The sequence below is a fragment of the Saccostrea echinata genome, unplaced genomic scaffold, assembly GCF_033153115.1.
Source record: "Saccostrea echinata isolate AGI-Se365-2 ecotype Australia unplaced genomic scaffold, CSIRO_AGI_Sech_v1 ptg000057l, whole genome shotgun sequence".
NCBI classification, from domain to species: Eukaryota; Metazoa; Mollusca; class Bivalvia; order Ostreida; family Ostreidae; genus Saccostrea; species Saccostrea echinata.
Genome location: NW_026889806.1, coordinates 7,305,501 through 7,377,589, shown reverse-complemented (window position 1 = coordinate 7,377,589; position 72,089 = coordinate 7,305,501). Strand labels below are relative to the sequence as shown.

The window sequence follows — 72,089 nt, the reverse complement described above, 5'->3', positions numbered from 1 at the left end:
TAAAAAAAAAAACAGGATTGACCTTTGAACTTTAGCTTTGACCTATACTTTTCATGATAAACCATATTAGTGCCGATGTACATATGTTCTTTGACCTTTGAGAGCTAAGTCTGCTATTTCAGTGTATTTGGCATGTTCACTGCTTACCGTAAGACATGTTGAAATATATCAGATTTACGTGACCTTTAACCTAGATTTTTTTTAAGAACACTCCGAACCGTTTAGTTAACTTATGTCTTATGAATTTTTAGAAGTTGTACTTTGGTAACTAGCATTTATAAACTTGTTTATAACCTCGAAGTATTAATTTACATTAACCGCACAAACTGAAATTTAAATGTATTCTGTTAGCAATCGGAACTTGGTCAACTGAGATAAAACCTCGGTTTTTCTCGACTTGAAGAAAAAGGCTACATGATGTTCCGATTGTTCCATTAGTTAAAATGAAACGGGATCGGTATACAGACTATCGATTGTGAATCTTAGTGATTGTTGAATTAATCTCATGGATAATAATTTTTATGCCAACTTAAGCGAGGATTCCAGGGCATATATTTTTTGCCCTGTCCGTCCGTCTGTCTGTCTGTCTAGCTGTCTGTCTGTCTGTTTGTCTACAAAAACTTTAGCCTTGACCATAACTTTTAATTGGATGGAGCTATAGCTTTCATATTTCACATGTTTATTCCTTGTGACAAGACCTTTCTTTTGGTACCATCATATTTGACTTTTTGGGTTAGGGTTAGAAATCCTTAAACTAACCCAGTTTTACAAAATTTTACCCAACTTTAACTTTGGCCGTAACTTTAGAACAGTTAGTGCTAGGGCTTTCATGCTTCACATGTGTAATCCTTGTGACAAGACCTTTTCTCTGGATTCAATTAACTTTGACCCTTTGACCTTGACCATTGAGTTTCACCTTCTTTTGGAAAACTTTAACCTTAGCCACAGCTTTTGAACAGTTGGTGCTAGGGCTTTTTACGTCATATGTGTATTTCTTGTTTAAGACCTTTCTTTGTATACCAAGAATTACAGCCCATTGACCTTGACCATGGAGTTTGACCTACTTTTGGAAAACTTTAACCTTGGCCATTAGTTTTGGACAGTTGGTATTAGGGCTTCACATATGTAATCCTTGTGACATGACCTTACTACTTTGACCCTTAGTCCTTGGAGTTCGACCTACTTTTGAAAAACTTTAACCTTGTCCATAACTTTTGAACAGTTGATGCCAGGGCTTTCATATTTCACATGTGTATTTCTTGTGAGAAGTCCTTTCCTTGGGCACCATTAATTTTGACCATTTGACCTCGATGTTTGACTTACTTTTGAAAAACTTTAACATTTTCCATATCTATTCAATGGTTGCTGCTTGGGCTTTCATATTTCACAGGTATATACCTCGAGACAAGACCTTACTTTGAGTACCAACATATTTGATTTGCACATGAGAAAGTTTAACCTTTACTATAAGTTGCCATACAGGGGCATCAGTTTTCACAAACACATTTTGTTTCCAATAAAATTTTCTCAGAAAAGGCCGATGTTGTTCTTGACTTGACGGGAAAGCCCGTGTGATGTTCGATTGTTCCGTTAATTCGGCATCGGTATACCGACTTAGGCTCGTGAATAAATAAACTCTTATGAATGGTTGATTATTTTTGATAAATTCAAATTAATTGTCCATTTGATTATGATTAATTATCACGGTCTTATAATCCATGGATTTTTCTTTCTTTGCAAGAACTTTAATGCTTGTATGAAATTTATTTTTTTTTAAAAAAGATCAGCCTTTGGTTTTATTAATGTATTTTAATGATGCTATATAGCAGGCGACACATGTCTTCCTTGGAACACTCTAGTTATATTAGATTCTACATGATAAAACAATGGAGGTGATACATAATGTAGTGAGACTTTTATGTGGAGGAAGAAGTTCTCTGTTAATTGATAGTAAGCATAAAGTTTTGATTAAGGTTCTATTGGATTTCATACTTACAGTCAATAGTATATTGAGAGACGGGAGTTATGGTAGATAACATTTACAGATAAGTAGAGAGATGGGTGCAATTGTAGATAACATTTAGAGTTAAGTGGAGAGAGAGAGAGGGTGTTATGATAGATTATACTTACAGTGAAGTGGAGAGAGAGAGAGAGAGTTATGGTAGATCATTGTTACAGTTAAGTGGAGAGGGAGGTGCTATGCTAGATCATTGCTAGGTTGAGAGATGTTCTCTGGTAAATTATACTTACAGGTAGGTGGGGGGAGTGGTGCTACGGTAGACCGACGTTTTTTGGGGTTGTTATCTGCTGTAGCTTGCCTGTTTATACCAACTGGAGCTAAAAAAGAAAAAATAAAAAATACAAACAAGTATAGACAATGTACTCTTTAGATAATTTTGCTATAAATGAAATTTTTACTTGTATACTGCAAGGAAATTTGTTAACTTTTCAATTACTCTATCAATGTAAATATGCCAGTATAATGTTGATTTTTTAGAAAATAATGATCAAAAATGATATATCATAAATATTTTAATTGATGTCATTGTTCTTCTCATTCCGAAGCTTTGGGTATGTAGGTTTACCTTTTTCCCACTGCGTCTGTGCGTCCTTGGTAAACTTGACAGCCTCCTTGGGGTTGTACCTTCTCTGTATACAGCAAATAAACACTCCTCCAGCGATTATCAACAAAACAATCCCCCCAAAAGTCGTCCCCACACCAATAGCTACCCTGGGGGAAGTTAATAGATTAAATCAAAATTCATCATTACCAAAGATTAAAAAATACACATAAAATACAAATCAAAACACTTTAAACATCAGTGAAATATAGGATATGCAATAAAATAATGCTAATTAGTTTCAAGATAGTGGAGCGCCTCTCTGTACAAGGTGCTTTGACTATGTGTTCTTATACGGTTTGACAGTATTACCTGCCCTGAAATGAACTGACTATGTTACCTCTTTCTTGAGGTCGCTTTACTAGTCTACTCCATCTTTGTTCTTATGTGGTTTGTCTACTTAATCTGTGTCATTAGGTACTTTGACTATTATGTTGTTATGTGGTTTGAGTTCTAAATGTTTGTCCTACTATGTTTGTCTCTGCACAAAGGTGCTTTGACAACTAATCTCTGAATACTTGTTCCTTATGTAGGGTTTTCCATCTTACTATCTGCTACTCTCTGGTTAAATTACATTACGTTTTCAGTCGCTTGGCTTTCTTTATGTTTTATGTGTAATTGTCCACAAGGTGAGTTATCCGGCACTTACTCATTTGGGCAGCAGGAGTTCCCACAGCAGCCATACTCACAGTAAAATAGGTTAGAACTGGCGGTACAATATTCGGCAACTGGAAATGAAAGGGGGGAGACATCAAAACAATGCAAAATAACTGAGTATTTTTAAAGATACCCCTATATCAATTATTGACTTTTACATTTCTCTGTTTTTAAAACATTTCAAACAATCTTAATTTTTTCTAAATTTAAAACAAAACAAACTTTTCTATTCCTTGTTTTATCTTGTACATGTATATACATGTTGAGATAGGCAAGAAATGTCCTCTTAATAAAACTCCTGTAGGGTGTTGTATCAGAAGTTACCTGCAGATGTAAACATTAACTTACCTGTAGCTGTAATTACTGAGAGGAAATAAACTGAGAAGAGAAACAGATACATTTTCCTTTAGTTGCCATGAACGCTATCGAACAAATTAACTTCCTGTTTTTAAATTCGGAATATATCGCGCTCGGCTGTACATATTGATTTTTAACTCATTTAAATAACATTGAAAAACTTATCCACTATAGCATGTACAATGTTTGTAAACATAGAATTGGGATTTAAAGGGAAAAAACCTCATATTGACTTTAAGGACCATACACTTGTACAAAAATAAATAAATAAATAAATAAATAAATAAATAAATAAATAAATAAATAAATAAATAAATAAATAAATAAATAAATAAACAATAAAGACTAATTTTGGCCCCTGACAGTAGATATATAAAAATTTACCGAGTTTTCTCTATTTCATCACAGGCATGTAAACAAGAAATGTGATAAATTGAAATGATTGCAATTGGGACACGTTTTTGTGAAGATAAAAAAAATTCGAGGTGCAAAATTTTTTTAAAAGTACTTCAAATTATATTTTTTTGCACAGAATCATAAATAAAATATAGTTCTATAAAGTTTGAACATCACTTTAGGGACCAAGAGCTGACTTTATTCTCATTTTAATCCCTCTCTCCGTTTACTTGTATTAACTTTAGTACGCCACATAATTTTTATTCTAGGTCTAGCTGTGCCATTTGTATGAATTTAGAGGAATTGTGTCTTGTAAGAAAAACATCTTCCTCGATAATTTCTCAATAATAAGGTTTAATTAAAATTTTGATAACTTCTCTTCAAAACATTAATCTACATATGTACAAGTTTATACAAAACTAAAATGTTATAAGAAACACGTGCGCTATTTTGAAATCCTTCCTAGACAGATGGAAAGGTCCTTAAATGTCGATTGTCTTTGGTCAACACTAATAAAAACATACAAAAGGTTCTCCACCTAACGCATATTATCAGTCCAAGTATAAAAGACTGTTCTAGCTTATAGCATGTTAATCAGTCCAAGTATGAAAGATAGTTTTGGCCTATAGCATACATGTACATGTACTAGAATCCAAGTATGAAAGACAGTTTTGGCCTATAGTATACATGCACTAGAATCCAAGTATACATGTATGAAAGTCATTCATTGTAACATTTTCCTTATTTTTTTTTAAATGATCTGATAAAGTGTGTCCGTTCTTCGTTCTTTATTCCAAGCGTGGTGTTATAGAATGTCGCTACAGCTTTGTTCGTTCATGTACATGTATGCGTCTAATCTCCAAGGCTTATATATATGTGTCCCAAAGACATTCATGGCTTAAAATCAGACCAAGTCTTCAAGTCTGACCATTTGATTCTTAAGGTGGGATTTTTTTTCGAGTCATATTATTTATTTTCATGCCAGTGAAAGACAGATATTTTTTTTCCAGATTATCAAGGACAGAATTTTTTTTTACTTCACTAGAAAATTTGACAAGTAAATAAAAAAAAGAAACAAAAACCAACCAAAATAGAAAAACAAATGCAAAACTCAAGAATTCTATCTTGTGGTAAGAGAGGGAGAGTGGGTGGGGGTGTAGTAGCAACAGATTAGGACAGCTTATTTTCTTGAAAGTTGAGGACAGATTATTCATTTTCAATATTTTCGAGGGCAGATTAATTATTTCCAAAATCTGCCTTCCCCTCCCCGTTAGAATCAAACAATCGCCCTCTTATTTAACTATAAATAAAGAAATGTTTAAATGTGGTTCACATTGTGTTCCGTTCCTATTTTTAACCCACGGGAAGAAGTAAACATACATACACCAGTCCTACATACTGTAACACTTCCAATTCTGCCATGACCAATATTAAAGATAACCCCTGGTGCAATGTTACTCTTGGTTCCGGTATTCTTCCAGTACAAAGGTCACTCTGTCTGATAAGACTTTACTGCGACACAAAAATTACGGGGGCCACGCTTGACGGAATGAAAGTTCCACTCACGACGACTCTGTGCCTCCTCCCGGTGGTGCTATCAGGTGGGAGTTAGTTGTGTTTGTTGACGTCAATTTCCCTTCACCAAAGTCCCACTTTCTTTTACTCATTTATATAAAATGTCCAACGTTATGATATAAAAGCACTTACATCACAGAGAAAACAGTAGGGAGGACATTTTAATTACGAAACGAGTTTTGACCGTATCTTGCTTTCTACCCTCTATTGACAGTGGTTCTGGGGGAGTATACGGACCCTCATTGTCAGGGTAAACAGGTGATCGTCCATCTGTTTGAGTGGAAGTGGTCAGACATCGCTAACGAGTGTGAGAGATTCCTAGGAAAGAAAGGATTCTGTGGTGTTCAGGTAAGAGAGGGTAAAAAGGTCAGACATTGCTAACTAATGTGAGAGATTCTAAGGAAAGAAAGGATTCTGTGGCGTTCAGGTATAGAGAGTGTAATGTGGTGGCAATAAGGGAATCTGTGGAGTCCATATAACAGTGGATTCTTTGGCCTCTTTGTAATGTGGTAGCCAGGTAAGAGTGGATTCCGTGGCCTCCATGAGAGAGTTTGTACCGTGGAGTGTAATGTGGTGGCCAGCTAAAAAGGGAATCTGTGGAGTCAATGAAAGAGTGGATTATGTGGCGTCCAGGTAAAGAGTGCAATGTGGAGTCCAAGTAAGAATGTGTTCTGTTGAGTCCATATAAGATTGGCATCTGTGCTAACTATAGGTACATGTAAGAATGGAATCTATGGAACCTAGGTATTGACTTACGGAAGGTCAATCCTAAAACAAACTCAAAGTAAATAATTAAAAGTTTCTATGAAGGGTATAGTGTCGAATAATTGTGCAAGTTTTCTACATATTTTTTTTAAAATTTTAGCCAAAAATCTAGATTGTATGCACATGTTTATAAAGTGAACATTAATATAATGCAAAATCCCGATGGGAAGGAGTGCTTTCTTTTGAAGGTCTTTGGTATAATCTTAGAGATTAAACTTAGAAGATACTTATCTCTCTTTTAAGTATAAAGGTATAATATTTCTGATTATAGGTTTCACCTCCAAATGAACACGTTGTGGTCACACACCCCATGCGACCTTGGTGGGAGAGATATCAACCGGTCAGTTATAAACTTCACAGCCGGGGAGGGACAGAAGCCGAATTCAAAGACATGGTCACGAGGTGTAAAAATGTCGGAGTCAGGTTAGAAAACCTAGAATTAGATAACATGTACATGCATCATTTTCAAACTGGTTTGAAGTGAATGGAAAGAGAATTTACTTTCAAGAGAAAATATTCATTCTTCTCAATTGGCAAAGATAGATCGACTAATTTAGTAAAGAACTATCTTTTCAGGGTGTATGTGGATTCTGTGATAAATCATATGGCGGGTCTGGGGAGGACGGGAACTGGATCAGGAGGCACCTCTTTCAACTCTGACAATTACGATTTCCCGGGGGTACCGTTCAGAAGGGAACATTTCAATTCCAGGGACAAGTGTCCCTCACACGACGGTAATGTTAACAATTACGGGGACCCTAACAACGTCAGGAACTGCTTCCTTGTGGGACTCACGGACTTGGATCAAAGTCAAGAATATGTAAGGAACAAAATAGCGGAGTTTTACAACCACTGTATCGACCTAGGGGTGGCTGGATTTAGGATAGATGCTGCAAAGCACATGTGGCCTGGGGATATCAAAGCCATTCAAGACAGAACTAAGGACCTTCCAGAGGGAGGCAGACCGTTTTTCTATCACGAAGTCATTGATCAAAATGATGGAGCAATAAAAGTCGGAGAATACACAGCACTGGGATACGTAACGGAATTCAGATATTGTCAGAAGATCGCAGAGGGGATACGTAATTTCGGAATGCTTCACGGAGTCTATGATCCCGGATGGGGAATGACTGACAGTGCTCACGCCTTTGTGTTTGTCGATAACCATGACAACCAAAGAGGACACGGAGGGGGCGGGAATCTCATTACTCATAAATCACCACGTGACTATAAAATGGCGGTTGCTTTCACCCTAGCATACAACTATGGATTTACCCGCGTCATGAGCAGTTATTATTTCCATGGCTCGGACGAGGGTCCTCCCCATAATGCTGACTACTCAGCAAAAGACGTTACCATTAATGCTGATGGTTCCTGTGGAAATGGATGGGTATGTGAACACAGGTGGAATCCAATAGCCAACATGGCGGCCTTCAGAAACGCCGTGGCAGGAACCGGTGTCAGTCACTGGAGGAATCAAAATGAGGAAGTGTCGTTTGCTCGTGGACAGAAAGGTTTCTTTGCCATGGCTAAAAGTGGACACATGGACAGAACTTTACAGACGGGACTACCAGCCGGAGAATATTGTGAACTTGTTTCAGACTGCCAGAAGAAGATCACAGTAGATGGTAGTGGTAACGCCCACATCGTGATTGACAACAGTGCAGAACCAATCATAGCCTTCATTGTTGGTGAGTTATTTTTATTTAATAATTTTTTATGATCTCAATTTTACACGAATCATGTAATACTCAAAAGGTCCCAAAATCCCCAAAGGAATCAAAATGAACATGCTATAACATAATGAAAATAAATAATTGTGAAATAACTAATAAATTTATAAAAAAAAAAATTAGTTAATGTTGTTCTGAAATAGGTGGTCCGAGTGGTCCAACAGGTACATTAGGAGGCGGATCTAGCGGAACAGGCGGTCACCATGTGTCATCAGCACCCGCTACATCAGCGCCATCTGTTGGTCCCGCCCCACAAGGATGGGCGCGTACTGTTATCATGATTGAGAAAGAGACGAATCCGGGACAGGATCTGTTTATTCGAGGAGGGATCGATCATAGTCATAGACAAGGTATAAAACCTTACTAGAGCCACATTCAGCTTACAATAAAGAAGTTGCTTATCACAGATATTTCTGATCTATACTTCTTTTATTCATATCACGGAAAGCATGGTTATGTCATAACATAAAGAAAATGTATATGAAATTTTAAAAGCTTTTTATAAATTAGTGATTTTGTTTCAAAAGGATGCACGAATGATGCTGCGACCAGCGCGTGCGCAATAGCGATAAGGACTAACAATTTGGGAAGCTCTGCACACTATGCCCCCTACAACACGTGGAGCACTGGTGATCGTCATCTTGACTGGTATGGAATGGAGGCTGGTCAACATAGTTACCATGGCAAATCTCCTTCCGGAACCCCAGCTTCCTGGACAACTAACGTGAAAGGGCAGTCGGGGTATAGTCCACTCAATACGTAAGTTCTGTTTTTAACTGTACGGGGCATATCAGACAAGCAAGTCTGATTGAGGGATTTCATTTATAAGTCGAAGAAGAAAACTGGAAGAACTGCTATATACAACATTTCTAGAATTAGCTGTGCCGTGTTTAAGAACTTTAAAATATTGTCAGATCAATTTTAATTTCACGATTTCAAAACAGTTAGAGTAGCAAAAGAGGTGCATTAGAACACTTAACTTTCATATCAGCAAAGATGAGGGTTCTTAGTTCACATGAACCAGAGGCTCGAGTGAGTTTTTGTTTTGTTTTGTTTTTTTATCAAAATGAGTCTTAAGTATCAATCTGTGAAGTATCCCGTGTTTTCTATCAACTTTTCTTTTTTTTTTTTAATTTTCTACAGTACCGCAGGCTTATTTTACTTAGAGTACCCTTTAATATGTAAAGGGGTTTTATAGTGAGTCAATCGAAAAAGAAGAAACCGTTCAAAAATCTGTAATTGAAAATCTACAAGGCCCAAACTCTGTCAGTTACTCGAACCAAGAACAATTGCTAAACAGTGAACAAAGGCAAATTGTATCAGCCTCAATGCATGACTTTGAGAGATTTCAAGAAAGTATGGTCCTGGCTTTAGAGGAATTAAGCAAATCACACTCTGGACTTGTGAAAACGTTAGAAACAAGACTCTTAAAAGACCTGGAATCGCTTCAAACTACAGTTAGTACTCTTACTTCAGCCGTTGAAAACTTGAACAGCCAGAACAGTAAAATGTCAACAACACCGAGTAAATCGAAAAACCCTGAAAATGAAATAAACTCAATAAAAAATAAGCTTAAGAAGTCAGATGAAATCAGGAATGACCTTCAAATAAAAGTTGCAAATCAACAACTTGAATTAGAAAACAAGGAGCCACAACTTAAAAATGAAAAAATCATGCATAATACATGCAAACACCAACTCCTTGACATGCTAGAAGCAAACAAGTCAGAAAGCTCTACATTAGTGGAAAAACTGAAAAGCAAAAATGAGGAGTTACTTAACATGGAAAATGAAAACACACATCTCAAAGAAAAAAATGAGGCACTTTTTAAGGAGATTCTAGGTTTGAAGATGCATATTTCCAGTATGGAATCCAACAATGAGAAGTTTACACAGGTAGGAGATAGGAAAATTGAAGAAAATCACTCTTCCCATATGAGCTTCATAAGGGAAATCAAACTTCTCCTAAGGCAAAACCCCCTAAACCCAAAGTCCTGTTGGTGGGGACTTCTAACACGAAGAAGATTAATCCAGACATTCTTAGTTCATCATTTAAAACGACAAAAAAACTTGCTTATACAACTGAAGAAACTAGGGATACCATATTAAGATATGAGGAAGCAGTACCAGATGTTGTCGTTCTTCATCACCTCACTAATGATGTAAAGACAAAAAGTCCTGAGATTTGTGTTAACGAGACAGAAGAAATTGTCAGCACCATCACTCAAAAATGGTCAGCCAAAGTGGTTCTGTCGCTATGTACTCCTCGTAAAGATGACGAATTACACAGTGCAAATAGTGCTCTGATCAATGCCCTTCTAAAGAAAAAATACAAAGATGAATCATTTGTGTATATTAGTGATAACAAACATGTCTACTAGGCATGCCAAAGTCCTAGAAAGAGACAATGTCTATCTTACACAAGATAGTGTTGCCATGTTAGCCTCCAACATAAGAAGATCAACCCTTCCAGCATTAGGAATTGAGCAGTCTCCAATTCAGATGGAAAAAGACCAAGGCTCTCGCTGTGCTTCACCAAAGAAGATGTACACGTACCATCGGAGATCGCGAAACTACCAGTACGCACCATCTGGACCATGGGAAAGGAGATCTTACCAACCTGCCAGCTATGGCTTTAACTATAATTACTAACTTTTTTCTATCATCTTTTTAGGTTTTACCTATCAGTTACACAGATGATATATATAAACAATGCTATGTGTTCTACTCCAGTATATGAATTAAAGTAATACACTTGGTGCACCTGTACTCATGACCATCATGTTTATTTTCAACTCCCTTTTTTTTTCTCACATAATGTTGCTAGAATATATAATGTTTTATATGTATTGAAGGATGTTGTACCTTTTCTCTTGATTTGGGTTTGGAAATTTGGTAGTTTTTATTTAGAATGTATCAGATGTACAGCAAGACAAATGTTAAATGTGCTTTTTGGAATATTGGAGGATTGATATCAAAAGGTATGAACAAAATGGATGATGAGCTTTTTCTATCAAGAATTATGGATAAAGATTTAGTATTTCTTGTGGAAACACACATTGGACCTGATACAATTGTTATACATGATGATTTTTACTGCCATACAATATGTAGAAGTAGATCTAATAATGGCAGATACTATGGAGGAATATCAATATTAATTAAGCATGAGATTAAAGATCATGTCTCTATAGTAAAAAATACATGTAGTGAATACCAGTGGATCAAATTAGAGAAAACTTTTTTTCAATTTTGATAGAGATTTGTATATATGTACTGTATACAATCCCCCTGAAGGATCACCTGCAATTACAAAAAATAATATTAATATTTTGGAGCTTGTACAGAAAGATATTTTTCATTTTAAAGATTTAGGAAATATAATGCTTTGTGGAGATTTTAATGCTAGAACAGGAAGCGCAGTTGACTATATATTTGATGATAACATTCAATATTTACCTTTATTTGAAACATATAAAATTGATAATGATATTTCCAACAGAGTTAATAGGGAGACTTGCATGGATAAAAGAGGAAAAGAACTAGTAGATTTTTGTATTGCAAACCAACTCCGTATTATGAATGGAAGATGTTTTGGTGACATCTTTGGAAATTTCACTTGCCATAATTATCATGGTAGTAGTGTTGTTGATTATCTTTTAACTGATGAAGAAACTGTACAACATATTTTGTTTTTTGAAGTATCAGATTTTATTTCCACATTATCTGACTGCCACTGTATGTTGTCATGGAATATTTTTTCTCAATATGGTTCTACTAATAGAGAAAATAGTATAGATAATAATCAATGCAAGACCCATTCATCCTTTAAATGGGGAGAAGACTCTGCTATGAAATTTATAGAAGCATTACAGTCCCAAAAAATAAAAGACAATTTTGATAACTCCATGAGCATCAATGACATAGAGTCTATAGAATCAAGTGTAAAAAGTTTAAAAGATTCCCTGGAAGCTGCAGCCATTATGTCATTAAAACCAAATTTACCTAAAAATAAAACATGTAAAAGTAATAAAAGCCCTGCTAAACATAAAAATAAATGGTTTGATAATGAGTTGATACATATGCGTTCAAAACTAGTAAGGAAGTGAACTCTATATGGCCACAATCCTAGAAATATTTATGTTAAGAATCAATATTATAGAGCGTATAGAATTTATAACAAACTACGAAAACAAAAATTTAGAACATACCATTGTAATATTATTAACAAGCTAAATACATGTGTACTTTAGGTTCAACTGATCCAAAAAAATATTGGAAACTTATAGGGGAATTAAGAAATGGAAACAAAGGCACAATTGATACATCAATCTCTAATAATGATTGGATAAACCACTTCAAAAAATTGAATAAAACTCATGAGGATTTTTATGATCAAGATCAGTTTCTCAAAGACCAACTAAAACAAACTGAGGAAACATCAACACCCATTTTTAATGAACTTGACTACAAAATATCTTGGAATGAAATAAATAAAGCAATCAGCAAACTAAAAAATGGTAAGGCAGCTGGGCCTGACAGAATTTGTAATGAAATGTTGAAACATGGTCAAATGTTTCTTATACCAGTCTTACTGAAAATCTTTAATGCTTGCTTATCTCTTGGCTATTATCCTTCTTCATGGTGTGAAGGATACATCACTCCAGTATACAAATCTAACAACACTAATGATCCCAACAATTATAGAGGAATCACAATTACCAGCACAATTGGCAAGCTTTTTAATTATATTCTTAACTCAAGACTAGATAAAATTTTTACAATGTAATAAAAAAATCAATCCATGTCAGATAGGATTTACAAAACAAGCTAGAACTTCAGATCATGTTTTTGTTTTGAAAACACTTATTGAAAAATATTGCAAATCAAAACAAGGGAAACTATATGCTTGCTTTGTTGACTTTCATAAGGCCTTTGATAGTATAAACCATGCTGGTTTGAAACTTAAACTATTAAAAGCAGGTATCAGCACAAAATTTTACTCAGTTGTTAAGGAAATGTATTCTAAAAGCTATTCGTCTATTAAACTGGGTAACAAATTAATTGGTCACTTTCACACATACAATGGGGTTAGACAAGGCGATAACTTGAGTCCAAACTTATTCAAGATTTACCTTAATGATCTACCTAATTATCTATCAAATTCTGAAAGTTTTGTAAAATTAAACAATGATTCATCTACATCTATTCATTGTCTCATGTATGCTGATGACATGGTGCTTCTCTCCCCCACCGCTGAAGGTCTACAAGAAAAACTCAATATACTAAATACATACTGCAAGGACTGGTGTCTCAAAGTTAATACACAGAAAACAAAAATTATAGTCTTCAATTCATCTGGCAAGCACATCAAAATCCCCTTCCATCTGAATAACAACAATATCGAATGTGTTAAACAGTACAAGTATTTGGGTCTGACAGTTAATGCATCTGGAACACTAACTAGCGCTAAAAATGATTGTTGTAATAAAGCAAAAAAAGCCTATTTCAAACTTCAAAAAGACTTTCTCTCATTTAATCCTTCAGTTAAAACTGCTTTAAATGTGTTTGACCACACTATTAAACCCATTACTCTGTACGGTTCAGAGTTATGGGTTTTTTTTTACCCATCAACTTCCAAATTTAAGAGAAATCCAAATATAACATTAGATAAAATATACCAAAGTTTAGAAGGCGAAAGTTTGCATCTTAAATTTTACAAACATTTATTAGTGGTTCATAGTAAAAGCAGCAACTTTGCTGTAAGATCTGAGGTAGGACGATTGAATGTACACTTTGATGTCATTAAAAATATGTTGTTATATTGGCATAGATTAGAGAATCTAGATGGGGAATTTCCCTTACTTAGTGAGGCTTATAAATGTTCCAAAACACTACACCAAAATGGAGTTACTTCATGGTATTCTTGCATTAACTTCTTACTTAACCATATTGATATTAAACTTAGTGATGTTTTAGGTATGTCACTCCCACGGTTTAAAATAAACTTGAAAAGAATATTACTTAACTTCTATAAAATTACATGGGAAAAAGACAGGAATTTGCATAAAGATGGTAAATTATCTACCTTCACATGCCTAAAGATTAAATTTTGTTTTGAACCCTATCTAGATATTTTAACAAACAAACAACATAGATCAGTCATAACAAAGTTACGAATATCAGCTCACAGGCTTAAAATTGAAATTGGCCGATATCAAAAAATACCTAAAGATGAACGATTTTGTTCCCTTTGTGATCACAAGGAGATTCAGGATGAAATTCATTTTCTCCTTGTATGTCCTCATTTTAGTGTACAAAGACTTGAACTCATAAATATTTGTAATAATAAATGTAAAAATTTTCAGTCCCTATCATATGATAATCAATTTCTTTGGCTCATGACTAATGAAGACCCTGAGATCCTAAGATCTCTTGCTAGATTCCTTGATAATCTACCTTAACTGAAAAATTTAAATATATTTGGGGATGTATATACATGTAGGAATGGCAATATATCATCTCTTCTGTTCTTTGATATGAATATACAGCCTGTATGTATCTTTCCAGTTACTTGACTATATATTATTATTATATTACAATATGTATCTCTTGTAGATGCATTTATCAATGATTATACAATCAAGCACTGCTCATTATATTTAAAATCATGTTTATTCTATCATTTGGATCTTCCTCCTTAATTCTTTGTTTCATGTTTGTAAATCTTTTTTGCTCCTCCGGGGGCCCAAATTGGACTAATAAATCTTGTATCTTGTATAGCTTTTAACTTAAGGACCACATTCTTTATCATGGATAAATAATTCAGCAATACAATGTCATGTAAAAATTCGGTGGTGCGTCATTTGAAAATGCACTGGGCCATAAAGGAAAAAAACAGGAAAAACTTCAGTCTTTAGCATTAGTTTGCAAGCATCCTTTTGTACCTTCAAGTTGTACAAATCTTATTCCTTCTTTGTGGGTGGGGCCTCAGTAAGGGTTAACATTTTGAAAGAAATAGATTCCCGCAGGAACAACAAGGCGTTACTTTGTATAAGATATAAAGACTTAGTCAATATGCTATAAAACCACGGGTTTTATGGCCGCAATGAGGGTGTCATATATCTAATATACATTTATTTGTAAGGAAGATAAGTATGACTCTGATTATTATTATACCACTTGGGCGTTTTGTTTGTTATGATCGGCTTTAGACGATCACCGTGGATTCCACGTGACATCCGGCAAATGTATCCATTCGCACACACATGACGTGACGGACTTCTTAACTTTACGCTAACAGTTCTAAGGAACCTTTTTCATGCATTTTCTTTGAGATGCAAACCTTTATAGTTATACACTTACATGATGAATAAACTCACGTACGTATTGACCAGCTACGACAAGCACTATTGGTTATATTTTTTCTTGCAATGATTAGGTACGGCATGCACTATTGGTTAATTTTTTCCTTACATTGCTTAGGTACGGCATGCATTATTGGTTAATTGACGTACAGATGGACTGCTCTCAGACAGAAAATGGTTGGTTTGAATTCAAAGCCGTAGTCAACGGCCAGTGGGAGGGGAACATACATGGACAGAATTGTGGGAGCCCCCCTTATCCCTCCCAGAACCACTGGGCCAAGTGTGGGTATAAGAACGTCTATCATTTCAACAGTGGACGGTGTGAAATCACTGACCTCAGCTGAGAAAATGACGGAGGATATTATATGTTGGTTATATATTTTGAGATTAAAAATTTTTACCCACCAAAGTCACCCTTTGGTCATTTATATTTTGCATTTTTAAGCAATATATGTCTTATAAATGTTTTATAAATAGGCTACTACAAGCACAAATAGAGCTTGAAACTAAAAAGCGATAAATTGATCATTTTCTATAATTATAGAACCTGGACAAAGTTCTACACAAGTATTGGTTTTCCAAAAAAAAAAAAAGTCTGACTGAGTCAAATGAATTATTGCGCTTAAAATCAAGAAAGCTTAAATTCAGAGTAATGAACATTAATCAGGGTCCAGAAATATTGGTCCTTTTGTAAATAAATCCATGAAGTATCATCAACAGAAAATGGGACACGGACTTGAATTTATTCTATACATGACTTCTTTTTTAAGCAAGGATTTAAAAATGTTATGACAAATTAATATCTACACATAAATGTGTAAAACGTTTGGATAATTATCAAATATTGAAAAAGTTAATTTCTTCCATTTGAGCTAACATCTTTGCACTTTAACAAAAGAATGTTCAGCAACGTTTCACGTCTATATTTTCTTGAATTAAAAATGTCCGCAATTAATTAATATATGTAGACTGAAATTCTGAAGTCAGAAAGGCTCAGTATGTATTGAAAATAAATAAAAATCCAGAGTTAATATGATAAGGATATTTGATACATGTTGACCTGACCATCTCTATTCTTTTGAGAGTGGCTAAATGTGTAACCTGTTATGCAAATCGGATTTTTCACAATAATGATATCAGTTAAAATCTAATGCTCTGCTCTTGATTAGACATTAAGCCGTTTCCATTAATCTCCATGCTCTACAATTGAAAGTAAAAGCTGAACACGATTCATAAAAGGAGCCCCGGAGAATTATCTTTGTCCGCCATATTAGTCTTCTCAAGACTGTCCTTCTCCAGTCACTATTTATGTCTCAGTTTTGTTCAGAGTTCAATGTGTTTTACTTAATGAAAGGATTTCTCCTTCGTTGTCATTGTGATATACTAGGGCGCGACAAAAATATCTTCTGTTTGCGTATGCCAAAAAAAAGTTACCAACTATATTCCATATCAATTGCACTCAATGATACAAAGTGAAATAAGCACAAATGCACGTTCAATGCAATAAAACGTAAACAAAAAGGACAATGTAAGATATACATGTACCACGTAAAAGCAATGCGGTGTAACGCATGCAAAGGGTTTATATACCCCAGTGCTAATATAGGAGATAGTAAAATTATATATGACGTATATGCCAATTTACGAGTCGTATTCAGCTATAGGATAGTATGAAGTTTCCAAGATCGAGTTACATTGTATCAGAAAAATGCTATTGAACGACTTATCCAATGACTAAATTCAGTACTGTCTGACGCCAAGACGTCAGATAATATATTTAAAAACATCCATAATGGAATAATTTTCTCCCTAAATGCTGCCAACTGCTTAATAATTCATCAAATATGCAACTTTGAGACAACATCTATAACTGCATCCAATTGCAGGCGCGGATCCAGGATTTTTACGTTAGAGCGGGGGGGGGGGGGGGGGGGGGTAGATGGCGAGGGGTCTGGGTACAGCGGAGGTCCCCAGCAGGACAAGGGGAGGACGAACCAGATCTCAAATAGAGGGAGAGCTCGCCGGGAGCCTGAATCCGGACTTGAATTGCAAATCTCTGACCTCCTCAGAAGTTCATTAAAATAGTTCAATTAACAAAATCATAACATTTTTAATACTCAGTATAATTGAAACAGTACTGTATTTCTCATAATTACTACAATAAATGGAAAATTTTGATTTTTCCGCTACTTTGAATAATATTTAACATTAAAAGCAAACTTTCAACGAGACACTTTTAGGAACTGTTCTAGAAATATCACTTTAGCATTTGAGATTCCATACATGTCTCAATTGCTGTGGACTCACTTGGTGGGATGTTATAATACCTGGGCCTTTATAAGCACAGGATATAGGTATAAAATGGGGGTTAAATCCGGGTATTCGTGTAAAAGAAAACCCCAGTTTATTTAAACACAGTCCAACATAGATATCCTCAAGATGAAAGAATGGTATATGCTTAGAGATGTCGAACACTTTTTTGGCTACCGCCATGCTCGTGACGTAGCCCGTACCAGAACAGTAACCATGGTATTTGGCGTGGGGATACATTGCTAAGGAGACGTACCACTTTGACCCTTTGTCCCTAACAGGGTTTGCTGACTGAACACAATACCCTCCTACAGAACGCTGAAGTATATTCTTATGTTTATCCACAACAACCATCAATGAGTTGAGATTTACGAACATATCATCGTCAGTTTTCATTATAAACTCGGCTTTTTGGCAAGATGTGGTGGCCCATCGAAAAGCCATCATCGTTTTAAGAGTCAGGTTATTGTAACTATCTACAAAGTCTTCCTGTATGATGTCCCGATAGGTGGCGCTCTCCGTTTCCAAGGCAACTTGGAGAGTTTTATCAGAAGTCATTCCGAGTAAGAATGCATAGCGCACCTGTCCGGTGTTTTCCCGGAATTGACTGAGCCATGTTTCTCGAATGGCCTTTCTCTTCTCTGTGTTTACATGGACCGTAGCAATCAATACAATTACTTTAATGGAGGAATTGCCAGACTGACAAATATCCACATTGTTGAGAATAAAGTCAAACCTGTGTTCAAAACAGGCCTTACATTCACTAGGTCTAGCTGTACTGCGCGGTGGGCCTTTACTTGTTAACTTTATTTGTCGGATTTCCGTTGTTTTGTGGTTTGTTACACTGTTTCGGGTCGATTGTAGAATACGTACTGTGCTTGTCTGAAAGCTGATTACGTCCACGTGAGAGTTGTTTATAGAAATTGTTGACACGTCCCTATTATTTTCTCCAATGTACGTGGATACAAATATATGTAACCGTCTGGACACGTCAAGTAAGGAATTTAAATGTGTGTTAGCGTATATAGTGCTAAGCAGGACGAGTATAGATAACGTGGCCAGTATATAGACCATTGTAGAGGCGCTCAGCACCCCCATAAGTCGGGATTTCGACATGGTCCGGTTCCACTTTCTAATTATCCATTCCAGAAGAATTGATCGATTTTCCTACTTCCAGAATTAGTTTGTCGTGACTAGCAGGTGATCATATCCTTCACATAACAGATACACATAGGAATAAACACTAAACACAGTGAACTCAGAACTGTCATGTACACACACCGTAAGAAGTTTAAACGTGTAATTGCTGGTCATTTTTCTCCTATACACCCGGTAGTTCGATCATGGGTCAATGGTTTGAGCGCTAGACCCTGAATCGACCGGCTTTGTCAGATAAGTCCTATATATTTAAATTTATTTTCTATTTTAAACTCCATATATCTGGTGAATATTGAAAGGAGGAAGATTTAACAATGGAAATAACCTGACCAGGTAAAAACTTGCATACCTGGGCAGGAAGAATGCACAATGGATGTCATGCATAATGGATAATATGCGTCATTTAATGATTTTGTCGATTTTTTCCTCCCCAAAATATTGAGTATTCTTTAAGCATGGAAGGTATTATTACAAAAAGGGAAAATGAGATCATTTTCTCTTTTGAATCGTTATCTTTTATCGATCGTGAAAAAAAATATCCCTTTAATGCATCAATATAATATTAACCAAGACCTCTCTGTTTTATTACAGGAAATGATCACTTTAAACGTATGTTAAGTGTCATGTATTTTTGTTTTTTAGCTTTTTTTGTTTTTAAAACAGATCTGTAATTAAAATTACAACAAAGAACCTTTTATTCGTTTTGAAGAATTTGAAAGTCATTTGAACTCGAATTGGTCAATAAATTATAAAAAAAAAATTTTATATGTTGATTTTTCTTTAATCATACTGCAAAGACTTGGAGCTTAATTGTATACTAGTTTGAATATAAAACGTTGTATATTACTATGCTTTTATCGTTACGAATATTGGGGGAGGGGGGGGCAAAAAAAAAATTCTGACTGTCCTTCATACTAATTTTGAGTCGTGAATTGCGGTGTCTATACGTACTTAAAGTCGTCCGGGGTTTTGACTACGAAATGCTTAATATTCTGAACGGATTTAAACTTAAGGAGGTTGGATCCTGCCATCAAAAGTAATGAGAATTTTTTATCAAGTATATTTTTAGAATTTAAACACATAGCTTAATTAAAAATCAAAACAAAAAATGGGGGTCAATGCGCTTCTTTTGGTGCTACAGATCATTTAGTTTGACCTTTTTGCACTGTAAAAACGTCTTACACATAAATCAATTTTTAAAGTTTTTCCTCCAATATTTTTTATTCAAATAAATTAGGGGAACAAACACAGTCTTATTTCATCTTGAATAGACACATTAAAATTTTTGACAACGAAAAAAATTTTCAAATTACTCCGCATGTTCAATTTTTTGACCTTTTTGCACTCAAAAAATTCGTTTTTCTGACATTAAAAATTTAACAAGCAAAAAAAATCATTTGAAAGTAATGACATTTTACTGAGATTAAGAAGAATGGTTTAAAGTATCTTATATATTCAAAAAAGAAAATTAAAAGTGGGGGTCAGTGATGTTAATTTTTAGATATTACTAAAATAGTGCCAATTTTAAGCATAAATTAGGGCTATTTTTTTCTTGATTTTCACAATATATTTGCTATATTTGTCCAATATGATGATAGAATTCATGACAGTTTATTCAATATATAATTTAGGACCAGTATAAAACAGTTCACTGCACAAAATAACTCTGTGTGCAGACTGCATGTAAAAATAGGAATCCAAACTTGAATACTTTAAATACTTATAAAGAGAAAAAAATGATCATTTTCTTCTTAAAATCCTTCCGCCACAAAATATAGTTCCCCACTTAACGCTTTTGGTATGGAATTTAATCACATAGTTTTAACTGAAGATAGTTGAATTGGCATTGTAGAATCGAAATTTATCGTAAGAATTAAAACATTATGCAGAATTTTTGAAATATAGGTTAAGATAAAAATCTGCTCAAAAGCTCAGGAGCGAACCTCGTTAAGAGCGATGTTTCTGCCCGGTATGCCCCAAGGTCAAGGTAATTTGGTAATGAAATATACAAAGTCAAAAATAAGATACACTAGATTGTTTTAAACAAGACAATTGTCTCTACCTTTCCCAATTATTATATCCTTTTCTCCACTTTTTGGCTTTTACAACGTGTCCTTAAATAAAATAAATCAGTTCAGTCAGGTGATTTAGCAATATTTAAGGGAATGACGCATGGCACCTGACATTACTTATTTTTCTTTCAATAAAAAAAATATACCCCCTACCTATTAATGTGAATAATTAGGTAGGGTTTTTTTTTTTTAATTAAAAGAAAAAAATAAGTAACGCCAGGTGCCTGTGGAATGATAGTATTTAGCGATTTTACGACAGAAATACGGACAGCTGGACAGACATACTGATACATGTGACATGCAGTGTCAGAACCAGTTTGTTTCCTCTAGATTCCTGAAATATTTGATTTCCAACAAGCTTGTGATATATAAATAAAAACCTCTGTGAATGCTTCATAAACATGATAAATGAGAAATTTTTTGATTAATTTTTTTTAAAACGTACACCAATCTTTCTTTTAGGTGAGGATATCCAAAATTATGGATATCACTTTAAAAAATCCAAAGCTCTATAAAAGAAGCAGATCTTATCTTACATTGAAAGGTTCTCATATTTCCAGTGACTAAACTTGATTCACAGAAACGTGAAACTATTAAAAAAAAAAAAAAGGTACACACCCATTATTTATGTGATAATTTAGAACAGCTTTCGTTTGAGACATGCCTAGATATTTTTTTTCACCGATGCAGAATTATTTTCAGCGTACCGAAATTAAACTAAACAATCTTAATGAGAATCAGTATAATGAGCGCACAAGAAACAAGATATCCAATAACTAAAAAAATATAGTAAATACGACATAATTAATTCATCAGTAGAAATGCTAACTTCAATATTTTTTGCGCAAACAAGACGTAGTCGTGACTGGTTAAATGGAACAAAACAAGAGGTCCATGGGCCACATCGCTCACCTGAGCACAGTGGCTAGGAAAAAAGCAAAAATCAATCCAGTATTGAAATAAGTGGCCCCGACCTACCCTAAAAGTGTGTAGGGGTATGATCTGAATTAACTTGAATCTACTCTAAGAGTGCTTACATATTTCTTTGACTTACTGTGGCTTTTTTCCCTATAAGTTTAAACTTTCATTTTGACCCCACCCTACCCCGGGGGTCATGATTTGAACAAATTTGAATCTACACTACCTGAGGATGCTTCCATATAGATATGACCAATGATTGTTTTGTTGTTTTTCAGAAGAAGATTTTAAAGATTTTTCCTTTATACTCCTATGTAAAACTTGGTCATCCATTGTGGCCCCACCCTACCCCCGGGGGTCATGATTTCAACAAACTTGAATCTTCAGAACCTGAGAATGCTTCCATATAAATATGACCAATCATGGCTTTGTTGTTCTACAGATGAAGATTTTTTCCTATATATTCCTATGTAAAACTTTGATCGTTCATTGTGGCCCCACCCTATCCCCGGGGGTCATGATTTCAATAAACTTAAATCTACACTATCTGAGGATGCTTCCACATTAGTTCATCTTTCCTGACCCATTGGTTCTTGAGAAGAAGATTTTTAAAACATGCCACCATCTTTTCATTTCTTAATTATCTCCCCGTGAAAGAGAGTGTGACCCTTCATTTGAACAAACTTGAATTCCCTTTACCCAAGGATGCTTTGTGGCAAGTTTGGTTGAAATTGGCCCAGTGGTTTTGGAGAAGAATTCGAAAATGTGAAAAATTTACTGACGGACGAACAGCTAGACAGCTAGACGGACTACAGACAAATTTTGATCAGAAAAGCTCACTTGAGGTTTCAGCTCAGGTGAGCTAAAAAGTGTTCGTGATGCGTATTGAAGGGGAGGAATATTTCCTTTGAATGAAACTCTTAAGTTAAAGAATGTCAACTCTAACGTCACGTTCTCTGCAATCGATCAGCAGGCGAATTTCACTTTTGCTTAACTAGGGGAAAGAGTAAGAGACTCTCTGCTTCTGCAAAACCCACGTTTTGCGACGAGCTGTCAATATGAAAGGGCATTAAACAAACAAACAAACAAATTTGTATTAAATTTAATGAGCCAATGAAAAATCCACTCATAAACAAATAAAGTCGTCAACAATCTACGGAAGCGTATTAGGGCCTAATCTGATATAACAAATTGATAATTTGTTTTAACAAATTAGTAATTTGTTAAAATGAATTAATAAAAGATACTGCTGCGGCCCTAATACGCTTCCGTAACAATTGCACATAAGCGCAATCACACCGACCACAGAATAAATTATTTTCTTAAGGAATTCATTTTCTTTCTTTTTCTTAACCTGAAAATTTTCGATGATCAAAATTTTCGTGGATTATAAAATTCATGACTCATGATTTTTTAATGTCGCTAACCACTGCTCCTGTATTCGTGTGCTTACGTGAGAATAAGTGATTGTTTCCAGAATGAGCATTAATCATACGTTGTTTAAGGACGTATGGTACTGACGATTTTGAATCCACCACGCAACTCCGAATGACGTAAATGAATCTTATGTCGTTCATCTCTTTAGTAGAGTTGGAAATAAAATTTACAATGCAACTTATTTTAAAGATATACTTGATATAAAATCATATAAAATGTGACTAAAATTTCATTGGATTCAAACTAAGAACAAGTCGAGGTAATTTTACGACTTATTTCACTTTTTGGCAATGTAAACAAAGCGGATGTTTCGAAAAGAATGAAATGCGGAGAAAACGAGGATTTTCGTCAACCAAATCTATTCAGCGGTACAGCAAGGCTTCGTTGACTCAAAAAAGGCGATGGTGAGCTGCGTCTGACTGAAAATTACTGTGCAAAGATTAAACCCATCATTCGAATCACAAACGCATGACAACTCTAGCCTAGCAAAAACGATCTGCCCAGGTTTGTCTCTAGTATTTGACACCATTTAACTAACATTACCTCAGAAATTCAGTAAAAGTGATTGTGGCTCAGCAAAATACCGGTATTAGATAAGATATATATATATATATATATATATATATATATATATATATATATATATATATATATATATATATATATATCTATGAGTGAACTGGGTACTTTTTTTCTGAATTGGGGGCATGAGTGAACAAACAACATGTATAAATTAGTGACGATTCATGTTAAAGTTTTTTTGTTTTTTTTTTAAAAAGCAGAGATTTTGAGATTAAAATTTGTTATTTTCTTCCCTAGTTGTTGTTTGCAATATAGATTCGAAAAAGGGATAAAGAGCACTACACTATATTATAATAAAAACAATACCACTGCTTACCAGTGCACACATGAGGGGGTAATTTACATGATTTATATACAATTGCTGTTTTCTAATTTATTTTTAAATTGTGTGACATGATTGCATTTCGGAATGTTGGTGAATCAATAAAAATTCAAAAATTTATTTATGTTATTCAGGTGCGCTTGATTTTAGAAAAACGTTTCGAATTTCATGTACTCTATCATGTCAACATGTATGTATTGATGCTTTTAAATTTAGCAAACATAGAAAATATATTAAAAGAAACAATAATTTATTATAAATGTCAAGTCATATGAGACACAAATATAACTCAATATTTCTGTACAATGCAATGTATAGTATTATTTAAGGAATCAATATTGTACAGGACGACAGTAATGTAATTTTGCTTCAATCAAAGCTTATAAGTAGTTCTTCAATTAAGAAATAAAAAACAAGTTTAAAAACTCTGGGAAGTGAAGTGGGTCGGTCACGTGATCAAATCCTGTGAAGGCCGAAGGCCTTCTCGGAATATTTGATCACGTACCGACCCACTTCATTTCCCAGTGAAGTTTTTAAACTTGTTATTTATTACTTATATATACATTTGAGACGGACAATCGAATATAATCGAATATAAATATTGCACTAAGTGTTCGTCGTAGATTTTGACAAATTACGCAAGGTGTAAATCGGCTTGAAAAGCGGTTACGCTTCAAATTCATCTGGCAAAAGATTCTGTTTTGAAGGGAATATTCTGTGAAAGACTACTTGTGATCAATTATAGTGAGCATATTGGTGTCTGTGAATTTTTGTATTCGTGAGAACCCATATTCGACGTTAAAAAAAACACAAGAAACACGTCCGATGTTTGATAATAAAAAGTTGTAGGAATTTCGGTCGGAAAGGGATTGATGGAGACACTTGTCCGGACCAATTAACTTAAAATCAAGTTTAAAGTTTGATCACAAACATGAAATCTACGATTTCAGTAAGGCATATTTATTATGATGTTGACACGGAGACACAGGCGACAGCTTACATTGTTAAGACAACGATCTCGATGATGGAGGTGTGCCTACCGAACTACCGAAGTGCAGTGTTTGTCAGCTGTTTGTGGCGTGATTGCATTACATTGATATTTTCCAACAGATTTTCAAATTTATTGTGAGTAAAGTTTAATGAAAAAACAATATAGTATTCAGAGGTCTACAAGAAAAACAAGCATTCTGAGAGTATTGCATTAGCAATACTAGTCCCCTACCGGCAAGTGTAACCCGTTGGTTCCCGTTAGGAATTGAAAATGCCATAATTCCGACTAAAATCAATGAAGCGGGACGAAATGCAAACTTAATCTATAACTGATCAAGGTTAAGTCACATACCAAAGATCAGCTCAATATCTGAAAGCGTTTAGAAGAAAATTGCGGAAAACCCCTAAAAATTGAAAAGGCCGTAATTCCGTCAAAAATCAATAAAGCGGAACGAAATGCAAACTTGATCTATAACTCATCAAGATATACTCACATATCAAAAATCAGCTCAATATCTGCAAGCGTTTATGAAAAAAGTGCGGAAAATGAAGTGGGACAGACTGACAGTCAGACAGAGGGACAGACGGACAGACAGACAGACGGACGGACAGACTCAGAGGAAACCTATAGTCCCCTCCGGTTTCACCGGTAGGGGACTAATAATAAGGGTAACGTTGAGACTATGCAGCTCAAACATGAAATTTATAACACGTAGTTTTCTATTCTCTATGTAAAATCGATCAAGAACTGTATTAATTACTCGTTTACATTGTAAAACAAGCATTCTGAGAGTATTGCATTAGCAATACTAGTCCCCTACCGGCAAGTGTAATCTGGTTCCCGTTAAGAATTGAAAATGCCACAATTCCGTCAAAAATCAATGAAGCGGGACGAAATGCAAACTTGATCTATAACTTATCAAGGTAAAGTTACATACCAAATATCAGCTCAATATCTGAAAGCGTTTAGAAGAAAATTGCGGAAAACCCTTAAAAATTGAAAAGGCCGTTATTCCGTCAAAAATCGATGAAGCAGAACGAAATGCAAACTTGATCTATAACTCATCAAGATACACTCACGTGCCAAAAATCAGCTCAATATCTGCAAGAGTTTATGAAAACAGTGCGGAAAACCAAGTGGGACAGACTGACAGAGGGACAGACTGACAGACAGACAGACAGACGGACGGACAGACTCAGAGGAAACCTATAGTCCCCTCCGGTTTCACCGGTAGGGGACTAAAAACCTATAGTCCCCTCCGGTTTCACCGGTAGGGGACTAATAAAATGATTATTATTTTACTTGGGTATTTTGTACATTTTTATGCATGAAAAACATGCAATATATTGCTAAGTAGAGTAAGTCGTTTTATGTAGATATTACTGCGCTGTGTGATTAGGTCACGTAATGACCTATGACCTTCGAAAAACTTCATACAGGTATGAAGATATTTGCTCTCTGTATGTTTATATAATAGAGAGATACTACAAATGTATATATTCGCAAATATGAACAACAGACGTTTGTAAACGTTCTTTTTCAATTCTCTATCCAGAGTTGTCTTCCGCTACGCTCACAGCACCTCTGTCAACGCTCGTTGTACAAGATTCTTGTACAAATTTTAAACAGTGAAAATTTGAAATTTAAATAGTAATTAATTATTGTAATCATCGATAAAGATGATAATTCATTATTTATTTTAAATCTATAATCCCCCAAAAAGACTTATTTTCAAAGTTTTAAGGGAACTATTTTGCGGAGTAAAAATTAAAATCTTAATTAAAAAATCCTTTTAAGGTGTAATAAATTAAAATAAATTATGTTTTCCGATAAGAAATATAATTAAAATCGATTATAATACAACTTTTAATCATTTACAATTTTTCCAAGAATCTTGTATAACAAGCGTAGAGCAAGTGTATGTGGGAGCGTAGCGGGAACGACAACTCTGGATAGAGAATGGTTCTTTTTCCTGTCATTGAAATAGTTAATTAAAATTTTGCCACAAAAATTTCCGATATCAATGTTGCAGCTCATATTGCTTTAAATATACTTAAATCTATACAAGTTAAAATCAATTAATTGATATCGAAAATATAAAATTGAAAAATTGAAAATTAAATACAGCATTCAATAATCCTAATTAAGAGTTTTATAAAGGGTGTGATATTTACCTTTGTATATTTTTTTTATTTCTATACATTTTCTGATTATACTTGAAGGTAAAATCTGTCAGAAAGGACAACGTACGCCTTTATACAACCATTACTCACGATCAAATATAAACTAGGCTTTTTGATATTATAATGCTGATAGACAACTGCTTCTTCAATAAAAACGGAACTCGGAAATTTTCTCGTCTTGTGATTGGTAAACAACAAAATTACTTCGTTAAAAGTCACTATGATTCTACACATAAGTACTTTGAAGTTGATATTAAAAGGATGTTGGGGTTCCTCATTGACAACATTCATGTATTCTTCAAAACCAAGCCTTTAAATGATGTGTTGGAATTCAAAGAGCACTAATTGTGTTCCTTTATTAGCCGGCCTTTTTTATATTCATATGAAACAGAATTTATTTTTGAAAAAAAAAAAACAACATCTACATGAGAAGAAGAAAACACTGCAATTGCCACATAGTCTGCCACATCTGTTTCATATTTGTTTTTGTTTTTTGATGTTGTTGTTTTGTTTTTTTTTTACTGACTATAGACGACAAAGGCCAACCAACAAATAAATTGTATGACAAACTAGATGACTTTAGGTTTCCAACGTCAACTTTCCTTTTTTATGTAGTAATATTCCGTTATCACCTGTATTTGGTGTTTATTCGCTACTCAAGAGCATGTCCTGAGTACGAACAATTTTTAAACCGAGACAGGGTGCTCACACATAAGTTGATGTTACTGGGATTTCAACAACCTTGTTTACAATCAACATTTCATAAACTCTATGGTCGTTTTAATGACATTATTAGCAAATATAATCTATCACTGGGTCGTATTTTGTCTGACTTGTTTCAAACCAATTGTACTAAATTTGACTACGGAATGTTTCGTCTTGATCAATACAAATATGCACTTTCTATTTATATTCTGATCAAAAGTGTGAAACCCATAGCAAAAAATGAACTTTGCCATTAAACACATATGGGAGCGGGGGTATCATTGTGAGATCAATGTTCACAGTACCTCTAATTTAGCATTAGTTTTATGTAGCATCTATCTGTAATATTAAGCAGTAATGAATCAACATGCTTATGTTCTTGTCGCTCATATATTTCTCTCTAAATCATATTGCTATATCTTCTAAAATGATATCAGAAGTTAGAGGTCAATTCAGGTAAATGACACCAATTTTTAGCGTTTCCGGTATAGCATAGCAAACGCAATCAAGTTATATCACATTTACTTGCAATAGTTCAACTGACTACAACACACGAGCAGCTGCATTTTCTCTAATACAATTGCACAATGTAGCGAATAGTATTTGTAAACAATGATTTTGACCGTAGCGTAGAAAACAAAAAGCGTATTTGCATAAAACATGGAGATAACGAACAGTTATCAAGCTCAAAAGTCCGTTGAAATAATATAAACCTGAAGCAGAGTAAATACGGACCTCTCAAAACATCACAGGTGGGATCAGGGCCGGATCAGGAGTTAGCATCTTCTATCGACCAGACACACCCGCCGTGTCGCCTTTTGTTCCTTGTCAGGATCGGACGAACAGAAGAATCCGTAGATAATATAGTGTGTTAATAATGGCCTAACAATAAGTATGAAAAACGTCTGTAAGCACTCAATGATAGATAGTATTTGCTGACAAGGTCATTGTATCGACCATAGAACTTGCAAAATGATGACTTTAAACATTACGGTTGATATTCTTGTTTCATCAACTTTTTTGTCAATAGCTTGCATCGTTTGAGAAATTGTTCGTAGATATCTCCTGCGTATCGATTCAGCTGGGAGACATAAACCCCATATGCAGGTGATAAGGGTTTTATGATAAATATTTTAATGTTCGTATACTGATGTTTTAATCATTTTCTTGAGGGACAACTTTGTGTTTTAAGAACAAATACTTACAATTTCATTCATATATAAATTTTTTAACAGCTTCCTCGTCCTACTATCAAGAAAACTTATATATATTTCTTTGATCCCCTAATTCCGTGGTCTTGCTTGACCACAAAGACAATTGTAAATCATTACATGACTACATGTATATGTTCGTCAAAGTTACGAAAAGAACATGTATTCCAGCTCCCCCCTCCAATCTTCACTTTCTGAATGAGTTCTGCACTGTATTTTATTATTTTTATGTAACATTTGGAAAGTTCCTGATAAGGTAGTAATAAGAAGATAAAAATAAGTTCTAAACACAAAGCAACGATAAGAGGAGAAATGTGGATCGGAACTTTTCTTGTTTTATTACACAACACTCACACAGGTTTGCTTCTTTATTTACTTTCATTCTACAACTGCATTTAAATATTTATATTTGATTTTATTTGCTTGTTGTTTAATGTCCCTTAGAGATTTTTTTACTCATATATATTGAGACGCCACCATTTGCCGGTGGAGGGCTGCATATTTAGACATGTACTTGGCACTTAGAACTACGGTGGCTGGTAAAGGACATGACATGAGAATATTTTTTATTAATTCGTGGCCACGAAATAAAAATTCGTGGCCACGAAATAAAATTCGTGGAAACGAAATAAAAATTCATGGCCACGAAATAAAATTCGTGGAAATGAAATAAAAAATTCGTGGGAACGAAATAAGAATTCGTCGGAACGAAATAAAAATTTGTGGGAACGAAATGAAAATTCGTGGCCACGAAATAAAAATTTGTGGCCACGAAATAAAATTCGTGGAAACGAAATAAAAAATTCGTGGCCACGAAATGATTCGTTGGAATTATATGTATGCAATTATATGTACATATAGTGTTAAAATGATAATTTGCTATGGACCCAGTGAGGGTCTGTCCAATGACACGCAGACACAGTTAGATTATTGTAACTGGCCCGCACTAATAAACATCATTATAAATACCCATATATTTAATTTGCATATATATTAGAAGCAGCTGAGAATTGGTACATGCATTATGTACATAGTTTAGATGTAAAAAAAAAAATAATAATAATAAAAATAAACTCTCTCTTTTGCTCTGTGCACAAAATTAAAACAAAACATTCAAGCCGATTCAATGGACTGTTCTGGAGTTTAAGGCAGTTCGATGATACTTCATCAAAAATGATATCCTAACCAAATAATAAAACAAAATGAAAGTGTTCTCTTCAGCTTGTCATCATGCCACATGACACAGTATGAAGTCCCAACTCATGATTTTTTAGATTATTTTTAGGGACAATTTCATATTAGTCAAGTTATGTATTTTTCTTAACTATCTGGTAAGTTTTGTTCCTGATATTAGTCAAGGCAACCCGAACATTAATGACTTTAAGGGCTTATTTGCTGTTTTCTCACATTTTCTATTGAATCCTATCACATAGTTGTAATGAAATAAAGACACAAAATCTTAGCATGTTAGGAGTATAACTTCTCATATGAATCATGTTCTACGTATCAGCATCAAATCTCATTGCTCATTACACAAATATCCCGTTGGCTCATTCCAATTGAATGATAATAATATATAAGTTCGTTCATCTTGAATGACATAAAACAGAAGAAGCTAAAAATGGCATTATGTAGCACAACTTTATTTCGTTCCCACGAATTTTATTTCGTGGCCACGAATTAATAAAAAAAATTCTCATACCATGTCCTATACCAGCCTCCGTTTAGAACCTTTGAGCAGTGAGGGATCTTTTTGTGCCAGCACCTACTGCCATACGGGGCCTCGGTTTATACGGTACCTCCTGAAGAACCGGTCTCCACATACCGCAATGGGATTCGAAACCGCGACGTAAGGATCTACTCCTTATCCTGCGACTTGGGATCAAACGTTCTAATATTGCGCCACGCGGGCGACTATATTGATTTTAACAATAAGGCTTATAAATTGCAATTTTTTGAAATGAGAAAATATCTAATGCATATCTAATGCTTGTAACAACCTTTAACCTGTTGTTTAAAACTTCGAGAAAACTACAGCTCTGTAAAGTTCTTGAAGTATGTCACTCGTCAGCTTTTGAGAATAATGTTGTCAGAAAATATTTTTATGATATAATTTTCATATCATATGTGAATTAAACAATGCAATATATACAATATTCAATTTAAAAACTACTCATTGAATTATAAAGAAATAAAAAAAAATATATATGGAGAATTATTCCTTGTGTTTGAAAATATATCGAAGCTAATTCTTCAAATCTACATATTTGTTAGATTTAATATCTTTGAACTTTAAAATAGCCCTAAATCTTTTTACTTTAGCGTTATTATATGACAGTAATATAATATATAGGTTTTGATTTATAAGTATTTTTAGAACAAAATTTACACACTCACTCAACAGACTTTGCCAAGAAATGAAGAAATCAAGATAAAATTTACACCAGTCACCCTTTTTCTTCATTACTTTAAACTACACAATAATTTCAATCGCTCAGAACTATGTCGCATTAAGTTTTTTTTTTTTTCAAGAAAATATTTAATTTCTTAATACCAGAAATGTGATATATTTTTGTGCAAAGACCTAACACAAAAATTTAAGCGCATTAATTTGCAGATTTTTTTTAAAATATTGAATAATATTCAAACTATTTTACATAAAACAAAATAAAATTGAATTAATTGAATGTTCAAATGTGGTAAAATATGATAAAGTTTAAAAGTGATTAACCTAAAAATTACGATCTTAATTTGCGCGAAAAGGTCAATTTTATGCACGGTACTCAGTAAGTTGCACACTGACCCTAATTATAAATTTCTTTTCGATTTTGAAGCATGCTAAATAAGTTTCTAAAATATTCTTCTAAAAAAGTCTTTGATATAACTCATGTCAGGAGTAACATACCTTGAGAATTGAATTTTTTCATATGTATGTCAGTGCTGTTGTCATGATCATTACATGATACATTATATATACAAGTATATATGTAGCTTTTTCAGAAAGCTTTGCCTTCTTTACCAACAACCTCAAACAGTAAACTGACATACACCTATTCTTGAAAACCTTAGTTCTTGGCCTGTACATCCTCAACAGCCTTTTACAGACAACATTCCTACATAAAAAATGGAGAGAGAAAAAGAATAAACACAAATTTCAATGTTTGCATGTAAAAAAAAGAATAATCTGTGTAAACCATGATAATATAGAAAAAATTATTAATACTTTCAGATTCTCTTTTGTTTGTTTTGTCGATATTTTTAAAGATTTTTAAAATTGAAAATCTTGAAGAATTGTTAAATCGCAGGAAAAACTTATCATCAGAAAATTATCTCCCTTGCCTTAAAACAGCATTTTAACCAATGAAATAATTGAAAATGTTCACATCATGTATTTTTTACCAATCACAGAAGAGAGGAAGAACACAGTCCTAAGAATTTAAAATACTTCAACTTTGTATACCGTCTTATTTGTAACTGGAGTGCAATTTAATGACAGAGAACTACCACCAAACTCTTTCGTGACTGAAAGTCCAACAATTCTTTTAATATTCTCATCAAAATTTTAAAAAGTTAGTTGATGTGTTATAGTTCTGACTTTTGATTAATCTTTATTAAGTATTTTTACGTCAGTAGTTCATGGAGACTATCGAGATCCACACTGTGACGGTAAGCAGGTGATTGTTCACTTGTTTGAATGGAAGTGGACAGACATAGCAGATGAATGTGAGAGGTTCCTCGGCAAGAAACAGTTTTGTGGAGTTCAGGTACATAAGATAAAACAAGTTTATAGAGTTCAGGTACAGTACTAGTAGATGAGATGGCAGTCCCGTGTCCATTTGAACACGCATGCGGAAAACAAAATGAAGAGCTATTTCTACTTTAATTTGTTTAAATCAATTTTAGAAAATATCATATCAGTTTCTAGATTTCGTATGAGAATATTTTTATTTTACATCGTTTATTTGAATAAAATGATTTCATTTATATGAATGCAAAACAGTTTACAAGATATAATTGCCTTTAGTTTTCTTTTACACTCGTTTACTTTAGACTGCTTTTGTATAGGTTTCACCTCCAAATGAGCATATTGTGACCACAAACCCCATGCGTCCGTGGTGGGAGAGATATCAACCGGTCAGTTATAAACTTTACAGCCGGGGAGGGACAGAGGCCGAATTCAAAGACATGGTCACCAGGTGTAAAAACGTAGGCGTCAGGTTAGAATAAGATTATATGCATTTATTTTAAAATAGATTTTTAGTCAGTTTTTCTTTGTGCATGCTGCATAACTGGAGAAAGAATACATAAAGAACTACCTTTTCAGAGTGTATGTGGATTCTGTGATAAATCATATGGCGGGACTGGGGAGGACGGGGACAGGATCAGGAGGCACCTCTTTCAACTCTGACAATTACGATTTCCCGGGGGTACCGTTCAGAAGGGAACACTTCAATTCCAGGGACAAGTGCCCCTCACACGACGGTAATGTTAACAATTACGGGGACCCTAACAATGTAAGAAACTGCTTTCTAATGGGACTCACGGATTTGGATCAAAGTCAGGAATATGTAAGGAACAAAATAGTGGAGTATTACAATCATTGCGTAGACTTGGGGGTGGCTGGATTTAGGATAGATGCTGCAAAGCACATGTGGCCTGGGGATATCAAAGCTATTCAAGATCGAGTCAAGGACCTTCCAGAGGGAGGCAGGCCATTTTTCTACCATGAGGTGACCGATCTAAACGACGGAGCAATAAAAGTAGGAGAATACACAGATCTTGGTTACGTGACAGAATTCAGATATTGTCAGAAGATCGCGGAGGGGATGCGTAATTTCGGAATGCTTCACGGAGTTTATGATCCCGGATGGGGAATGATTGACAGTGCTCACGCCTTTGTGTTTGTCGATAACCATGACAACCAAAGAGGACACGGAGGGGGCGGGAATCTCATTACTCATAAATCACCACGTGACTATAAAATGGCGGTTGCTTTCACCCTAGCATATAACTATGGATTTACCCGCGTCATGAGCAGTTATTATATCAATGGCTTTGACGAGGGCCCTCCGCATAATTCTGACTACTCAGCAAAAGATGTCACCATTAATGCTGATGGTTCCTGTGGTAATGGATGGGTATGTGAGCACAGGTGGAATCCAATAGCCAACATGGCGGCCTTCCGAGAAGCCGTGGCAGGAACCGGTGTCAGTCATTGGAGGAATCAAAATGAGGAAGTGTCGTTTGCTCGTGGACAGAAAGGATTCTTTGCTATGGCCAAAAGTGGACACATGGACAGGACCTTACAGACGGGACTACCAGCCGGAGAATATTGTGAACTTGTTTCAGACTGCCAGAAGAAGATCACAGTAGATGGTAGTGGTAACGCCCACATCGTGATTGACAACAGTGCAGAACCAATCATAGCATTTTCTGTTGGTTAGTACATTGATGAGCGCGCAAATGAAATTCATAAAAATGTTCGTTTTTTTCATGTTCAAAACAAATAGTTTTCATTCAATAGATTATCAACCACTTAACAAAACATCCAATCTCCTATCATTATTAACATCTCATGAACAAAGAACAACAAGAACATTTGACACAGCAACTAGTAGACAGATCACGACAGCAACTGCGCAACAAGCAGCTTGTGATAACTGTGATGATTTATTGACGTCACAATGCGCCGAAAATTTTCAGCCGTGCAATGGTGTGTGCATGCTTCAGAATCAAAGAAACAGAATTCAAACAAAATGTACCACGGTAAATTTAAACATGTCGATTTATCTTGCAAAATGTAAATTAAATTTTTTAGTTTTCTTTTATCAAACACATTAAAACATTGTATACGTGCTTTGTGAAAATACAATATATTATAAATGAAATACATAATAGCATGACTTATTTCTTGTTGAGCAGAGCTCGGAATGTAAATATAAACAGACCTTAGGACTGTTGTTTCCTGGTACGAACACAATTTGCTGCACTACGGACGATTGTTTTCAAAAGGAATTGTTCACCATGATACAAGGTATGAAAATTTTTGAAAGCAATAAAACCTATTTTCATTAATTCAAAAAAAAAATACTTGTAATTTATTATACTTTTACCCTATGCATATCAGCGTTCCTGATGCATTTGATTAAATGTGTATTGTCTTATGTTTCGTTTGTTATTATACGATACAGTGTAAAAAATCGTCGTAAAAGGCCCATACAGCGTGGTCAGACACATACAATGTAACATGGTGTCAGAATTTCAAGAGCTAATAAAGAGCCCTAACAACCATAAAATGATGGATATGATAAACGATAATGTTTTTAGGATGGACTGATAGGTGCTGGGTCTAGACCTCTTAAAGAAAATTCGGAAATAGAAAATTTTTCGTACCTAATTTCGGGAAGGGGAGAAAGAAAGGACGATATTTTTCTACATGGAAACTCTCAGATGATACACGTTAAAAAACGTTAAAAACTACGAAGATAGGTTCGAAGGATAAATGAAGCTCGAATCAAACGTGATTTTCAGCCCTTACATGTTTCACAGTAAAATTCAGGGAAACGTTAACAACTTATATACAGGTTCAGTGAAACTAAACAGGACAAACTGTGTACTAGATGTGAATACAAACATGATGGGAAACCATGCCAAGCTATCTAATAAATATGCAAAAAGTGCCACAAAAGAGACCATTTTGCACAAGTCTGCAGAACTAAAATTAACAAGCATTCTGAGAGTATTGCATTAGCAATACTAGTCCCCTACCGGCAAGTGTAATCTGCATGGTTCCCGTTAAGAATTGAAAATGTCATAATTCCGTCAAAAATCAATGAAGCGGTACGAAATGCAAACTTGATCTTTAACTAATCAAGATAAAGTCACATACCAAAAATCAGCTCAATATCTGAAAGCGTTTAGAAGAAAATTGCGGTAAACCCTTAAAAATTGAAAAGGCCGTAATTCCGTCAAAAATCAATGAAGCGGAACGAAATGCAAACTTGATCTGTAACTCATCAAGATACACTCACACACCAAAAATCAGCTCAATATCTGCAAGCGTTTAGGAAAACAGTGCGGAAAACCAAGTGGGACAGACTGACAGACAGACAGACGGACGGACAGACTCAGAGGAAACCCATAGTCCCCTCCAGTTTCACCGGTAGGGGACTAATAAAAGCAAATCAAAGTCTAGTCGTTAAGTGGAGGAAGAAAACTTCTCAGATTCAAGTGACACACAGAGAGGAGGTGAATTTCTACTCATGGGAGGCCTTGATACTGAAATTATGGACAAACACTCCAACAAATGGACATAAGAATTAAAAATTCATGGAAAACATGTTAAATTCCAACTGGACACTGGAGCAATCTGCAATGTGCTGCCATTTACTGTAAAGGGGGGAAATAACTCGCCGTGTTACATGTAATATTCGCTATATTCACGGTGTTAATAAATCCGTGAATTCATGAAACAGTGAATAAGTTTTAAATATTAAACCGCAGTGTTTTATTTGGAAATTTGAGAACAGACTACGATAGGTATATATACGTATAATTCATGGTCATTCAGCAATACGAGTATTATTTGTCATTCAATTATCTTAATTATCACGCTTTACTTTAATTCAAATAAGCAGCTAATAACCTGTATTTATTGGTAAAAAGCTGTTATAATAGATACGTTTCATCAATCAAAACACATGGGTCATGGCTTTTGATTACCCGTGCGTAACGTTACCACGTGTATTTGTTGTCTGCATTAGCATTATGCGTACTAGTTTTTATGAAAACTTTGGTTTTAAAAAATTACTATCGAACTTGCTGAAGATATGGAAAGATATTATTACGTCTACCTACATTAATACATTTATTAGCGTCCAGTGTTTTTTTTTTTTTTTTTTTTTTTTTTTCGCTGCGATATGTTATACCTTCGGAAAGATGTGTACACATGCACTCATCGTAAAAGCATAAAGGAAAGTCATTTGACGTTTATAGTCAAAAAATTTAATAACGGCACTTGTTTTGATTATTCATCAATTAACTACTAAATTTAATCATTTTATATAAACCTACCCTGACTGTTGTTCGTGAAGTGAATACATAACGCTGATAAATGTCGTTCTAGCTATACTATGGATTACACGGATAAAGACAAAGGAGGTTACTTTTATCATATACCGATTCCGCGAATTCAACAAACCGCGATCGTGTCCGAGGAGAGAAAAACGTGAAAATTACAACCCGTGAAATTAATCCCCTATACAGAAATGAAATTGAGGAAAATGCACTGCACAAACTGTATTTCATAAAACATCATATATCATATTCAGGTTACACAATAAAGCCAACGGAATTTCTTACTCTACCCATGAAATAAAAAGAAAAAAACATTGATCTAGATTTCCTCTTGATAAAAATCGATGTCTGACAAATATTTGGAGTGATGGTCTTGTGTCAAGAGTATATCACTATAGAACAGTGTCACACCAAATAACATTCTAGAGAACATGGAGAACTACACTTATGTTTTCAAAAAATTATGATGCGTGCTAAGAGAGTATAAAATGGGGATCCAAATGACACACCGGTCACTCACGCGATTCGTCAGATACCATTGTCACTTAAAGAGAAAGTGAAAGAGGAACTGAACAAGACGGAAGTAAATGGTGTCATTATGAGACAGGATCAGTCTACACCGTTGGTGATCAAATCCAATGAAAAATTCGTTTATGTATAGATCCTCGAGACCTTAAGAATGCAATTCTCCGGGAGCATTTCCCACTTCAGACAGTGGAAGAAATAATCACAAAAATTAAGAGATTCTAGTTTGTTAACAAAACTTGACGCGACAACCGTATTTTAGCAACTCAAAATTGATGAGAATACAGACTCATAGTCTCTTTAAACTTACATCCACTGTGAACACTAAAATCTTTTTTGGGTTTTTATCTCGAAGTACTAGAGCTTCTGACACTAGCTGCTGCTTTAGTTTCTCAAAACTCATAATTTTGACCTCTTCTCAATGCCATGCTATGATGTATTTGCAGAGCAACTGTCTCAATAGTTCACAAATTTCGGATAAATTTGGGATCAATTTTCCTAATTACTAGTATTGCACACATCCAAGAAATATCATAAGCTCTGTAAAGTTTCATTTCTTTACTGCTCTAATCTTTTCTGAATCTGCACTCCAGCTTTAAAGATTTCATGTGATAGATTCAGCATGTTCCTGTTGATCTTTGTCCCGGATATGAAAATCGTCTATGATGGCTTCACATCTTTCAATATCTTTCACAAAGTCCGAGATAGCTCTATGGTAGACTTCCGAGGCAGATTTAATGCGAAAGGGCATTCTGGTTAAGCTGTATCTTCCATACGGTGTGTTAAAGCTTGGTGCTCTGCTCAACAAGAGAATCTGCTTATTGCTTATGGATCTAGAGTATTGATAGACAGGTTGCAAAACTATGCCCAATAGAAAAAGAGACATTGGCAATCAATTTTGGCTATGTATTTCATCAAGTGATCCTAAACCGTTACAGAGCATATTCAGAAAACCTTTTCATTCCGTCCGACCATGATTATAAAGACTTTTTTCGTGTTAACAGAAGTATGACTTAGAAGTCATACTTATGACAGTTTCATATGTTGCATAATAATTAAATTTTAAAGAGAAAGATCTAAATTAATCTATTTTTATTCTATATCACTTACCGTCCCTTATTGCGTTTGATTGTATATGTACATGTGTTGTCTAAATATGCTCTGTTTGTTCTTATTTTTGCAGTGTAATTATTAAAACGTTGTAAAAATGCACATGACATGGTCAGGCACCTAGACGAGTGAGCATTATTTAAGGAATGAATTTAATAGCTACCCAAGTTATACTGGTATAACCTTGGTTGAAACAGTTTACGCTTTATAAACCGCATAGGTTGCTATTAAATTCATTCCTTATAATTTAATTTTTCATCATTAAGTTTTTAAAAAAAAGACAATTTCTCCTTCAAAAATGCCTTCAAAGAGGGTGTTGCAGTTCTTTTGTTATTTTCCCTAAAGCTGTAGCAGTTTAAAAGGAAAAATTCAAGTAACAGAAAACGGTCTTAAATTTTTTTCAGATACAACGGTATATACAGCACAATGTAGAACAATATTTAGAAACTGCATATCGACTACCAATTTGCCATTAAATGAAGTGTAAATTAGCCACTTAGCAAAATGAGTCAAGTTTTCTGTTTTTCAAATAGGGAATCCCCATTGTTCTGAAAAATTGCCTCCTTGAAACAGAATGAATTTGAAATACGCATAAAGAGACAGGATTTTTCTTCAAAACTGCCATTTCCGATTTTTGTTTCAAAGAGGCATATTTTTGAAAATCACAAAAATCGAATAAAAATTATTATCCATCCGAAATGGAAAATGTGCACATAAAATAGCACATGATACTTCAGTGTCGGAGTCAGTGGTAAAGCGTGTGGACTCTTTTCGGAGATTCTTTTACCTGAGAATGGGTTCGAATACCTGGAATGGCTGGTATATACATATTTTTTTTCTTAAATAATTTAAATAATTGAAGTACAATGTAACATCTCTCTTGAGAGAGAGAGAGAGGGAGAGAATGTCAGAAAGTTAATGGGTAATATTTTAATTGCATGCAGAATTAAATTGTTTTCCTTGATATTGTGATCTAAATCAAATAAGACATACATTTAGTGGCGATGTCTTAAAAAATAAAGTACTATCATTTTAAATAATTTAATTTTTTCATACTCATTTCGTTTCATTATTGTTCTGTTAATTAGTTGCTCAGATTTGACCTGAAACAACTAAATTGAAATGACTCAATGGAATTTTTTGGATATTGCATCAACAGCGTGATTATTGGACACATTTTATATACATATTAAAAATTATTATATAGTCTATAAATAGCCCCTATATAATCTATACAAACGCAAACAGTTCATAACACTACATATTCACCGGATTTGAAGCCGTATTCACCGGAGGGTCAGTGCGCGTGCAGTGGCATTGTGACGTCACAATCAATACCCCAAACAACGTTGAAAACAAGGGTTGCAGCGGTCGGAGCTAGCTGAATATATGAGCAGGAAAAATTGTTCCGCAAGTCTATCGCAGGATTATTTTCTTAACATTTCGATGTCTTACGCACATCGAAAGGAAAACACGGAGGTTATAGGTTGTAATCTGGACATTCTTTATTTTTCTACGACAGAAGTTCGTTAATGAAAATGGAATCGTCAGGCGGCCTTCAATGTCTTATTCATTAAATCCTGACTCTATAATAAAACAGTTATGGACTCTTTCGATGGTGAATATGGTTTGTTATTCACCAGAAAAATATCAATATTGACCGAGGCAAAGCCGAGGTCAATATTGATATTTTTCTGGTGAATAACAAACCATATTCACCATCGAAAGAGTCCATAATTGTATAATATTAACGCATGCTGTCTACAGCACATCTTTCAAAATGATGTGCGAGATGCACTTGCCATTAATTGTGCATTTTATCGTTCTAACTTTTCGCGTGCAATATAGCGATAGTGAACATAGATGTGAAAAAAAAAGATTACTATCAGGTCGCCAGTCTATAGGATAGGATAATTTTTATTTGAAGTCGGATAAATCAACAAGATAGGAAAAACTATGCATGAAATAAACGTAAAATTTGAAATGTTTTGTTATAACAAGCTGGACATACCCGCCGTAAAAATAAAGTCATCTACGTACTACGTAGCATTATCTATATTTAGAGATAACTTTTCATGCGTCTTGGGTATTTAAATGTCCTTCTCGATATAGGGAATAATCACGAGTTTCTGCAACACCCTCTTTTACGTATTTAAGTCATTGTGACGTAGGCAACCCAAGTTATGCGATATATTCTAATCTTTTTTATCCAATCAAATGACGCGTTACAACCAAAATTAAATTATAAGCATTTGTTTAAATTGTATCCTTTTTGAATTTAATCCTTTCAATCTTTAATTAACCTGAGAATTTGTAGCCTTGTACACGTAAATGTAGTTGGTGGTTCATTCAATAATCACTGAAGACTATAATAATTATAGTTTGCTTTTTTTTTTTACTATTTCCAGGACATATTGCATCAACGAAGAGACCTTCAACGAAAGTTCTGGTTACCATCAAGAAGTGATAGCATTGTCTCCCACCAAGAGTTTCACGATTTAATACTCAGTTTAATTAAAATAAAATTACTATAAAATAGTGTTTAACTATTTAAAATGTCTATCAAAAGGTTAATATTCACTCAATGTTCAATTTAGAAGAAATTCAGTTAACAAAGCAGATTAAACATGGTGTAAAGGTTACAAAATATATACTCTGCACGTATGTTACTCTTAGAGACGTCTTTGGAAACGTGTGCTTTAGCATGAATAAAGAAATATCAAGAAATTATCTGCCCTCCATGGAAGGTACTTTGTGATTCCTATTTTTAGAATCTGTGATGTAAAAATGATCAAAATCTAAAAGAATTCCTATGTCAAATTCGGAAGGCCTTAAGGTAACATGATAAAAATGCGATAAAATAAGTTCTTTCAGACACCACCACAGAACAGTCTTGAACGAAAGTGCGAGAAATGTGGAATTTTCTGCTATTCTTACTCAGTTGTTATAAAGGTTTGTTTATGAATTCTAAATTCATTCTTCAATCGCAGTTCTATTAATGTTGATTTTTACAATGGTCATCTCAATTCCTCGAAAACTCAAGTCATGATTAAATGTAGGAAAGCATATAATGCACGTGTAATAGATAAGACTAAGGGTGAATATATGGTACTAGCTTTAATTTACTGTTGAGTATATAAAGATTTTAGTATGTAATTAACAAAGTCAAATTAATGACAAAATTGTAGTGATTTCTTAATATTCGAGTCATAAAATATTCCTGAAAAATGAAATTTAAAATATTGACCTTCGTAACTAAGCCTTTCATCCTATTGACTAGGACAAGTTGACCTTTGTTTAGCTCACTTTCTTTAAAAAAAAAACATCTACTACCTTGAATTCGCTCAAATGACCTTGGGTACAGTGCTATTGCTTTGATAAATCTAGTGTCGTAAACAAACTTTCAAGTAAATGTAAAATCTTATACGGTACCAATTTATATGATGTTATAAAATTTGTTCATTTTTCATGAAAGATTGTGCCTGATACCTTTGTGCACACAAAAAGACACACTGATTTCATATACATTTTTTTTACGTCATAGTGTTTGGGGACTATCGAGATCCACATTGTGGCGGGAAGCAGGTGATTGTCCACTTGTTTTAATGGAAGTGGACAGACATAGCAGATGAATGTGAGCGATTCCTAGGAAAGAAGCAGTTCTGTGGAGTTCAGGTGCGGTAAATGAAACAATTTTGTGGAGTTTAGGTTCAGTAGATGAAACGGAACTTTCCCTGTGCTCTTAAATTCATCTTACATAAATTATAATTAGGTTCACAACATGAAGTGATATATTTCTTCTTTATGCTACACATATATTTAAATATTCCTATAGTTATATCCCTTTCTTGAAATTTTAATAATACAATTCTATTTCATAAATCAATCACAGTTACCTGGATGCAGTAAAGACTAAAAAAAACCCTTTGGATTAAAGACAAGAGTCATATGAATTATTCCGACACAATTCTTTATAGGTTTCACCTCCAAATGAGCATATTGTGGTCACACACCCTATGCGTCCGTGGTGGGAGAGATATCAACCTGTCAGTTATAAACTTCACAGCCGGGGAGGGACAGAGGCCGAATTCAAAGACATGGTTCTCAGGTGTAAAAATGTCGGAGTCAGGTAATATTTAAACACAAATGTCAATATCATACCCAGGATATTGTACGTACGTACGAAAAAAGTCGTTATCTTTCAGGATATATGTGGACGCCGTTATCAATCACATGGCTGGACTGGGTCGAATAGGGATAGGGACAGCTGGAAGTCATTTCAATTCCAGCAATTATGATTTTCCTGGTGTTCCATACAACCGACAACATTTCAACACACGAGATAAGTGTCCGTCCGGAAACGGGGGAGTCGACAATTATAGTGACCCTAAGAACGTCCGGAACTGTTTCCTGGTAGGGCTCACTGACTTAGATCAGAGCCAGGAATACGTCAGAGATAAAATAGCTGAGTACTTCAACCACTGTATCGACATAGGCGTAGCGGGATTCAGAGTTGACGCATCCAAACACATGTGGACAGAAGATATCAAGGCCATTCAAGACAGGGTCAAGGACCTTCCAGAAGGAGGAAGGCCGTTCTTTTACCATGAGGTCATCGACCAGAACGACGGAGCTGTGAGAGTAAATGAGTATTACGAGTTAGGATATGTCACAGAGTTCCGTTATTGTCAAAAAATTGCATATGGAATTCACGATTTTGGACAATTAAATGATATGTATGTTCCGTCTTGGGGAATGTCGGACCCGAGTCATGCCTTCGTGTTTGTCGATAACCATGACAACCAAAGAGGACACGGAGGTGGTGGTAATCTAATCACACACAAAACACCACGTGACTACAAAATGGCCGTAGCATTTACACTAGCCTACAATTATGGATTTACGAGAGTCATGAGCAGCTATTTCTTTGATAACTCAGACCAAGGACCCCCAGACAACGCTGACTTTTCAGCGAAAGACGTTACTATTAATGCTGACGGTTCATGTGGTAATGGATGGGTATGTGAACACAGGTGGAACCCAGTAGCCAACATGGCGGCCTTCAGAAACGCCGTGGTCGAAACTGAGATAAAGCACTGGAGAAATCAAAATGATGAAATCTCTTTTGCTCGAGGACAGAAAGGTTTCTTTGCTATGGCCAAACAAGGTCACATGGACACAACCCTCCAGACTGGTTTACCTGCAGGAGATTATTGCGACCTAGTCTCAGACTGCCAGAAGAAGATCACAATAGATGGTAGTGGTAACGCCCACATCGTGATTGACAACAGTGCAGAACCAATCATAGCCTTTATTGTTGGCGAGTTAGTTAGAAATCGTATTATGAAATATAACCCAATATCATAAGTTAACTTAGCAATTTCAATATATGACATATTCTTCAGGTGGACCAACAGGACCCGGGGATCACTTTTTTAATCACTATCCCTTGGCAACAAAGTCACCTTCCGCATCTACAACACCATCAATTGGTTTATCTACTACAGGATCTATAGATATCTCTCCTACGGGATCTACAGACTTATCTACCACATCTACCCCAGGAGCAATTGTTACACCAGGAAATGGCACATGGGCAAGAACAGTGATTCTGATAGAGAAAATGACGAGAAACGGGGAGGATTTGTTCATTGATGGGGGAATTAGTCATGAACATAGACATGGTATAAATAACCTTACATTACAGTATCTTGAATGATATAACTTCCTCAGAAATGCTATAAACTTTCTGGCACAGCTTTGAACTGTTCCTTATGCTGAATGCCGTTTATTTCGAAGTTCCATATGTGCCACCTTTTTTATGGAAAACATTTTTATTTAAAGTCCATTGTTGTCTTTGGCATTAATGTTATCAGTCTTTTAAGTAGCTACATGTACTTTTCAAAAATTCAAATTAGCTCGGGTTTACATAATCGCTAGTTGCAGGTAATATATTTAGTCTAAAAAGGTTGTGTTTGACGTAAGGAGAGCCGGCTTATGAAATTGAATCCAAATATGAAATCGTAGAGTTCAAAGAATATTTCTGCTTTGATGAAATCTCAAGCTAGTATTAATTCGAAATTTTATTGAAATAGACAGCCATATAAACAGACTGATAACTTCTTTTTATACTTTCTACCAATTCCAAAGAAATAACTGCCAGTTGTGTATTAGATGCAGAACTGTATCTCTCTGGTTGAGAAAATTCGGACAGATAAACCAGAGAGCTACAGATCCAAGCATTGTAAAAACCTTCAATTACGGCGATATTTTTTTTTTCGCTCAAATATAGCATTTTTTTTCTTGTAATATATGCGTTCCCCCGCTTAAATCATGGTATCCGTTAATTAACATCTTATGTTTTATGTTTAACCTTTCAATTCATTTAGCTCAGTCTAAAGCAATGGTATAAAACATAATAAGCCATGTAAAGATGGAAAAATTTTGACTGTACATTTCTATTACTTGTATTCGATAGATACATGTATCTTATATCAAGTGTTGATATGATTTCAACAAAATCAATCGGATTTCTCTGACTAGGGCCTACACTCAAATTTGATTTGTTTACCTCTGACGTATTTTTCCAATGCAAATTAAAAATACATTTTTTTGACATATTTTGGTTTGATTTCTTCTTCATTTCTGCCGTGTGTCATATTACAGGATGTACTGATAATGCCGACACCAGTCCTTGTGCTATTCCAATTATACACAACAAGGAACCATCTTTCTACAAGGCCTATGATGCCTGGAAACAAGGCGACAATCACCTGGACTGGTATGGACCGGAAGTAGGACAGGGCAGTTATCTAGGCAAACAGCCAACTGGATCACCGGCCGTATGGACGACGAATGACCAAGAAAGACAAGAATACACTTCACTCAACACGTACGTGTGAATGTGAAGCAGGTGAAGTTAACGAACAGTGATCGATCTAATAAACCTATAAACACTGTAAATCTGTGAGGAGGGTAAAATACGGACCCCTGAGAATAACAGAGAAATGGGATCAGTGATCAATCTAATAAACCTATAAACACTGCAAATCTGTGAGGAGGGTAAAATACGGACCCCTGAGAATAACAGAGAAATGGGATCAGATGCCTAGGGGGAGAAAGCATCCGTCTTTTACGGGTCACACAAAACACCGAGTGTTTTGCACTCCTTAAAACTATATCTGTTTTGCTGCTTTATACTCCTTAACCCCAGTTTCTTGTTAATTGCACACTTTAATGGCTTAACCCCATTTTCACTCGTATTGCACACCTTAGCCCCATTTTGTTGTTTTGCACACCTTAGCTCCATTTTGTTGTTTTGCACTTGCACACCTTAACCCCATTCTTAGTTGATTGATACAACTTTACCACTTATCTTTGTTTTATATTCTATTCTCTTCTTTTTTGTTTTTTTTTTTTTACGTCTTGTACTTTTTTGTCGTTGTTGACTACGTTCTAATCCTATTTCATTGGTGTTTCGTATGCGTTTATCTCATAATTATTTAATCAGCCTTAACCCTCCCTGTTTTGTACGTATGAACATCATTTCTTCATCGATATTATGCATGCAGCTGTAAACCAAGAGTAACACAGTTATATGAATTTAGAATTGTTTTCTCTGAACAAATTACTATTTTGATCTATGTTAACGTTTGTCGGGAGTTAATCTCCAGAAACTGTAGGGGAAAATGTTCATACAGCAATAGCTGGGGCGTTTTGTTTGTTTGTTTGTTTAATTTGTTTTTTTTTTTTTTTTTTGTTTTTTTTTTTTTTTTGTTTTTTTTTTTTTTTTTTTTGTATAAACATTCTTCGGGTCGAGTATTCTTTGAAGAAAAAGTTACAACTGAGGCTAAACTCAGACTTTACAAAAGTTATTGACATTTCTATCCCATTGTTAGATATGGTCCTCACTTATGGTTGTTGGATGTGATGATGGACTATTCTAAGACAGAGAATGGTTGGTTTGAGTTTAAGTATAGAATAAACAGCTACTGGGAAGGAAGGACACATGACAAACATTGTGGGAATCCTCCCTACCACTCGGACAACCACATGGCTAAATGTGGCGCCAAAAATGTCTTTCACCAAAATGGACAATGCGAAATCACGCCATTTTAAAATTTAGGAATATATGGCTTAAGTATATGTACTCTGAAAAGAAGTTGTTGAAATACACACAAATATATTTTAACTTGAATATATAATAGTGTAAAATTTTCATACACACGTAATGAATGCAATATTCAGCAACAAGTAAATAAGATCAAATAATATACACAGGTAAAATGAAAAGTTAATTATAAATCAGATGATTCAGCCCTGAGTATGTTCAAAAACAATTCATAAAATTCTGCAATTCACCTTTGCAGACTTCAACATGAATGATCAAGTTCATCTCTTAATACTGTGTGAGTCAATAGCACCATTTCTACATCAATTATAACGTGCACTTGGAATTCTAGGCAGCACCGTTAAGTCTGTTTTTTCTACCTCCAAGTCTTTTTAACATTTTGACGTCTTTCCGGACGTCACTTTTTAATTGGCGGGAACCTCGGTTTGGTTGGGGTCTGGTAGGCCTGGGAGTACTCGTGGTCCCTCTTAAGTTCCTCCTCCGCGCCCTTTCGTAACGCATCCTCCTCTTTCTCCTGGATCAACTTCCGCTTTAACCTCCGCTCTCCTTCGATGAACTCCCTGTTGCAACGAAGAAAATGCCGTATAAATGAAGTAATTGTCAAGAAAAGTATATAAAACTAAGCACGAAAACCATCAGTTATTGATAGAGGAAGCAATCCTCAGAAAAGTAATAAATCCCAAAAAGTTACATCTAGAGTTTTTAACGTCAAGTTTAAAGTCACAGAGGTATGAATTCAAGGATTTCCAAACTTAATATGGTCCCCATAACCATATTTCATAATTAGTGTTCGCATAATATCCTTTATAATGTACATGTAATATACGCAACCAAACTAAATACATGCAGTGCTTAAGCAGTAAATGCAAAAAGCATTTTGGTGCTGTATGTGGCAGCTTTCTTACAATGATTACAAAGCATCATGGTAAAAAATGTGCGAAGTCCTGCCTACATTTATGCAAATTTAAAAGCCATCTACACTATATAAGCATCAAGGTATACGGCATATTCCATCATGCCTAAATTCTACTTATGTTAAGCTGCGTAAGTTTTAGCGGCTTGCCAATGAGTTCTCTACCTGTATTTTCCAGGATACTTTTTATCCAGTCGATCTATCTCCTGTTGTAATTTTGGTAAACTAGAAAACGATATTATTTTCAGCATTTTGGGGTTTACAATGTAAAGAGTGTTCGAAAAAATTCTCTATTGAAGCATGACTTACAGTAAATCAACACTGCCATCTTTGTTTGTATCCAGATAGGACATAACAGAATCCAGAGCAGCTTTACTTATAGGGTATCCCTCCATCTATAAATAAACAAATAGTTAGCTGCTTTACTAATAGGGTATCACTCCATCTATAAATAAACAAGTAGTTACATAGTCTAGAGCAGCTTAACTTATAGGATATTCCTCCATCTATAAATAAATAGTTACAGAATCTAGAGCTGCTTAACTTATGGGATATTCCTCCATCTGTAAATACATGTTTACAAATAACTACAAAATCTGCAGGTGCTTATCTTATGGGATATCTTCCATATCTAACTTAAGGTTAGAGCTTTTAAATTTTTTTCAATTTTAGTTTAACAAACCTTTCATCCTGATGTTTATGTTTTCCAAAAAGAACGCCAAAACAAGAAACAAAAACAAAACAAAAAAAAAAAAACAACACACACATACACAAGCAAAAAAAAAAAACAAAACAAAACGAAGAAAAACAACTTGTTAGTATACATGTATATTTAATAGGGTTTTATGATGTAAAGAACATTCTGCACAGCGGATAATTCTCCAAAGTTTCTCAGGTCGCAAATTCGTAAATGTTACATTCAAGCGAACATTTCGACATTTACAGCATTCAGATAATGATAGCCTTTAAATAGCCTACCTCAAAAGCAAACTGCATCTCATCCCTGGTCAGACAGTTGTTGGAGTCTTTGTCAAACTTGAGAAATAGATCTATTGTCCTTAAATGTTCCTTCATGAAGTAAAGAATCCTTATCGGGTCGATGTTAAAAATGTTCTTTGGATCCGCTGTGGTAACTGTTCCGGTGTTCAGCGGAAGTGACGTATCGTACCGCACAATAAACATCCGTTTCTTTTGAATTTTCTCCAATACCGATTTGAATTCCTTGTCCACCACAACTCCCTAGAAAAGGTCAGTAAACACATGTTTTATGAGTTTTGTTGATGTAGTAAATAAGCAGTAACGTTATAGGATCAAACAAGTAAAGAAGTCAAATCTTTTATGTTTCTTTTATGTTTTAACATTAAAAACCATCGAAAATTAAGAAACTATAATAAAGAAAATGATCCTTGATGTAAGAATTTAATAAAATGACTATGAAGCAAGATATTGATGATCAGAATTCGAAAGACCTACGAAATACACATTCACAGAGAACGACATATGAAAATGTGATCATGAGTTTTTCAAAGTTAAAACAAGTTTATTTAATATAATTTAACATTCACCTTTGACATGAGCATTGATATGAACACTTGGAAACCTTTAGGAGAAGGCAGCTTTCTATGTTTGCTGTTCTGTCTGACACATGCATTTCATATTTGGATATTTTACAAGAGAAAGACACTGATGGTAAACAACCAACTAAACTTCATAATCACTGTTCGTTTTCTTCACGTTTTTTCATTCTACTGTATTCAGCACAATTCGACAAGAATGAGAATTGCAATTAATTTTGTAAAGTAGATGACAAGATGGGGTGTTTAAAGCCATGAGAACTATGCTTTATACGTCAACTTACTGCAAGATCGAGTTCTTGTAGAGCAGAATGTTTAGCTCGAAGCAGACGATTTAAGAAAATTGACGTCATCGGGGCTGTAATAGGATTCTGTGAAAGCTGTTTAAACCAAACAAGTCGTACACGTTAGAGACAATGCACGTACACTTATAAATGTTATACTTCCGTATTCTTGTACTGTTTCCTTTACCACTTTTTTTTGTTTTTCAAAAGAAAATTCAATAAAAAAAATTAGAAGAGTACATATTAGAAATAAATTATCATAATCTATTTGAGGCTAAAAACAATGTATCTTTGCGAAGAGTAAAAGCTGGAAGACGTAAAGAGGATCTTGTGCATATTTATTCGTATCTACTATAAATACTAAACTGTTCGCTTATCTAGTCATTAATAATTTGTACACACTGATTGTTTAATCTGAGCACCAACTTAAAATTATTTAAAAGTGTCACCTACATTGAGGAGTCGAAGAGATTTGTTCTTCTCCAGACCTTTGATAATCTCAAACAATGCCGGCGGATGAATTCTGTTGCACGTTAAGTCAAGATGTAATAGTGTTGTGTTGTTCTGTAGGAGTTTCCCAGTGGCAACACTCCCCTCAAATCCAAAACCATTCCAGGCTACTATTAGCGTTTTCAGATTGGTATTTTTCTGTTAATTAAAAGTCAACAGATTTTTGACATGCTTCAATTTGGTCTACGAAATAAAAAAAAAAAAGAACAGTGTATGTCCAATGATTAACAAGAATATTGCAAAAACATCCTTTTTTCGAGGATGTACATTAAATCTAATGATGAGAAAGAGTATCTCACTCGAACACCATTAGCCAGACCGACAGCACCGACAACTCGTATGTGATTCCAGCTGAGATCCAGAGACTGAAGGATGTCGTTCTCGGCTGTAAGATATATTTCATCATCATGTAATATTGTAATCAATCACCTGTTTTATTTACATTTAATTGTATTCACTCTCTAAAGGAATCCCAGCTTACCTAAAGCAATCCCGATGGCAACCCCGCTGTCTCCCAAGTTATTATGAGCCAAGATCAAATCAAGGATACTTTCATTTTCCTGAAATTTTATAGGTTTGAAATGGTTTACGTACAATGATAATTGTTACTATATACTCTGAATAATCTTCTTACTCATGGTTTCTTACACGTAAATTTACCTGGATAATTTTGCATACAGAATTTGCATCTCTGTCTTTCAAGTCGTTGTCTGAAAAAAGACAACAGTAAAATATTCAATACAATTATGAATGAAATTGTATATCTGGTGTAACGCTATTTGTGTAATAGTCTCAAGAGTGTAGAAATTAGAAGTTACTCAGAAAGTGCATTTACCCTGCATTCCAACTTTTCCCTATTTCCGACTTAATTTCACGATTCAAGTAAGCTTGGTCGGGTTTTTTTCTAATGACTAAAATCGGTAGTCTATATTAGACTTGCAGTATTATGTTTCACATAATTGAATCATCTAATAGACTATAACGACTGAGTTCAAATTCAGTAGATATGTCCACTTACTGTGTTTGAAGTAGTTTTCTTATATTTTTTTCAGATTTGATACGAGAGTTTATGCGGATCTTAACAAAAGAGATTGGCGGACAAGACATGCAAAAACGCCTATTGCATCAAATGTATAAAAGTCATATTAAAATTGTAAATTAAGTATTAAAAGTTCTTATTATTGAAAGGTATAAAATTATGACAAAGCTTTTCTGCAGAAAATAGAAAAATTCTTTCTGCAACAATCATTCTATAATTAAAAAAACTTTCTTGGGGTTAGAACCAAAGCAATAAGAATCCTGGGTATCAATTTTGCTTTCGCTAAACTACTACGCTATACAGCTCATGATACATGTAGATAATGGCAATTAAAATCATGTTTATGATATAACCCGTGACTGAACTTTTAAAACATTTCTTGGAGAGATGCGAATGTTGTGTCATAAAGTGCATTTTTAAGGTATATAGTCGTTCTTTTCTCCATGTTTTTGTTAACCGAAGAATGTATACATATATGTTTATGCATACTCTGAGTATAATCGTTCCAAAACATGGAGCGAAGACCCACTCATATGGAAAAGATATTGTTATAGTGCGATGAAATGATCTTCTTTTTTTTTTACGTATTTCGTGTATGCATGCAATTTCATAAACGTATCTTTTCAATCTTTGTGAGTTTGTTGCAAATTGTGGAGATTTTACATAAAGTATACGTGATTTTAAATGAAATATCAAAGAAAATTTCGTCATAATTGAGATTAAATTTTTCATTTTCCTATTTGTCGCACAATAAGTATTTTGCTCGCCATGTTCGCCCATAATCTTCAGCTTTTTAAGATTTGTCAAACTTTGGTGATTGGTTGAGGCCGATTACGAGGCATTCGGCAAAAGTCACCATATACGCCAACACTTTGTTTCCGAAAGTGAATAGTTTTTAGCGATTAATCCTGGTTGAAGCTGAGTTCCATTAGATTAGTGAGATATACGTCCAGTTTATGAAAACTTAAGATTTGTTTTGGTAGAAATTCGGTTTTTTTGTAGATTAGTCAGACTTACGACTGAGGTCGAGTTTCTGTAGAGTGTTTGAAGTGCTGAGGAATTCCGTCAGTTTGACCAGTGGATCTCCGGACAGATGACAAGAAGATAAAATCTAAAATAAACATGGAGTTATCACACAAATACAAATCAATGAATTCTGGTGATAAATCATGGACTGCGTACTTTGTTTATTTCAGCAAAGTGAACGCTTAAAGTCATGATCAAAAAGATATCAACGATTTAAATTTTAAACTTGTTTTTCTTTATTCCAAATCTTTAAACACAACTGCCTGGTCAAAAAATATGAGGATTAACTTTTATATTAAATGTTGATTTTTAATCGTGTTGTGTTTGTTTATTAAAGTCATGTACTGGAACATTGCAAAGATTCAGCTCTCCGTTGGTGGAACATTTATTTGACATCCATTGGACATCGCACAGATCTTTAAGACCTCTTTAAATGGATCATTAGCATATATAATGCATGAAACTATTTTTATATTGCTTTTTGTGTTCTGGGAAGCAGGAAGAGTTAAAAGACTATAAGAAATGCCCTCTATTGTTATCACTTACCAAGCAGGATATTCTCCTCTCAGAAGTCGTTAACTAGATATCAAATATCATTTTCTAAGCTAGATAACCGCTCTTGTCTACATTATTTAGTAGTTCTTTCAGATATCACTTATAAAGCTAGATATCTCTCTTGTTTACAGTCAGTAGCTCTATATGATATCACTTACCAAGCTAGATATCCTTTTGTTTACAGTCAGTAGCTCTATGAGATAGTCAATTTCTTTTACAGTCAGTTTATTTCCAGACATATTCACCTCGTAAATCTCGCTATCATTCTAAAGAAAGAAAAATCAATTAAAGTCAAAATTAACTTTATATCAAATTTCTTGTAAAAGTGAACTTTGGATATCATTTCAGGTTGTTCCAATAGAAAATAAAACAAAATGAAAATGGAATGACAAAAAATCTACCTATACTAAGAAAAAGAAAAAATGTGATTACTACTATTAAGGTGCACAAATGATTTTTTTTTCAAGCTCCTATTGACATAAGAAGCAATAACTGTACACGGAGAGCTAGCAGCCATCACCAGAAGCAAAAGAGGCATGCAAAGACACAAAAACAGACTTTACCTCGTCGGAATCATATTCATCGTCATCAAATTTGTAGATTTTCTGTAACAATTTTCCTAAATGTCATGTCTCTGTTTCGTAAGTACGTTAATAATTTATTTTAAACGAATAGGATAAAACAGTGAATTCACCACCAATATAAAGATTCAACGTTCGTATCCCGTTTTGTTTTATTTCTTTATGATAATGATGTTAATCTGTTTGAGCTTACTATGAAGGTCAATAAAGCGGCCTTGAGTTCTTTGTTTGAGAGGTTAAGGTTGGTTAGGTTCACGGACGTTTTGCCGAGCTCTCGTAGGATCCTTGAGCACGGCACCACGCCGAGCTGATTACAGAAGCTTCGGTAGTTCCTTTTGTGTAAGTCCGCCACGGATTCATACCTTAGTGGTGAAGATTCCTCTGTCGAAAGCAATGAGAAATATTGTACAATTATAATTGTGATGTTTAATAACTCTACGCGTAATTTGTACGTAAATGAGTACAGACCAAATGTTGAAAGCTGTATCAAGTACCACAAAATGCAGTATCATTAAACTTTATTTGGCACAAAATCTTCTTAACTCTTAAAAAAAATTAAACCTTTTTTTTTATTCCTCTGCCAAAAGCAATTAGAAATTTTGTACAATTACAATTGTGATGTTTAATAACTGTAATTCGTACGTAGATGAGTTCGATCGACATCTTCTAAATAAACCAAATGTATCAGTAACACAATGTAAATATGTTGTATCATTATACTTTAATTGGCACAAAACCTTCTTAAATCTTGATATAGAAAATTTAAAAAGTCTTGGTGGTGTATAAAATAATTGTCTTTTTATACAAACTTACCCTCTGAATTATCATTAAGTTTAACATCACTCATTTTTATCCGTAACGTTTTAAGTATGAAAACTCTATGGATATAAAGAATTCATTCCTTATAGCTTAAACTCTCCTCTGAAAACATAAGACTGGGGCGATATGGCCGAGGAACACTGATTTCATTTGAATTGTAATAACAGATCCCAGCTTTAGCGGGTAAATCAACAAAGTAGGAAATTGATTATTTCATTGACGCCATGATCTTTAATAATCTAATCATTGTCATGTTAGAGAATATGACCCCAGCAGTTTACCATTTAATCCTGTCTTTAGTTATGCTTTCAATGTGATTTTCTTTACACAGATTTATAATATATTTTTCATCTTGTTTTGTTCTGTCTTTTTGAGATCGTTTAAAGAGCAACAATATAAAACTGCTTCGGTGACGTGGAAGTACAACAATAACTACGTATGTGTTTATATCACATATAATTAATGGTGGAGAATTCCCTCGATTGGATCGGAGTGTCAAATATATGCTCAACATTTGTTACACAATAAAGAAAGCACTGAATCAAACTATCAAATGTTTCATGAATAAATAGAAATTATTATTCTGTAATCAGAAATATTTTCAGACCAAATCTTATTGTGCAATGATATGAATTTAATTTATATATTCTAAGAGGTTATAAATTTGAGACTTGTTTGGTAATTTTATTCCAATCTAACCTGTCTCTGCTTTGAATCTTTGAAAACCAATTTCTTATATAAGCTCTTTCCCAGTTTACTATGCCTGACCTTACATTATCCTCCAAATGTTCTAATCATCCATTTTAACGTATCCCTTCTAGCTTTAATTCAGCCTTCTTTTCTCCTCGCCCTCCTTACGGAAGATTTTCTGTCTTATATACTAACTTCCTTTTTTCGTAATTTTAAGCCCCTGGATCGAAAGATCCCGGGGGTATATTGTTTTTGTCCTGTCTGTCTGTCTGTTGTCAACTTTAACCTAGCCCATAACTATTTCTCTGTCAAGGGTAAGGCTTTAATATTTGACATGAGTGTTCATTATGACAAGACCTTTCCATTGGTACAGAAATTTTTGATCATGTGACCTCAACTGTGACCTTTGACCTACATTTGAAAAACTTTAACATTGGCCATAACTATTGCACTGTAGTCTACATCTGTTACCATCGGGGGCATAGTGTTTCACAAACACATATTGTTAATTCTAGTTTACCACTTTAAATACCACTTTTTGGTCTTCAGATACTTTCTGTACATTAAGCATGATAAGAAAATACTTATATGAACAGAAATGAAGTAATTTAGTTCCGTACCATCATCACTTTCGAAGTCGAAATCATACTCATCTTCTGGGTCAAACGGAGTCTTGATTGCCGAATCTGTCACTACAAAAGTTCTTGAGGTACGACCTCCTACCAAGGCCAAATTTTTGAAGGACGCCCGGGTCAAGTTTCGGGACAAAGCACGTGACATCAATGCGCGGGAATCATTTCGACTGAGGCGGGAAACAACACCCTCTAGGTCTGGTGTCTTTTCGGAGCCCTCGGGTATCGTTGATATGACCCGTTTGACCGGAGATGAGACTAGATGTGGAAAATGAACATCCATATTTTCGTCTAAAAAGGAAAATTATAAGGAACTTCAGCACGTATTTAAACAATATTACATTGACTTTCATTTATGGCAATAAATTTCTAAAAACTTTATACACCCTTTCCCAACATATGAATTATATCAAACATATTTACAGCTAAAATGAAATAAACACAGAAAAACATAATAAATTCATTCTACGATAAAAGGACCAATTCAGGGTATAAAACATGAAAAAATTATAGTTTCAAATACCGAATTTAACACCATAATTCTCCAAAGGACTTATCAGTGAACTTGAAAAAAAAGAATTTTCCACGAATCTGGTATAGGTAACTTTTTACATGAATTTCAATTTACCATTGATTTTAGTTACGGAAGTTAATGCTTGAACAAGTCTTATTATTTTTTAAATAGAGCTGAATTTGACCATTTTTTTCCCCTGATGTTCAGTATAGAACGCTGAAGTATGATTCTTGAAGTATGGCATGAATCCCATGTTAAATTCAATTTCGGTAAAAATATCGTTACGGAAGTTAATCGTTACGGAGGTTAATTTCAAACAATTAAAGTTGAAATTCTCGGCAATAGTTAAAATCAAAGTTTGTTTTAAGATGTTAAACAAAAGTATGAAGTATTTCGCTCCCAAAATAATTAAAAATGTTTATACCTTTAAAGCAAAAATATCCCTGAACAAGTTGAATAGAATTCACAAGTAATTATACTGCGATAATTCTTAACCATTTTTATTTTACAATTTATAAAATATACAACACACAAAAATATTGCGAAGATGAATATGTCTGTAAATTAATTAACTAGAACAATTCCAATTGAATTATCTTTTTTGTCTAGAATTTTTTGTTGTAATAAAAATAAAAGTTTCTTATTATTTTTTTTTATCATTTTTTTTAAATTTAAAATGAAGCATACAAAGATATTTAATTAAATAAACAAAGCTGACTGAAATATAAATATTTTCCCACCATGGTGTTAAAATGACAATACGATTTGATATCAGAAGATTAATCAATAAAAATCTGAAGGGGGGAATAAAAACATCTTACCGATTGTAACCGGCTTTCTGCTTTCCCGTGTCGCAATTGTATGATTTATATAAAATTCTCTGTAATCCAGTTAGATTATACATAATCTGACCTAAATACAACTTATTGTTTTACATGTGGGTTACGAGAGAAATGTTATATTTAGAAGCATTAGAAATCTAAGCCTGGTATTAATTTACTACTTTACAATGACCTCGGAGAAGGGGGAGTTTCTTATAGTTCACTAGAGCAAACGACGTGTGTATACATTTGTCAAATCAATGTTTTCTTTTCGGAATACCTTTCATGATTTATATAATTCCCAATTTCTTAAACGATTTAGTCTTTTTATGCCCCTGGATCGAAAGATCCCGGGGATATATTGTTATGCCCCTCGATCTAAAGAACCCAGGGGTATATTGTTTTTGTCCTGTCTGTCTGTCTATTTGTCTGCTTGTTTCTTGTCAACTTTAACCTTGCCCATATCTTTTTTGGAGCTATGACTTTCATATTTCACAGGTGTATTACTTTTGACATGACCTTTCTTTGAATACCATCATATTTGACCTTTTGACCTTGAAATTGGAGTTCGACCCACTTTTGCAAAATTTTATGAGACTTTAACCTTGGCCATAACTTCTGAACAGTTGGTGCTTGGGGTTTCAAACTTCACATATGTATATTCTTTGTGACAAGGCCTTCCTTTGGATACCAACAACTTTAACCTTTTGACCTTGACCTTGGAGTTTGACCTACTTTTGAAAAACTTTAACCTTGGCATAACTTTTGAACAGTTGGTGCTTAGGGTTTCAAACTTCACATGTGTATTCCTTGTGACAAGACCTTCCTCTGGATATCAACCTCTTTGATCTTTTGACCTTGACCTAGGAGTTTGACCTACTTTTGAAAAACTTTAACCTTGGCCATAACTTTTGAACGGTTGGAGCTAGGGCTTTCATACTTCACATATGTAATCCTGGTGACAAGGCCTTCCTTTGGATACCAACCACTTTGACCTTTTGATCTTGACCTAGGAGTTTGACCTACCTTTGAAAAACTTTAACCTTGGCCATAACTTTTGAATGGTTGGTGCTAGGGCTTTCATACTTCACATATGTAATCTTTGTGACAAGACCTTCCTTTGGATACCAACCACTTTGACCCTTTGACTTTGACATAGGAGTTTGACCTTCTTTTGAAAAACTTGAACCTTGGCCATAACTTTTGAATGGTTGGTGCTAGGGCTTTCATACTTCACATATGTAATCCTGGTGACAAGGCCTTCCTTTGGATACCAACCACTTTGACCTTTTGATCTTGACCTAGGAGTTTGACCTACCTTTGAAAAACTTTAACCTTGGCCATAACTTTTGAATGGTTGGTGCTAGGGCTTTCATACTTCACATATGTAATCTTTGTGACAAGACCTTCCTTTGGATACCAACCACTTTGACCCTTTGACTTTGACATAGGAGTTTGACCTTCTTTTGAAAAACTTGAACCTTGGCCATAACTTTTGAATGGTTGGTGCTAGGGCTTTCATACTTCACATATGTAATTCTTGTGTCAAGGTCTTCCTTTGGATACCAACCACTTTGAACCTTTGACCTTGGCATAGGAGTTTGACCTACTTTCGAAAAACTTTAACCTTGGCCATAACTTTTGAATGGTTGGTGCAAGGGCTTTCATACTTCACATATGTAATCTTTGTGACAAGACCTTCCTTTGGATACCAACAACTTTGACCTTGAACTTGACGTTTTACTTACTTTCAAAAAACTTTAACCTTGGCCATAACTTTTGAACAGTTGCAGCTAGGGCTTTCAAATTTCACAGGTATATTCCTCGAGACAAGACCTTTCTTTGGGTACCAACATTTTTTATCTTTTGGCCTGGATTTGACTTGCATTTGAGAAACTTTAACCTTCGCCATAAGCTGCCATACGGGGGCAACAGTGTTTCACAATCACATCTTGTTTTAAAACATTAAACAGTCTTGTTTTTTTTGTTTTGTTTTGTTTTGGGCTTTTTTTTTTTGGCACTCCACCATTCATAGATATGGGTTATAAGTCAAACTTTAAAAGTAAATCCATATGCATGAGCAATCACGTTCTCTTACGATCATGCCTAATTTAAGAAGCAGTTTAATTAGGGATTTAACTGGAGATCATGAATCGATTATACTCTACACAGTGTTCTAAGCCTTACATCAGACTTCAGGTGAGTGTTTTTACAAGGTTTTCTGAGGTCAAAATGTGAGACTTCTCGCCTGCTGTTTCCGATCGTGAATTATGAAAGTTTACCAATATAGATACTTGTTTACAGACATCAGTGGTTTGTACTTATACTGTATTGAAATACCAGTACCATTATTAGACAGTGCTAAGTGACCTACACTCTGATCAATATTACGTATAGCTCTTATGTGTTCCAAAAACAACGATTTGATCTCTAAATGAAAAGTTTAAATACCTGATTCTCTAACAATAGATCTAAGCCAAGTATTTGGTTTAATTAAGTTTCAGATATTGAGAGAGAGTTTAAATCAAATGGTCAACATATTTTTGTTGTCTTTAGTCCTGTGATTTACGTCAAACATGACGAAGAAAACGCTACAAACAAAAATTTGTTGGATATATTATTATTTATTTTTGGACTTTTTTGGTTGTAAATGATGTAAATATCTAATTATCTCTAAAAAGACTTTGCATGAAATTCAAATTCCTTCATAATTGTCATAAACCTTATAAATTTATATATATATCTATATTTACATTTGCAAATGTTTTCTTTTATTTCGGGCTTTATGGAATTTGATCTCGTGACCAACCCGTATTTATAGCCCGATAGATGTTTAAAAATGATACCTTATTTCTTAAAAAATACATATATATATATATATATATATATATATATATATATATATATATATATATATATATATATATGTGTGTGTGTGTGTCACTGTATGGGGCATTATTGAGAAATTTAAAATGAAAAAATAGAATTTTATAAAACTCATAGATTGATATTTTAATGATTTTTGATAAAAAAAAAAAAAAAAAAAAAAAGGTTATTATCTTTCCTTAAGTAAATTACTTTCAGTGACCATTGGAACTTACTTTTAATTATGTTTAGGCTGATTCAGCCCCCGTTAATCTTTCTAGTAAAAAAAAAATGATACAATGATCACTAACTAACTAACCCCAGCCTTTATAACAAAATTATTATATTCTTGTTGTAACCTAAATGTCTTTTATTTTATAAAGATTTTAAAGGGCAATTTCCAAGCTGACTTTGTTTTCAGGAAAAGACCACAACGGAGGGATTCTTTATAATGCATAGAACTTGCCAGAATCTTCTGAAGAGAAGAGAAAATTTTGACAAATTTATTTTACTTTAAATTATTATATCACTTGAGTACTGAATACAGCTCTTACTAACAGATATATAATGTTTTCAGTTTGTTGTAAGTATATACGCCAAGCAATTACTTTGTTTTGCAGATGGACATGATAAAAAAATAGGAGACATAAAAACATATCCACGGTAGGCAATACTTCTGACAAATAACAAGAAATGATGGACTTATGTATATATCACTGTTTTATTCTCATTGTATGAGGTCTGTTTATGAAAATAATCTGCAAAGGATTAAAAATTGTCGCTAAAAAATAAATAGTAGTTCAAGATTTTTCGGAAAAGGTTTTAGCACGAACATTGAAACCAATAAAATAAGACAATCTTAAAACGTATATATACCTTGATCGGCCATAACGCTCTGTACTGTCATGTTAATAAAATAAATATCACAACACAATATACACTGATTAAAGATCAAGTTTCTAAAATTCAGGTGTCACTTATATATGTAGATTTTAAAGTGTACCGTGTTCTACCCTCGTGTGATTTTGAATAGGACAACTCTCGTGTATCAGTTATTCCTTTCACCAGTGTCGTTTCTAAATGACTTTTTTCTATTAAATTATTTTTGCGCCTGGCCTATTTTCTATATTTCTGAGTCACCTGTTTTATAAAAACAAAGCATTGTAATCTATGTACTTGATGTACTTTCTACGATACATGTTCATATTCATAAATACAATTCAGCTAATGCAACTCCAAGAAAAGCGAAACCTTGTAAACATGGTTATGGGTGATAGTCGCTTCAACATTACTTGTTCAAATTTATAAATTATCCTTTTATCCTTAAAATGCATAAGAAACTAGTAAATGAAATTTAAACTCTTCAGTTTTAAGTGTTAAGAGCTTCCTTAAATTGTGTATCAACATCACATTTCTTTGATTAAACTTAATTTGATATAATATAGCCTTAATTATTTTCAAGAAGTTTAAATCTTATATTTAAATTACAATGTACATCTATTTAAAATAATTAAAAAAGGGCGGCAATCAGCTTTCCTAAAGTTGTAGCATATTTTAACATTTTAAAGTAAATGAGTTCATAATTACGAAAGCCGGATAGGCTCATTTTGAGAAGATAAAAATAATTAACTCGTTATCACGAGATAATTATCTCGTTAAAACGAGTTTAATTTTTTTTTTATCTTTTCAAAAAATGAGCCTTTCTGGCTTTCGTGCACAGTATACAAAACCAGAAAAAAATTTGTCTGACAAGATCAGAATCTTCTCAGGAGATATATCACACATTTACAATGTTATTCCTAACTACGATAGAAACTCACAACAACTGTCGTCCTGGAAATGTCACAGTAGAAGTCACATGAAAGCTTAAGTCTAAGGAATATTTCCAATATCAAATTGAAGGGACTTAAACCATGTTTGTAAATTTCTTAGCTACGTTTTTTCAAAGCCCAAACAATGAAAGATGAACAATCAACAAAGACAATTATTCCAAGGAAGCAGCCTATGAATATAACACCCACATATCCTATGTACATCGACGTGGGCCTTGGATCCTCTGCACACGCTCTTTTTCGCTTTTGTGATGACAGATTTGTTTTGTTTACTTTCAATACTTTTGATATTTCTGTTAGTTTTTCTTCTAAAGCCGATGATGTGATTTTGTTGTCAGGAAATTCTGCACACATCAAGCCTACAAAGAGTATGCAGAATTTCAAAAATCTTGACAGAAAAAAGTTTACATTACCTTTTTTAATGACAAATCGTATATGTCCCTTAATGCTAACCTATTAATCTATTAACAAAAGGAAAAACCACTTGCCACACAGAATAATGATTATTAAAAAATCACATTTTTCATAGAATTTCTGAGGATGAGAGATCAAATATCACGTGACTTACGTTCCCCTGTTGGACAGATTTGACCTTCACAGCTTTCTGTATCTTGTCCATCCCCCTCACAGTAACGTCCGCCATATGTAGGCGCTGGTGAGTCACATGACCTGGAACGTGTTCGATTTGTCACACTGCAGAGACTCATGGTACAGACTGACCAATCTCCCCACTTCGACCAAGAACCATTCACTGACAGAAATAACACAGTAGGGCACTGATTTTGAAGAAAGGAACTAAAACAATGTTAACATTTTCTTCTGAATAAATACCTGGACAAAATCCTAAATTACATGAATACTCCTCATTTTCTGAGCCTGTACAATATGCCCCTCCATTAGAAGGGCTAGGAGAATCACAAGACCGGGTGCGGGTCTGGGTTCCGTTTCCACAGGTGGCGCTACATGCAGACCACGTGCCCCATGACGACCATGCTCCTTGGATGACTGGGTCTGAAAATGTCCAGGTGTTAATTATAACACACATGCACACGAAGAAAAAGAGAGACAGACATACACACAGACACACACAGAGAGAAACAAAGAGAGTCTGAAAGGTTATGAACGAAGGAATCAAACCAATGGGATAATTATTCTAAATAAATACCTGGACAAAATCCTAAATTACATGAATACTCCTCATTTTCTGAGCCTGTACAATATGCCCCTCCATTAGATGGGCGGGGAGAATCACAAGACCGGGTGCGGGTCTGGGTTCCGTTTCCACAGGTGGCGCTACAATCGGACCACGTGCCCCATGACGACCATGCTCCTTGGATGGCTGGGTCTGAAAATGTCCAGGTGTTAATTGAAAGACGAATGATTCTAAAAATGTTACACATATACAGAGATAGAGAGAGAGAAAAAAAAACAGAAAGAGAGAGAGAGACGGATAGACACACACACACACACACACATAGTTGAACCTTCACACAGAAAATGTCTTTTTGTTGTACACTCCAGGGTTCCAAAGTACAAGTTATATTGAAAAAGTCTGATACACTGGGAAGTATCCTGATGATTCGGTTCACCCCAAGTCCATTTAAAGTAAACAGCTTCTTCTCCGTCCATCCATCTATACACATAGGGTGTCGCTGTAGACGACGTCCGGAGTCCTATCCACACACCTTGATTCAAGCTGGAACATATAAAAAATTAAAGTCAGTAATTAAGGATTAAATTACAGGATTGTTCGGAATTGCAATAGTCCATGCCATCTGATTCCATCTGATATTTTTAGAGGACTGCGTTTATTCTGCTCCGTTATCTCAATATTTCATCCAGAAATTTTGAGAAATTTACTTTTTTGATAACGTTTTTTACTTTGAAAAAAAATCAAAGATGCAGTGTTAGTCATTTTAGGGTGTGCTGACGCTCTGGTAAGAGAGATAAATTCCCAAAAAGAATTTAGTACTTAGAACACCATTGTTTAAAAAATTCAAAACCTATATAAAACGCAAACATTGGCGACTATTTTCTTTTGCCAGTTATTTTGTTAGTTTTAAAGACATTTGATCTAAAACATTTACAACTTCTTCCTTTACGGTAGTTCGATCCTCATGTTCTGAAAATCACAAACTGAGTAACTGAAATGCTCACGAAAATGTCTGAATTTTCAATGTAAATTGTATTTATCCATTGTATTTTTTTTAGTTAATCATTATAGTTAATCATATTATGTAGGGAAAATTATTCAACCAAAAATATACTTTTAAGAAACGCAAATGAAAGCACCCACTATGCATTTTCTATTTGAAAATTTATCAACAAATATATAATAGGATAAAAAATTATAGGTATCTTGGAATGCTGGACAACTCGCCCCCAAGACAGGTCGCCCCCAAGACAACTCGCCCCTATTCAGGACAACTCGCCCCCAATTCAGGACAGCTCGCCCCCATTTAAGACAACTCGCCCCCAGTTTAAGAAACCAACAAATAGTAAATATATTATATAGATATTTGAATTTAAAAATGTTCCTAGAAAGTTAAAACAAACAACTGAAAATAAAATTTCTCAATTTTATTGAAAATAAAACACAACACAAATAATTTAACACTAATATCTATTGTCGCTACTGGCACTTTTTTGATATATCTTCACTAAATTCACACATTTGTTTACATTTTCATCACAAATAAAACTGAATATATGTAATTTTCAGCTTGCATGCTTTAATTCTTCATCACGTTGAAGCTGCTTCGGAGCTTAGATACGGCACGCCAATTTTTTTAAACAACTAAATATACGTAATTTTTGGAGCTTGCATGTTCCAATTAGTCGTCACTTTGAAGTATCCAAATTAATTGTTAGCTTGGGGTTGTCATTAAATTTTTTGTCTGATGTCTTCATTTAATTAGTAATAATCATTATCATAAGTTTCTTAAAGCCGTCAGTTTAAACGTTAATTTCGTCATTAAATAATTTAGATGTTTTAACACTGAGGACAATGTGCTCTTTTAAAATAGACATATTTTATAAATATAAATTTAAAAAATGATAAATCAAAATGCATTTTTTCACTCTATTTCATAAGAATAAAATTTAAGAAAGCATGGATATTATGATAAATCTTTTATGCATACATTGTGTTTTTATACAAAAATATGATCTAAATGCATAAAAAAAAATTTACTATCTATTACAATCGTAAATATTGATTATAATTTAAATTTGCATATAAAATAAACATAATTGAATAACAGTTATTTTTTTCCCTTGCAATTCACAAGAAAAAATAATGGGGGCGAGTTTTCTCTATAATGGGGGCGAGTTGTCTTGAGTGGATGCGATTTGTCCTAAATTGGGGGCGAGCTGTCTTTCATAGTGTTGGGGGCGACTTGTCTTGGGGGCGAGTTGTCCTGATTCCGTATCTTGGCACGCTGAGAAAACAGCATATTCTTTACACTTATTCGGTACTTTTTTTTATGTATATTTACTTTAATTGTTATTTAATACAGAGTGTTAAAAGCTTCATCGTTAAGAAAAAGTATCATTACCAGGCCATCTTTAAAATAATGTTTGCTTGCCATCTCCCGACTCAGGGTAAAAAAAAAATGGGTTGGTAGGTAGGTGGGATTTTTTTCTCAGAAAATTTCAACATTATTGTCGATGGGATAATAGCGTTTCCTCAGGATTAAAAAATGTTTTGGGTTGGGGCATTTTAGCCAGTCGGTCGGGAGACGGCAAACAAACAATTTTTTAAAGATGGCCCAAGACATCAAAGATCACTTTCAATTTCATATCATGCTAATAAATATAGGATCTCTCTTGGTTCTTGGTTTTGTATGATATTTTATCCAGCAAGTTATGTGTTTATATCCCTGAGCCCATGATGAGGGGATAAAAACATATAATAAGTCCAATAACAATAATATCAAACCACAAACCATGAGAGTTTCTTTTTATCACATGTTCTTCATATGCCTATCACATATGTAAATCTACAATATTTGACAATCAAATTCAATCAAAGCCAACTTTAGAATAATGTTTGTTTGCCCTCCCCGGACTTGCTCTGAAAATATTGGGTCATTAGGTGGGTGAGAAATTTTTTTCTCTCAGAAAATTTCAATTTCAATGCTAATTTTTGAATTCTGTTTTCCATAGCACATAAAAAAAATAATTGCTTCCTGGAGGTTGAAAAGTTTTGAGTCGGGCCATTTTTAGCCAGTCGGTCGGGAGAGGACAACCAAACAATTTTTTAAAGATGGCTCAAAATATGGTGACTTCACAACCTTGGGTATGAAAATGATATATCCCTTGTGCAATGTACAGTGGGCATGTGACGTACGAAACAGACATGTGAAACATATGATAAACATTTATATCTAAGACTAGATTTAAGAAATTTCGAGTCTTCTAAAATGATTTATTCATGTACTTTTATAGTGTACAAAATTACAAATGTTAACTTTTTACAAGTAATACGGCGGGTGTGACCGGTCGACAGGGTATGTTCACTCCTCCATGACACCTGATCCTACCTCTGATGTTTTAGAGGTCCGTGTTTGCTCTGCTCCTGATTTGTATTTGTTTGAATGGAATTTTCAGCTTGAATACTGTTCGTTATCTCCATATATTTTATTTTAAGACTTTGAATAACTTTGATTTTATTTTGATGCAATGAAAATTGTTGTTCGAAAAGACAACAATCCAAGATTTATTTTGAGGTTTTTTTAAATTAAATATTTATTTTTTTTAAGTAATCGTTTCAGGTTGAGTTATCAATATCCAGGACTGCTTTATCTCTTTATAATCAATTTAAAAACTACAATGATTTATCTTGTACCATATGTAAAACAAAAATATTTCAAAGAAAGATAACTTTGCAGATGAATGCATTTTTTTGTACAAATACAGATAAAAAATTGATATTCCAACTTAAAAAATCAGCGCTTCATTATGTTTGCTCAATAAAAAAGGTAAAGAAAACGAACAGTGATCGATCTCATAAACTTCAAACAATACAAACTGTGAACAGGGCATAAAACACGGACCCCTAGAAATTCCAGAGGTGGGAACAGGTGCTAGGAGGAGTAAGCAACCCCTTTTGATCGGTCACACCCGCCGTGATCCCTATGTATTGATCAAATAGACGGAACATTCCGTAGTCAAACTTAGTATAAAACAAAGGTCTTAGAATTGGTATTAAACAAGTCAACCAAAATATGACTTAGTGATAGGTTATATTTGCTAACAAGGTCATTACGAAATGCTGACTTTTAATGAGGTTGTTGAAATCCCTGTAACGTCAACTTATGTTTGAGTAGCCTGCCTCGCTTTAAGAAATTAATCATACTCAGAGCGTGCACTTGAGTACCGAATAAGGTGGGAGACATAAACACCACATGCAGGTAAGTGGAATAATACTACATAAATAAAGGAAATTGACGGTGGAAAAGCTGAAGTTATCTTTCGTTTATCATACATTTAGTTTTTAGTTGGTCTTTGTCGTCCATAGTCAGTAAAACATCCAAATATAAAGCAGATGCGACAGACTCTGTTGTGTCTTTTATTTCAAATTCACTGCGATAAATCAAGTTAATGTATAAATGGAATTAACTATTGTTAATTGATAATACGTCGTCGATATATTTAAATGTCGAGTTGAATGCTACGGCAATTGTTTTCTTCCTCTCATGTAGACGTTTTTCTGGGGGAAATGCTTCAAAGGAATATAAAAACAGGTTCGCTGGTAAAGGAGCACAAGTAGTTCTCGCAGTTTGTTGGAAGATATGGTCACCTTGACTGCATAAATGTTGTCAATGAGGAATTCTAGCATATTTTTAATATCAATTTCAGAGTACTTGTGTATAGAATCAGTGATTTTGAGCAAAATAATTTTGTTAATGACCAGTCACAAGATGTGAATATTTCTGAGTTCCTTTTTATTGAAGAAGCAGTTGTCTATGATATTAAAAAGCCTAGTTTTTAATTTACCGTGAGGAATCGTTGTATAAAGTGTAGAAAAAATCGTACGTTTAGAATTTATAATCTTTTGAAAAATTTTGGGATTTTAAATTTTCTAAAAGTTTTTTAAAGTTTTTGAGGATCCACGTCTGATTTACACCACTCCTAGAATATGCCGTAGTGCAGTACGTCTGGAGTTCCTCCTTAACAGTTAATATTTTGGTGAGCAAATTAATTTTGAAAATAAGTATGACTCTAAATATCATTTTCATTTAATATGCTTACCTTACTATGCAGAAGGTAATTACACAATCAAAGATAAAACCATAAAAATATATTGTCCTCACCTTTTGGTTTCTAAGTAGGTTTTAGCTGCAAAATACTGGTTTTCATTCTTCAAAGACACAAGCTGCATTCCTCTCGTCTCACACTCGGACTTAGCGTCATCCCAGTTTATCTCAGAAGAACCAAAGAAATAACCTAAAAATATCTCAAATAAATAGACGGTAGAACCAAATAAATTTACTGAAAACGACGTAAAATTTTAACATAATTGAACCAAAGAAGTAACCCGAAGTCGACGTTAAGAAAACATTTGGTAGATCCAGATTCTTGATGACGATGTACATTAATAACTGAGGAGAAACAAAGATTTTACCTCAAGGCTCTGTACATGTACAACAGAATCTCAGAAGAACCAAAGAAATGTATCCTGAAGAGAACCTTAAACAATTCTGAATTTTAATTTCGAACAGGAATTTTGGAGTTAATAGAAATTAAAAGCATAATTTTTTTCACTTTAGATTTAGTATTATTAATGGGACGTTTTGAATTGAAAGACATATTAATATATTAATGAAGTCTCCAAGTCACCCAAGCGGAGCAGTGGTTAGAGCACTTGATTTAGTGTCGCGGAATAAGGAGTGTATATTTAGATCGCTACTCCCAATCCCACTGTGTGAGACCCTTTAAACGAGGTCCCGCATCGTAGTAAGTGCTGGCATGAAAAACACCAATTTCTGCTCAATGACCCTGAACAGGCCAATAGAACGCCGGGGGGGGGGGGGGGGGGAGGCCCGGTCCCCCTATTTTTCTTAGTGTCGTATTTTGCTATAGTATATTTTCCTTTTGATGCTGGATCCCCCACCCAAACCCCCATTTTATTGCTGTAAGGTAAGGCAGTGGCAAATTCAAGGAATTTGATAGTTCATGAGGGTTTTTTAAAATTTTTTTGCTTCTCAGATTTTTTGGGGAAGTTGCCCCACCCCTTTTTGAAAGCGTCGCTACGGGCGCCGACCGAGTGCCGACTTTAATCCTAAATTTGCAGCCCTCCACCGGCAAGTGGTTGCCTCTCAATATGTGTGAAAAATTCTCGAATGGGGCGTTAAATAAAAAAAACATAAACAAAAATAAAGTGTCCACGTAATTTGTTAATCTCTGCTCACTTACCAGAATGAACTGCTTCTAAACATCTAATGTTAATAAAGATCAGCATTTGGATGATACTGTTATCCATGCTTTATCACGGCAGTGAAAAGAGAGATGCATTCTAATTCAGACAAATTGAGAAGACAATCAGAAATCTAAGCTTTAAAATATTGTGTTTGTAAACTTATTTAAATATTTAAGCGTGATTGTCTCTTTGAATAGAATCAATATACACATCAATTGATGGTAAATCCAACTCCTACAAAGCGTGCTGACCAATAAATGAACTGTCAAAATCTAAATGGTAAGGTCAATATAGATTGTTTATCTCATTGTACTTTAAGCTAAAGTACGAAATATCCAGTTACAAACAGTTAAGTCTCTTTCGATCAATTCTACTTTTACTTTTCTCATAAAATTTGCGAAACATTTCTTTCTTATATTTACAATAAGATTAGCTGATTATTATGAGTATATATCTGGTACAGATTGAGAAGAAATAGATGGTTGACCTTCAAAAGTCTCAAAATAAAAAGATATTCGTTTTAAATATCAATATTTACTTACAAAAAAAGATACATTGCTGGGTCCAGCAAGTGTTCTACCAAGCCCTTATCTTAAATCCTTACAAAAATTTAATATTGACTGTTGTAAAGGAGAGACTTCAGACCACTCTGCTACAGTTAATCAGATTTGGATCCTCACAAACTCTAAAGAACTTTTAGAAACTTTCAAATCACAAAATTTGTTAAAAGTCTATACCATTAAGACTTTTCTATACTTTATACAACTATTCCTCACGATAATTTAAATCTAGACTTTAATTTTGATATCATAAAGACAACTGCTTCTTAAATAAAAAATGGAATTAGGAAAATTTTACATCTTGTGATTGGTCATCAGTATAATTTCTACGTTAAAAACCAGTCTGATTGTACACACAAGTAATCTGAAGTTGATATCAAAAGGATGCTCATTGACATCTTTTATGTAGTCTTCGTAGACCAAGTTTCCCCATCGTTTTTGAAAGAGGGGGGGGGGGGCAGCCAGAGAAAAAAATTCAACTTACCTGAAAAAAAAAATGACAAGCAAAAAAAAAATCCTATTTCGTGCGGGGGGGGGGGTATATTCTACAACAAAAAGTAAGGGAGGGGGGCAACCGGCCTTTCCATTAACATTTCAAATAGTAAAAACAGACTTTGGAAAAAAGTGGGGGGATAGGTCCCCCTGGCCTCCCCTGTTGCTACGTGCCTGTTTCCAAAAACTATTGGAATTTCGATGGGCACTAATTGTGCTCCTTTATTAGATGGCATGTTTTATATTCCTACCAAAGAGATATTATTCAAAATATTCTACATGAAAAGAGGAAAATACTAGTTGTGGCCTTCAATTCGAAATTTATACATATTGACGATGTTTTATCAATTAACAATTGGTATTTTCATGTCGACTCGATATATCCCACTTGAAATAAAAGACACCACATAGTCTGCTGCATCTGTTTCATATTTAGATGTTTTACTGACTATGAACGATAAAGATCAATTAACAAATGAATTGTTTTACAAGCGAGCTGACTTCAGCTTTCTCATCCTTATTTATGTAGTAATATTCCACCATCACCTGCTTATGGTGTTTCTGTCTACTTACTTATTGTCAACTTATTCGATACTCAGGGTCATGTTCTGGGTGCGATCAATTTTTATTAAACCGATGTAGGCTACTGACAGATAAATAGATGTACCAAGGTTTTAACCAACCTTGTTAAACGTCGGCATTTCGTGAATCTTATCGTTGTTATAATAACCTTATTTGAAAATATAACTTACCATTAGGTCGTATTGTGATTGTCTTGTTTCAGACCAATTGTTAGGTCTTCTTTTTATACTGTATTAACTATGAAAAGTTCCGTCTACCTGATCAATACATGGGGCTTACGGCGGGTGTGACCTGTAAACAAAGGATGCATACTCCTCCTAGGCAGCTGCATGATGTTTTATGCCCTTTTCACATATATGTATTGTTTGTAAATTTTTTGAGATCGATAATTGTTCGTTATCTTCACCTTTTACTTATGAATTTCATTCTAAATAACATGTAGGGAGGCCATTTATTTCTAATTTTGGATCATTGAAAATACGGAACCTCAATCTTTACTGAAACTATGTGCCGGTGGGCCTAAAATTTAGACCTTTTCTAGGAACATATCTGGATGTTTTACTCACTATAGACAATGAGGCCATCTAACAACTTAATTGTATGATAAACAAGATAACTCCAGGTTTTTAATCGTCAACTTTCCTTATGTATGTAGTAATATACCGCTGTTATCTGCATATGGTGTTTACGTCTCCCAGTTATTAGTATTTGGTACTCAAGAGCATGCTCTGGGTACGATCAATTTTTATTAAACCGATGTATGCTACTGATAGATAAATTGATGTTACAGGGTTTTAAACAACCTTGTTAAAATTCAGCATTTCGTAAATTCTATGGTCTTTATAATAACCTAATTTGCAATTATTATCTATCATTTGGTAATTTTTCGGAGGACATGTTTAATAGTAATTGTTAGACTTTTGTTTTTTAATCTAAATTTAACTACGGAATGTTCCGTCTACCTGATCATTACATGGGGCTCACGGCGGGCGTGACAGGTCAACAGTAGATCATTACTACTTCAGGGCACCTAATCCATTTTTCCAGAATTTCCGGGGAGCCGTGGCTTTTGCTTTATACACAGATCTGTATTGTTTGTAGATTTTTTTAAAGATCTATCACTGTTCGTTATCTTTATCCACCTTTTTATTGTATAAATTGTAGAAAAGTCGTACA

The 72,089-nt window shown here is 34.3% G+C and overlaps 7 protein-coding genes and 1 long non-coding RNA gene across 8 annotated transcripts in view; 4 read left to right on the top strand and 4 right to left on the bottom strand.

Annotated features, from left to right (window-relative positions):
• The window catches only part of LOC133174218 (uncharacterized), a 5,524-nt gene extending 1,814 nt beyond the window's left edge, over positions 1-3,710 (bottom strand). Inside the window, exons 1-4 of the mRNA XM_061309292.1 lie at positions 3,627-3,710; positions 3,271-3,349; positions 2,586-2,731; positions 2,251-2,337 (exon numbers count right to left, since the gene is read on the bottom strand). Of these exons, the coding sequence (XP_061165276.1) occupies positions 2,251-2,337; positions 2,586-2,731; positions 3,271-3,349; positions 3,627-3,678 (364 nt within the window). The 5' untranslated portion in view covers positions 3,679-3,710. The remainder of the gene's footprint in view (positions 1-2,250; positions 2,338-2,585; positions 2,732-3,270; positions 3,350-3,626) is intronic.
• Positions 3,711-5,555: 1,845 nt separating this feature from the next.
• On the top strand, positions 5,556-15,843 carry LOC133174013 (alpha-amylase-like). The gene is made up of 7 exons (XM_061309055.1): positions 5,556-5,632; positions 5,821-5,954; positions 6,643-6,794; positions 6,948-8,062; positions 8,248-8,454; positions 8,632-8,863; positions 15,589-15,843. The coding sequence occupies exons 1-7, from the start codon at positions 5,581-5,583 to the stop codon at positions 15,812-15,814; spliced, it is 2,118 nt and encodes a 705-aa protein (XP_061165039.1). The 5' UTR covers positions 5,556-5,580; the 3' UTR covers positions 15,815-15,843.
• Positions 15,844-17,560: 1,717 nt separating this feature from the next.
• Positions 17,561-19,180, bottom strand: LOC133174147 (beta-1,3-galactosyltransferase 1-like). The gene has a single exon (XM_061309203.1). The coding sequence runs from the start codon at positions 18,894-18,896 to the stop codon at positions 17,733-17,735; it is 1,164 nt and encodes a 387-aa protein (XP_061165187.1). The 5' UTR covers positions 18,897-19,180; the 3' UTR covers positions 17,561-17,732.
• A 10,484-nt stretch (positions 19,181-29,664) lies between these two features.
• On the top strand, positions 29,665-34,803 carry LOC133174014 (alpha-amylase-like). The gene is made up of 4 exons (XM_061309056.1): positions 29,665-29,717; positions 32,993-33,123; positions 33,425-33,576; positions 33,684-34,803. Exons 1-4 carry the CDS (start codon positions 29,672-29,674, stop codon positions 34,801-34,803), a joined length of 1,449 nt encoding a protein of 482 aa, XP_061165040.1. The 5' UTR covers positions 29,665-29,671.
• Positions 34,804-34,994: 191 nt separating this feature from the next.
• LOC133174202 (uncharacterized) lies at positions 34,995-41,553 on the top strand. Its single transcript, XR_009719086.1, has 3 exons — positions 34,995-35,125; positions 35,282-35,393; positions 41,479-41,553. It is a non-coding gene; the product is annotated as an uncharacterized LOC133174202 (long non-coding RNA).
• Positions 41,554-41,774: 221 nt separating this feature from the next.
• LOC133174105 (alpha-amylase-like) lies at positions 41,775-47,198 on the top strand. The gene is given in 8 exon segments (XM_061309145.1): positions 41,775-41,817; positions 42,615-42,745; positions 43,048-43,199; positions 43,276-44,390; positions 44,476-44,488; positions 44,570-44,754; positions 45,737-45,962; positions 46,969-47,198. Coding segments are annotated over 8 exon segments (2,085 nt in total). The 3' UTR covers positions 47,189-47,198.
• A 386-nt stretch (positions 47,199-47,584) lies between these two features.
• On the bottom strand, positions 47,585-56,111 carry LOC133174251 (leucine-rich repeat-containing protein 74A-like). Its single transcript, XM_061309331.1, has 13 exons — positions 55,813-56,111; positions 53,877-54,064; positions 53,261-53,368; positions 52,539-52,632; positions 51,143-51,192; positions 50,964-51,042; positions 50,782-50,867; positions 50,426-50,620; positions 49,973-50,068; positions 49,093-49,353; positions 48,424-48,509; positions 48,280-48,339; positions 47,585-47,761 (listed from the first exon to the last, which is right to left on the bottom strand). Exons 1-13 carry the CDS (start codon positions 56,105-56,107, stop codon positions 47,599-47,601), a joined length of 1,761 nt encoding a protein of 586 aa, XP_061165315.1. The 5' UTR covers positions 56,108-56,111; the 3' UTR covers positions 47,585-47,598.
• A 5,841-nt stretch (positions 56,112-61,952) lies between these two features.
• On the bottom strand, positions 61,953-63,332 carry LOC133174104 (semaphorin-5A-like). The gene is made up of 5 exons (XM_061309144.1): positions 63,327-63,332; positions 63,043-63,201; positions 62,717-62,867; positions 62,425-62,607; positions 61,953-62,215 (listed from the first exon to the last, which is right to left on the bottom strand). The coding sequence occupies exons 1-5, from the start codon at positions 63,330-63,332 to the stop codon at positions 61,953-61,955; spliced, it is 762 nt and encodes a 253-aa protein (XP_061165128.1).
• Positions 63,333-72,089: the final 8,757 nt, after the last annotated feature.

What these genes read in the sequence shown, in the direction of transcription:
- LOC133174013 (XM_061309055.1), top strand. Translation starts at nt 5,581, where the DNA reads ATGAAAGTTCCACTCACGACGACTCTGTGCCTCCTCCCGGTGGTGCTA. An exon ending in AATCATAGCCTTCATTGTTG is followed by an intron (nt 8,063 to 8,247) that starts GTGAGTTATTTT and finishes GTTCTGAAATAG; the next exon opens with GTGGTCCGAGTGGTCCAACA. An exon ending in GGGTATAGTCCACTCAATAC is followed by an intron (nt 8,864 to 15,588) that starts GTAAGTTCTGTT and finishes TACATTGCTTAG; the next exon opens with GTACGGCATGCATTATTGGT.
- LOC133174147 (XM_061309203.1), bottom strand. Translation starts at nt 18,896, where the DNA reads ATGTCGAAATCCCGACTTATGGGGGTGCTGAGCGCCTCTACAATGGTC.
- LOC133174014 (XM_061309056.1), top strand. Translation starts at nt 29,672, where the DNA reads ATGTGGATCGGAACTTTTCTTGTTTTATTACACAACACTCACACAG. An exon ending in ATTACACAACACTCACACAG is followed by an intron (nt 29,718 to 32,992) that starts GTTTGCTTCTTT and finishes TTACGTCAGTAG; the next exon opens with TTCATGGAGACTATCGAGAT. An exon ending in AACAGTTTTGTGGAGTTCAG is followed by an intron (nt 33,124 to 33,424) that starts GTACATAAGATA and finishes GCTTTTGTATAG; the next exon opens with GTTTCACCTCCAAATGAGCA.
- LOC133174251 (XM_061309331.1), bottom strand. Translation starts at nt 56,107, where the DNA reads ATGGATGTTCATTTTCCACATCTAGTCTCATCTCCGGTCAAACGGGTC. An exon ending in GTCTGGCTAATGGTGTTCGA is followed by an intron (nt 50,621 to 50,781) that starts GTGAGATACTCT and finishes TTTAATTAACAG; the next exon opens with AAAAATACCAATCTGAAAAC. An exon ending in AAGTATCCTGGAAAATACAG is followed by an intron (nt 47,762 to 48,279) that starts GTAGAGAACTCA and finishes TCGTTGCAACAG; the next exon opens with GGAGTTCATCGAAGGAGAGC.
- LOC133174104 (XM_061309144.1), bottom strand. An exon ending in AGAAAATGAGGAGTATTCAT is followed by an intron (nt 62,868 to 63,042) that starts GTAATTTAGGAT and finishes GGACATTTTCAG; the next exon opens with ACCCAGTCATCCAAGGAGCA. An exon ending in ACAGGCTCAGAAAATGAGGA is followed by an intron (nt 62,608 to 62,716) that starts GTATTCATGTAA and finishes TATTTCTGTCAG; the next exon opens with TGAATGGTTCTTGGTCGAAG.